The 72089-nt window shown below is 39.0% G+C and overlaps 3 protein-coding genes across 4 annotated transcripts; 2 read left to right on the top strand and 1 right to left on the bottom strand.

Moving 5' to 3' along the window:
- The first annotated feature begins 1056 nt into the window (after window positions 1-1056).
- LOC148819444 (uncharacterized) lies at window positions 1057-4912 on the top strand. The gene is made up of 6 exons (XM_088935089.1): window positions 1057-1203; window positions 1563-1614; window positions 2495-2682; window positions 3102-3260; window positions 4126-4236; window positions 4799-4912. Exons 1-6 carry the CDS (start codon window positions 1057-1059, stop codon window positions 4910-4912), a joined length of 771 nt encoding a protein of 256 aa, XP_088791215.1.
- A 15826-nt stretch (window positions 4913-20738) lies between these two features.
- Window positions 20739-32357, top strand: syt19 (synaptotagmin XIX). Its single transcript, XM_088934676.1, has 8 exons — window positions 20739-20941; window positions 23354-23477; window positions 24112-24307; window positions 24929-25020; window positions 27059-27469; window positions 29418-29537; window positions 30509-30620; window positions 31748-32357. Exons 3-8 carry the CDS (start codon window positions 24133-24135, stop codon window positions 32053-32055), a joined length of 1218 nt encoding a protein of 405 aa, XP_088790802.1. The 5' UTR covers window positions 20739-20941; window positions 23354-23477; window positions 24112-24132; the 3' UTR covers window positions 32056-32357.
- Window positions 32358-46978: 14621 nt separating this feature from the next.
- On the bottom strand, window positions 46979-71882 carry chka (choline kinase alpha). 2 transcript variants are annotated; one of them, XM_088934674.1, is made up of 12 exons: window positions 71310-71882; window positions 70261-70369; window positions 66356-66409; window positions 58159-58272; window positions 56404-56537; window positions 55494-55598; window positions 53117-53175; window positions 52294-52381; window positions 51062-51170; window positions 50506-50612; window positions 49571-49652; window positions 46979-48748 (listed from the first exon to the last, which is right to left on the bottom strand). In XM_088934674.1, the coding sequence occupies exons 1-12, from the start codon at window positions 71543-71545 to the stop codon at window positions 48689-48691; spliced, it is 1257 nt and encodes a 418-aa protein (XP_088790800.1). In that variant the 5' UTR covers window positions 71546-71882; the 3' UTR covers window positions 46979-48688. The 2 variants fall into 2 exon arrangements, with proteins under 2 accessions (XP_088790800.1, XP_088790801.1); XM_088934675.1 differs by lacking the exon at window positions 66356-66409.
- Between the last annotated feature and the right edge of the window lie 207 nt (window positions 71883-72089).

The following is a 72089-nucleotide window of genomic DNA, read 5'->3' as shown; positions in this document are numbered from 1 at the left end:
GCGACAACAGAAAGCTTGCAAGCATGGCACAAATTCCTTAAGGTAAGGGTGCAATGTGTGAACTGAGTATATTTATAACACTTGTTTCAATGCCAACTACTATTAAAGATGACAACTCAGTCCACCTAAAAATCAGAACAGTCTCTCAGAACAGTCCACAGTGATGCCATGATTATCCAATGACTGTAAAGTAATGGGTTTGCTTCAAGATGGTATGTCCTAACAGCTTGTGATACATGCCTCACACACTATTATACTGTAGCATTTCTGAGACATTACAATGCCAATCATAATGTCAATGGTTCAGGACAATTGTACCAAGAGCCGTTACGTAACTGCCAAAGTATCGACGTTTGCTCCTGCTGAGAGCTATAAGGTGCCTGCTGCCTCCTGCCAGAGCTAAGCCAACCTCCAGTGTTGCAATCAGTTGTACCACTGTGAGCAAATGTTAATAAATTCACCCTGTACTACACAAAATCTCCCACCAACAGACTTTCCCATTATTTTTCTTCCCCCGTTTCCTTCAGAGCCCCAGGCCCGTGTTTTCAGAGGCGCAAAATAAAAATTGTCACCAGAAAACAGCTCACGCTTGGAGCAGATTCAGTAAAAGATGTTCCTGCCTTCTCCGCAGTCGTATGAAGGCAAGGTGGTTAAAGAAGGAGGAAAACCATAAAAAGGATTCAAGAACGTTTAATACTTCAGTTTTATGCTGATTAATACTGTAATGGGGTTTAGTAAAAATACAAAAGGGAGTATGAAAAAATAAAGTGAAAGACTTGTAATAAAGTTAAAACATCACAGAGCACATCTATTTGATGTACCTACTGTACATAATTAGAAATTGAAGAGAACGCATTTCTGGGCTGTGTTTCACCACCTACAGCCAGGTCAGCGGCAGACGCTTTGAAACTCATGTGACAGGCTTATCTCATCTGAGCGGCTCAGATGTCTTGACTGTACCTTCTTAGCGCAGGAAGTGGGTCGAATAAACGGCTACTGAAAACCGCATTTCAAACTCTCGCTTAGCAGAACGATTTTTTTTGGCAACTTTTCGCTATGGCTAGCGCTTTTCAGAACTGCCGCTCAGTTATGGTCACCGGTGCTAGCCGAGGCTTAGGTCTGCAAATAGTGGAGAGCCTGGCAAAGAGCTGCCACTGTCCGGGAAAAGTGATCGCTACAGCCAGAGACCCAAGCAGAGCCAAGGTAAAGCTGTACAGTATACAGTGGTGTCAAAAGGCCATGAGCTCATGTAGCGAGTGCATGGCACGTAAATTATCACAGCCTTCTCGGAACACACTACAGTATGTGCCTTTTTACTGTGGTATAAAATGTTATGTCACCACCAACATATAAACTGAAAAAACAGAACAGTTGTATTTATAAAGTTGTTAGAAACGGTGCGGAAAATGTGGACCAAAAAATCTGTTGATGTAATATTTGAACTCTTCTCCACTCATAATAATCCATTTTTCTTAAGGTATACAGAAATAGAAAGTAAAGTATATTACCGACAAATGCAGACATACGGTATACTACAGATTTCTCACGTGTCTCTTCCATAGGAATTGCGGTGCTTGGTTGAGAAATACCCAAATATCCATATTGTGACACTCGGTAAGTCTCCCGACAAGTTTCAATGAAAAAGTAATACGTCGTACTAAACAATAATTTAAACTGAATAGAAGTGGTTGTTGCAGAGTTAATCTTTTTAAGATTAACGAAATATTGCTGTACTCTTTTAGAATATTATGTGGAATTTTGGTCACATGGTTATAGAAAAGATATTGCTGGTCTGGAAAAAGTCTGCGAACAGAAAACAGATTCCAGGGCTTAATGGAGTGTCCTGCACTAACAGGCTGAAGGAAGTGAACCAATTTAATCGCGAACAGAGAAGATTATGATTGGAGCTGATTCAATGCTTCAAAATCCTCAAAGGCATTGACAAAATCAGCCCAGCAGATTTCTTCCAAATGAGCAGTGAACCCTGAAATGGGAGACAAGCAGAAGCTACATGGAGGTGCAGTTCAAACTGAGAGCAGGAAGCAATTCTTAAAGGGTTGTGGGAATATGGAACATGCTAGCCAGCCATGCTATTGAAGGCCTTCTCTCACAGTATGTTACTCTTGTTATGGTGATGAAATTGAACATACAGTTTGAAGTGAAGTCTTTCCAATGCACTTACGATATTAACATGACTTCACTTTAATTTTAAGTCTACAGTTTTGACAAAGCATTTTGTGGACATTTTCCTGCTTCCCCACCATTTGTAAAGAAATAACTTTGCACATGAACATGTGAAGCACAGAACATGTGCACTTTTGTCAGCACTTGTGCAACATTTGTCAACATGAAAATTACTTCAACCAGTGTCTGCCCAGTCCTGAGCAGGACTTTTCCATGTGCTCTGCTGCAGTGTTAGTAGCTGCACAGCAAGCCAATGGAAATTCGATTTGCAAGTTATTTGTTTTATGGAAGGGCGGTTTTGTCTCTTTAGATGTGGTTAATCAGGAAAGCATTGCTAACGCTGCCAAAGAGGTGGAAGCTCTTGCGGGCGAGGAGGGACTGAGCTGCCTGATTAATAACGCTGGAATTAATGTCGTCGCAAATTTGGAGAAGGTGACAGCAGAGCAGATGATGCAAAATTTCGAAACCAACTCTGTAGCCCCCCTCATGATCACCAAGGTAGTGTCTGTCCATCTCCAGACTACACAAATATTTTTTCCTTTACTTTGTTACATTTCATCCATAGATGTCTGTATTTTTTGCAGAATGAATGCTTTTCCTCAAGTTTCAGGATTACTAAATATAGCTTGAATATTCTGTTCTGTTTTTTGTCTAAGGTGATTGGTTATACCTGAGCAAGTTTACAAATGCAATTGTAAGGGGATGTTCACTAATCCCAATAAGATATTTCACTGTTATTAATTATTCATTTTGGTTTTGAGATACACATAATTTCAAAGCCAGCCAGCCTATTTACACGATAATTTAGAGCTGTACTTTAAATTTTAACGTGCAAATAAAGGAATATTTGAAAATGGTGTAGAACTTTTTCAGAAATAACTGCTTTACCACATGAAAACATCTGTTCTTTCTAACAGACGTTTTTGCCACTGTTGAAGAAAGCTGCAGCTCGCGGCACTGGAATGGGAATTCACAGAGCTGCTGTCATTAACATGACCTCCCTCCTGGGATCTGTTGAACTCAACTGGGGTGCTAACGCAAATAACTTTAAGTGGTACCCATACAGAACATCAAAAGTATGTGTTTCTTGTTGTTACAAAGGCACGGTATTATGGTTTTGTTGTGGTTCTGGGAGAAAAAAAAACAGCAGGTTACTGAAAAGTCAGAATATTGCAGCATGGCAAAAAGGTACTGTAAATGCTTTGTTCATAGGAAAACATGACTGACAAATTGTATTAATGTCTGAGTACATTGACAGAAGCCTTCATCCACCACATACTGTACTTAGAAAAAAGTTTGGTTACCGGATGACAGCAAATGTTTTGTTAGATACAGAATTTTTTTTCAGTTTAGGACTTTCGAGTTGCGGATGAATTACTGAGCACTGTCTTGACAACACTGAAGAAAAGGTTTTTATGTGACGTCTATGTTTATAGTGTATTTTGGGGTGACTTTTTGAACTGCCAGTCTACGGCGAAGAGCAGGATCTAGAAAGGCTTGCATAGTATCTTCAGGGACATAGAAACTCAAAACCTTTCTGATGAAGCTTGGGATACAGGATGTATGCATTAATTGCCTCAAAAGACATTATGATCCACCTCCACAGAAAAGTGTGACCAATATATAAATAATTAAAAAAGTCCACTTCTCATTTTCAACCTGCAAGAGAGAATTTAAGTACTCTTTGAGTGCAGGTAGTCTTACAGAAAATATTGTCACAAGTTAGGAACAGCTGTATCTATTTTTACTTCAATTTCCATTGTCTTGACAGAGTCTGCAATTCGCACACTTTGCAATTGTTAACTTGCACATAGAGTAACTGAAACCCAAGCTTACTCCACACATGCAAACATCAGTGCGTTTTTATGTACAAACAATTTACATTAGCAGGTGTCCTCTCACCTGTGTATTAAAAATAGTTTTGTTCATTTTGTCCTTCAGGCGGCTCTGAACATGGTGACCCGCTGTCTGGCTGTTGATTTAGAAGCAGACGGTATCCTGTGCACAGCCATCCACCCAGGCTGGGTCCGCACTGATATGGGGGGGGCAGAGGCAAGTGATTCTATCACCTACAGTAGACATTTGGTGATTTATACGGCGGCGTTTTTTAGCTTTTCTTTTGCCGTAATGACTTTCAGTCTCGGCTTTCGGGGTCTGATCTGTGCCTTTTCTGCACCCATTCATGGAAAAAAGAAATGAATAAAATTCTTACGTCAAGTTTCATTTAAAAAAAGCTGGGACGCCTGTACCAAATATTTAAAAAAAAAACAAAGCTGCTCCAAATCTTTTAGTTTCTCTTCTTTAAACCCATGGAACGTGTAGCGTTTTGAATAGTTGCTTTCTGGTACAGTTAATGTGCTCTGTGCCTTTTTAAATTTAAAAAAAAATGTGGGATAGAAATTCAAATTCAATCTGTTAGGACATTGCATTTCAGTTTTGCTCATGATAAAATGGTGTGAGTGCAATTCCATTCAGCCCCATTGAATGGATTTAAATGATACTTTTTAGTGGACATACAGTACACTTACAGAAATTAAATTTAAAAAATGTATCAAAACTTTTCTTATCTGAAATGGGCCAGCTCTTAGGTATATGTTATTTGCTGTGCTTTCAGGCTCCTCTGAGTACAGAAGAGAGCATCTCTTCAGTTCTCTCTGTGATTGGCAACTTGTCTGAAAAGGATCATGGGGGATTTCTGCACTACACTGGGGAGATATTGCCTTGGTGAGACAGGAATGGTCTCTGTTCACAGAATCATGGTAAATTTCTTAGCAGGAAACAAAAGTAAATCAGTGGTTCCCAATCCTAGTTCACATATCTGCTGGTGTGTATTGCAGCTTAGCTCTTTGGTTAAATCATTTGTTTTTAACCAGGGGTCTACACTTTCTACACTTGGGTGTGGAAGATGCCCTTTTTGGGGGTAGTAGACATGCCAGAGTTTATAAAAGGTACAGTAAATTATTTAAAATGCAAGGAAAGTAGAAGCAAATTTTGTTTCATCAGACCTAGGTATTTTAAGGTAAACTTAAAAAATGTTTATTTTCTATGTATTCTTTATTTTACTGTGAAATAAAATATCTATATTTCTGTTTTTTCATTCATGTAGTTACGATATCTTAGGTTTAAAGAACTGACCCACATCAATGATGTTTGATACGGGGTGTTAGGAGATATTTTGAGAAGCAAAGGAGTGTAGACTGCAGTAAAGATTAATAATAACTATTATTCATTACACCTATATAGCGCTTTTCTGGACTCTCCACTCAAAGCGCTTTACAGGTACTGGGGACTCCCCTCCACCACCACCAGTGTGCAGCCCCACCTGGATGATGCGACGGCAGCCATAGTGCGCCAGAACGCTCACCACACATCAGCTATCAGTGGGGAGGAGAGCAGAGTGATGAAGCCAATTCATAGAGGGGGATTATAAGGAGGCCGTGATTGGTAAATGGGAAGTTTGGCCACTCCTACACTTTTTGAGAAACGCCCTAGCATTTTTAACAATCCAGGTTTTACATCTCATCCAAAGGACGGCGCCTTTCTACAGGCTAGTTTCCCCCCTCACTATACTGGGGCATTAGGACCCACAGGGTGAGTACACAGACCGCTAGGTGAGCACCCCTACTGGCCCCACTAACGCCACTTCCAGCAGCAGTCTTAGAGGTCTCGCATCTAGGTAGTGACCAGGCTCACACCTGCTGAGCTTCAGTGGGTTGTCAGTTGTGAGTTGCAGGGTGATATGACTGCTGGCTAAAAAGTACTGAGTTCAGTGGATCCTTAATTCACCCAGTTTATTTAATAAGTTTAAGAAATAAGTTTATTTTTTCTTAGAGGTAATATTAGAAAATAAACTTTCAAGTGAATTTAAGTAACTTATGAAACTTATGAAAGTTTAAACCTTTAGTTAAAAGACAACAGACGGGTTGATTATTTAACTGAGACGCAAAACCAGCAGGTGTGTGGGGCCTCAGGAAAGGATCGGGATCAGCTGAACTAAATAACATACTGTAGAAGGGAAGAACAAACTGCAATGGTCTGTGGAGGAAGTTTCCTCACGTTTAAGTATAAAATCATAAAGCCTGCAAGTGGGAGAAGACACTTGTTTATTTGCAAATACTGGATTATACTTTACATTAAGGGTCTTTTGTGATCTGTTATTCAGATTTGTAAAATGAAGAATTTTAGTGATCATTTGGGCCCAAATTCTATAAGCTCTTCAATGCTCTCAAGACTAGTCTTTTAATAGAACGTGTTACTTGCTTAATTCATCAATATTTTATTAATCAAATCTTTATAAATGGGTTAGTATAAGACTGAATTTAGGGGTCTTAAGGTCTAGATTTAGAGATCCCAGCATGATATTCTTTGTTACTCCTGATATTTTGAGTTCAGGCCCTAAGAGACATTTGATGTTTGTTCATAACTGCTTGATCAATCGCGGGATGTTTTCACCTTCCTAATTTTGATAGTGATATATTTCCCAGTCATGACTTTTCAAAATTCTGTGAAGCTGAACAGCTTAAGCCAGAGGTACCCATCCCTTGCAAACTGTCGCACCTGTGATGCTACTTCCAGCACAGAGCCCTGTGGAATGCCCTGAGATATTGTATGTATACTATCCATGGTAGTAAGTTTCCAAAGGGTATATTAAAAATATACTTCTGCAGTACTCCAGCCATTTACCATTTACCAGCCATGTGACATGTTAGCTTTCCTCATAATTACACTTTTCAGATATAATTTAGATCATTAATTATGAATGATGCTGCAAGAACATCTACAAGCTGTACATCTGAAGTCCAAACTGGATCAGCTTCTCATTTTGCACATAAGCTATACACCAGCAAAACCACTTATTTTAAAGATGAGATGCAATTTAAGACCAAATGAAAATACTCATTCAACATTGCAGATGATCAGTGCTCTGTTTTGGGGCATTTATTTTTCTGGCATGTAACATTCCTTTAAACTTAATTTAGGCTGCTAATTAGAAAACAAGTCCCAATCTACTTTTCACTTAACATTGCAACTGTTGTGAATATTTTATAATCTATCCCTTAAGCACAATTCACATGCAACAATGATCAGTTCCAGAGCTCATTTAACTTACATTTCTGTCCTGCAGTTTGTCAATTGTGTGTGTAATGTATGTTGGCACATTTCATTTCAACAGAATGGATACGCATGTAATGTACAGTATAATAAGCGAAACAGCAGTATCAGTTTAAATAATTATGAAAAATCATGATAAATAAACATCCTATATCCAGAGGGCAATTCATATTTTTTTCTCAAATGGGACCTAACGAATATGCAATGACTGCTAATTTCCTTTTACATGGAGGTGTGCTGTAATAAAATAAACATTCTAAAAGTGAAGAACACTGCAAATACCGCACAACAGTGGTGTTGCTCTTTAAAAATGTGTTGCACCCAAAACCATATATGAGTTTGAGCCTACTTTTTACTTTGATCTGTATGACCTATAAAAAAAACTAATTTTCACTGTACAGTATATTTAATTTCTTAATATAAATAGATTCCTTGATGAGAAGTCGACAGTCCAGAATTTGACAGTGTGGTGAGATGCTTTCCCTTGTCTTCAAATATTTATCCAATTCAATCCTTTTTACAACTTTTTATTTCATGTTGCCTTCCAATTTGTATATGTATGATATATTTGTATTTGTTGTAGAATTGTTAGTATTATTATAATATATGAATAGATATTCATTAATTATTAAAAACAGTGGTGTTTATAAATGTAAGCAAAAACAATAAGACATGGATAGCTTACCATCCTTGCAAAAATGTGAACTCCCTGAATTCTCATGCACACAGTATTACCCCTTAAGCATGTTGTAAAACAGAGCCCCATGTGTAATTTCATTTACCAAAAATTACCAGTAAGCAAAAGCTCGATTTCTCATTTCTCAGAGCCTGCTAATTAAGATTAATTGCCTTACCTTGCTCCTTTGAAACGCCATAGAAGCTTGCAAATTGGATACATTTTTGCAAGCTGGTCATGAGATATGAAAAATCTTAGGAACGATTGAGCTGATTTTGCTTAATGTTTAGTACCTATCTTTTTAAAACTGTCACCAGCAATAATACAATATGATGAAATTGTGTACATATAGTATGAGAGTAGATTAGTCATGTCATTTCCCTAGACCCTTGAACAGCCTTCACACTCCTGTAACAAGGGATCGGCTTGCAAACTTGGCCCTGGAAAAACAGTGTAGCCATAGATAGGTTTTCAGTCTAACTAGGCTTAATGGGACCAGTTAAACAGCTTCTGCTGGATCTTCAGGTGCTTTTACATTTAAGACATTAGAAAGTCTGCAGACAGACACTCTGGACCATGGTTAGGGACGCATGCTCTGGAGAGCTTGGGGCACTTCGTAAGTGTACTTTAAATCCAGAGTCAGGGTCTGGACCACAATGACTGGAATACAGTGTTTCTAACCGGTAATGGACAAAATACATCTGTGGACTACATCAGAATTCGGCGAATACCTCAAGCAAGTACACGTGTATCTTTTTACAGGGTAGTATAATATTTATCAACAAGAAGAGAATGATACCACTGTAACAGGACTTAATCAAGAGGTTCTGGAAATGAGGTAGTGGAGATGGAGTGCCACAGCCTGTTCCTGGAGGACCATGGTCCAGTAGGACTTATAAGTCACCCTTAGAGCATCGCATTTTGACCAATGTAGTGAATACATTAGAATTATAATTGTCATTGAATTAATATTATAGAAATTAAATCTCTAAACTACTTTTAGAACTGGCCACCCCTGCTCCAAAAGTTCAGTTGAGGGATCTGAATCTTTGTTTTCTAAGGCCTACAGTGATCTGAAGAGAGTTTGTAGTTAATTTATAGAACTACTTTTCAGTTACTGTAGTTTAATGAGACAGTAGGAGCAGTTCCAGTAATTAAAGCAGAGAGATGTACTACAGCATGTACCAAGGCTGCTTTGACTAATTAAAGACAGGCATAAAGCGTAATGAAGTGGACATAACGATAAAAGAAAATGGCATGTTCTAATTGAGAAAATCAGTAATCATGTGATTAATGAAGTACAAATTAAAAAAATCTGAATTTAATTCTGTTCATTCTGAAGATCATGATCTTGTCAATTGAGGTATATTTTAAGTCATTTTTATGTAAGTATAAAGTTCTACTTAAAAATCTGCATATTTTCAAAATATATTAACAGGCAGTCATATTAAACTATAAAAATGAATATAGTTCAACTGCATTGTATGTTCTAACCTCCTGTCTCCTCAACATACTGTACTTTTGGAGGTTCTCAGTGAATTCAAGTTTTTAACATCATACTGCAGGGTAGAAATACAGTAACAAACGTCTCAGTGTACTTCAAGTGGACACATATTCATCAACACTGATACAGTATGTCACTATGTTTTTATTAAACGTGAGCTAGGAACTGAAAATGTCAAAATACCCCTTTTCAGGTTTACAAAGGACTGCTAGCACAACAGTTAAACCATTTTTTTCCATTTGCAACTGTACATCTGTTCAGTTTGTCACAAATGTGAAGTATAGTCATAATTTTTAAAACCCTGGCTAGGAACAGTTACTACTAGAGATAAGGACATTTTTTAAAAATGATGATTATGGCAAAAGGAAGCTGCATAAAGCTTTTTTAAAAGAAATATTTTTTCCCCCGAGTTCATAATCTTCAGTATATTCAAATTGATAAGCAAAAATAACTCAACTACGATTAATGCATTAGTTATATGAAGTTAAAGTTAAAGAGCTGCACAAGCTCTAAATCTGTTAGCAGGCAGCCATATTAAACTAGATAAATGAATACAAACACTAGGAATTCTCAGGCATTGCAATCCCTAATCAGCTCTAAATTGTTGAGCCAAGGCAAAGTGACAAAGCAAGTGTACTTACGATGATGGGTGATGCTAAATTTAAGTGACAGCCTGAACCCTCTATTATAATAATCTTCTCTAGGGCAATCTACATAGACTGATGCTGACATGAGGTAATCACTTCAAATTGAGCCTTGAATAACTACCTCTCCAGAGTGAAAAATGTCTCCGAAAAGCAAGTGCTCTCCCCCTTTACAATGTCCTGATGTAAATGGCAGAATTTTTGTTATTATACGATAAATCCCACAGTGGGCCTTAAAGTAATGTAGTCTTTGAAATGTAACCATGGGGGTGAGTGACAAATTCTTGTTGACGTGCCCCTAAAAACTGTTGCATGATGGAGAGTTTTGTTCCCCTCTCTAAGGGGAAGGAGAGAGGTGTTTTTAATATTCTGAGGGGCATTGAAAGAACAAATGAGTATTAGGACCAATAGCAGTTGTTGCATTTTTCATTCCTCTCAGTATGCATTACTATTTTGCAACTTTGGTTACCATTATATAAAATGAGCCAAAAACATCCTGTAATTATAACCGTTTTCAATTAATAACATCCAGAAATGTAAATCAAACAGTTTACCATTGCAATGTAAAAGGAAAATTGACAGTTTTGTTGACCACAGCAGGGTCCACTGTTACTGTGTCCCAGAGCAATAAGGCTTACTTATGGAACCAGGCTAAATGAGCCATTTCTATGCCTGCCAAAGACTCATAAACATTTTCTAATCAGTTTCTTCATCTGGCTTGACTGCTTCAAAAGAGAACATTTTATTTCTGTGAAAGTCTGTCAGAAGCAGCAGCTCTTGAGATTTTACTGAGCTGATGTTTGCTGAACTGGAAAGAAATCAATTGAGGAAATCCTTTGGAAAAGCTGGGCATGACAAATTTAACTCTTATCCTGAAAATATTAAAAAATGAAATGATGGTCACAAGAGTCAATATTATTCTTAAGTACATTCAAAAAGACCTCTCAGCAAGCTGTTTGCTGTTCAATTTTTATAAACAAACTCAAATTAAAAAAAATATTCTTCATGTTCAATGGAAAATAAAATTATTAATCTGGCAAGGTTTCATAAACTAAATTATCAGATACATTTACTGTAAATCTCCCCCTCAGCTCCAATTTACTTTATACTCAGCACTTAGGACATACTGTATGTTGTTAACATATTAAATTTCAGACTGTAATTTTCTCTTGCAGTGATAGCTCTAGAAAACTAAAACCCAAGAAAAGTGAAAAACAAGCTCTTCTTTTTCAGAACATCTTTGCAGAACTGTTCCGACTGTGATGTTCTCCAGTGTCAAACCCAGGTGAAGCAGTTTGAAATCTGGACCTCTCCTTTCGGAGCTTCTCCAAGACGTATACTACCTATAGTCAGCCCCAGATTCAGCACCATTGCCGTGATTTACTTTGTATTTTCAGTTTCAGAAAACAAATGGTAAAATTAAACAACGCAGAAGTTTGATCCATTAGATAATTAAGATTCATTGCACTTTTGTTTCACTATCCAAGATTCATTCAGTGCTTAACCTAAACTTATTTCAACATTTATATTCATATAGCATTTGTGCATATATCCATTTTCAGTCTCATTCTTTAGAACCTCTTTATAGCCATTTCAATAACTATCAGTGCACTGAAACTTCATTTTAGCACTCAATAGTTAACCGGTTCATTTTGAAGAAATGAGCCATTCAGACTCAGAATGAAGGACAATAGAGGCTGGAAATGAGGCCTTAGATCTTTAAATTTATGTGCTTATGTGCACTTGGTTAATATTTGTGATAGGGTCCAGAAGAGTCAATACATTTTGAAGTGGAAAAACTGACACAAACAAGTTGTCATTTTTTGTAAATACCCAGCTGATTTTTTGTAAATACCCAAATGTTCCATATCTAGAAATTCACAAACGTGATTTTTTAAAAAATACCTTACAACCTAACTTCTTACACAGACACCACCTGAAAAAAAACACAATTTTTTTGTTTGGAATACAGTATAATCAGAGTTGTGCACAGTTCTCTGTCATCTTCTCATGAGAACTGCAGAAAGCTTCTCTTCAGATGCATTTGGATTTGTAACCTGCATGTCTGGATTTAGGCTGTAACTCAGTGCAATGGTGCAAGAGACCTGCCAGTATTAGGTCTCATTATCAGGCTTTAGTGCATAAGGGGAGAGTTAATAATAGCTAGTCACAGTGCACTTTATCAAGTGCTAAAATGCTCATATTTCATTAACAGTTCCAATACAGTTTGAACTAATGCTACTCTGCATCATTGTAGAGTACAAATTGAGTACAAATTGAGTACCATGGTAGGCAGGTAACCCCTTAAGTCTATATTTTTGAGAAATGGAAAAATAGACTACTGTCTGCCAGGTGTGTTGTAATAAAGTTAGTGCGATAGCATACAGTAGCAGTAGTAGTTTCCACCATCATTATTTTATTGACAAAATTATGATGACAAAAAACATATTAATCTTAATGCTTAGTAGCTAACTTTGTGCACTACATCAGAGTGGTAAATAGGTTTTGGGGGGGAAAGCTGTAGCATACCTTGGAAGAGGACTCCAATTAGGAAATGAAGCACACTTTTATACTCTATTTTTGATAACAGAGTTAAGCTCAGGATCTATCTCCATTAAATAAACACAAGCTTTTGTACATGCTCAAATAAAAAAATACTGCAATGGAGAGTAGAGGAGAGAAGAACTCACACAACAGACCTGTTGAAGTCAGTAATGACTAAGCCACACACTTCAAAATCACACGGACTTGTTCTCTTGCCCAATAAGAAAATGACTGCAATTAAAAAAATAAAAATGAGGAGAGAGCTATTGCTGCAGTGTCTTGCTTTAATATTTATTTACTTGTGGTGCTGAAGGAAAGTAGAAAGTATACAATACACACTACCGAATTACACATTCTAGTCTGGATAAAGGCCCAGAGCGAAACATTTGTTAATGGTTGGTCTACATATGTGGACACATCAAAAGACTCTATTACTCTATAAACTGACAGCATGAGATAGCAGCGCTGTTTCTGTCTTCTAACAGTCAAAACATTGCAGCATACCGCCCACTCAGCACTGCAATTATGGAGTCTCTCACTTAGTTACAAATGACAAACATAAATCTGTGAACGGTTATTCACTAAAAAACAACATCCATACATAGAACTGGTGCTGGGAGACTTGTAGCCCTCAAGTTTTATTTTTGGTAATGTAACACCCTGAAATGTATATCCAAATGTACTGGACATCACCTTTTTCACCTGAATAATAAGACATCCTTGCATTTATACAGCAATTTTCATCCTGAAAGTAGTCAAAATATTTTACACATAGGAGAAGACACACTTCATCCAACATTGAACAGCAGGACCCACTAACCCAACCCAGAAATGCACCAGCAACCCCAATACATAGTAGTTCAGTTAGAAAAGTAAGAAGCTGCTTCTACCTCTGAAGCAATTGGGAACAATGGGGTCTGGAAAGCTAGACTGTACAAACCCAGACTGGAATCTAGCCAGGACACTAGGTTTAAGACTCCTACAAAAAGTGCCATGGAAGAACCTCTCATGACCAAGTACTCAGGACCTCAGGAGGGTTTCTGTTCCATGCTTCTCCCAACAGGTGTGGAACTGTTTTTTTCTATTTTTCAGACTTTTCTGACTTTGTCCTTGTCATTGACTCAAACTGCATGTCAGGCCATTTAGGCCCATTCCTGTTCAAATCACTTAGCATATACTCCCGCCCTTAAAGAATGATTGATGCTGATGAAGAATACTCAAGCGAGGTAAGAGATTGTGCCAAAATGAAGGAATGCATAAAAATGGGTGATGCAAATGGGAAATATTGGGGAAAAACATCTAAAACTGAGTATTGGAGGCACAGGTTTACACAGAAGATTGTAGGAGTCTGGAATAAACTTCCTGACCTGTTGATGAACATGGTACCCTGGCTTCTCTCAGGTGCTGTATGACATCCTCATCACATTTAGCTATTAGTAATCAAATGGGCTAGACAAGCCGTAAAGCCTTCTTATCTGCAACACGTTGTATGTTCTTATACTGTATTCCTTGGCAGTGTCTGTGGCAACGAAAATTCCAACAGTAATGGAATTGATCTTTACATGCCGTAGATCCATCTGTTCTGACCTGATCATGCAAAGATTAAAATGACTCTCCTCTCACTTTCCCCCTCTCTCTCTGTTGATAAGCACAGTGTTTCACAGCTCTGCCAACACAGTGGCCAGGAGAATAAGGAACGTTCCATCAGATCACTGCGCTGCAGTGGGAAAAAAAAACTGTCAATTTCATGGCTTCTTCCTTGAGCACCCTCTGTTTCAGCAGAAGTGTGAAACCATGCACTGTAAGGAGAGAGCGAGGAGAGAGAAAGTGAAAGAGTCAGTCTCGTGTTTTTGCATTATCGGGGCAGAACAGATGGCTTTCTGGAAAGATTGGTTCCAATACTGTTGCTGAATGCCATGGAGACTGCCAAGGAAGAAACTAACACCATTGACAGATCCACGAGCTTTTCAGTCATGTCTGAAGGGTTCTGAAAGTTGTCTGGCACCAGATGAGAAGAAAAGGGAGGTGGGTCACTCAGTATGAGAAGCAAAAACACATTTCACCTCTTTGACACAAAAGCGCATCTTTGTATTGAAAGCGAATTGCTTTGAGGCCAACTTAAGATAACTCTGAAATGCAGAGTACTCAACAGAAAAGAATGTACAGCTGAATGAATCATTTAGTGCAGTTATGAGTTCAATAGTACAAATACATTGACACTAGAGCACGCGCTGAAAACACTGTTTTAAGTGACCTCACTCCACCCTTAAAAGAAAATGTAAATTACAGAATCCTGCAATTCCTCCAAAATCCCCCTGTGTGTGGAGACAATCTCATTTCTCTTTGGGGTGTATTTCAGGGCTTCCTTGACATTTAATGCAAATGGAGATTTTTTGGCTATTAAGAAAACACCCATAGAGATATTCAACACTTTCACTAGGAAGTCAAAATCCCTACTGTATGTTCTGGTTTCACAATACAAAGCACTAAAAAGTATTTTATAATCAGCACTGAAGCACACCCTTTGAGGAGACTTAAATCTCAAAAAGAGATTCAGACAATCTTTATTCCCTCATTGGAATTAAAAAGTTTCTAACTACTGAATAAACTCCATCAAAAGAAAATACTGCTGTGATGTGCTTTTATGAAGGTATTATGAAAATGTAAAAAAGCATCTTACAATCCATCTGTAGTACCACACTTGTGCTAATAAGGCTTATTATGTTCTGTTTTCACAGACACCATGGATATTTTTTCTGTAAGTAATGGAGAAGTGTGAAATTTAAGTACTTTTCTTTAATGGCGCGGTACTGCTAAAATATAGTCATAGCAGAGCAAAAATCCACTCAATAAATATGTTGTAAAAGACCATGATTACTTATCATACTGTATGTGGCATAACAGAATTCAAACAAAAGTACTGCTAAAAAACTGAGTAAAGTACACATCATTAGACGTTTCCTTAAATGTCACATAGGAATCTAACTTTAAATCCTGGTTTATCAGATACACATCAGGTTTGGAAAGGCAAATCCCCATAAACATCCAAATGAATTGGCATCTCTAAATGTGTGTACCCAGCAATGGGGGCACCCTGCCTGCTGTTCACTGGAACCCTATATGGAACTATGTGGTTGTTGACGATGGATGGATGGAAACAGAGCTTATCTGTGGGTGTTTTTCACAAGTGATTGTCTCCATCTAGAGGCCAACAAATGGTGTACTGAGCTCCATGCATCTCGCCTTGAAAAAACGTGCTCTGCTCTGCTTACACTGACATTGCATTTGTGTTATGAATCGTGTTGGCGCCAGGAATGTCTCAGTCAATTCCTGGAAGGCTGTAGTGTCTCCCTCATTCATCTGAATTGTTACTTTAAAAATAAGTCTGCCTGATACCGGCGATGGCCTGGTATCTTGTCCATTGTGTGGTACCACCCTGCCTCCTATTCCTCCACAAGAGGCCCTGGGTAACTGTGACTCTGACCAGGAAAATGAAAATGAATGGATCAGTGGATGGGTGGATACTGGATTAACTGAATTTAAGTCTCTTCTCCAGATTTCACACTTCTGTCATCTGAAAAGTCTATCCTTTAAACGGAAAAAAAAACATTGGCTTAATCTAATTTGGACATGTTGAATATTTAAGTGCCTGGAATCTTAAAATTACTAAAAAAATCCAGAAATAAAAAAAAATATGTGGAAGCACACACATACGGTACACTACAGCTACACCAAAAGATCTTGTCTGCTTGCTTGGGTGTATTCTTGTTCTTCTCTTTTCATTCAACATTTTTCCTTCTTTCTGCTGAAACACAAATCAGTATTGATCTACAGATATTACAACCATTTTGTTTTAAGCTTTGTAACATAATTCAAGTATAGAGAATAATAAGTGATGTTAACAACGAGAAACAGATGATAACAGGTCAGTTAGATTTGAGCAATAATCGTAATGGATTAGCTAATAACTTCATATTGGCAGTTCATATTCAGTTCACCTTGTTTGACTGTGATATCAAATAAGTTGTAATAAAATTATAATAGTAGAAAAGCCTCTGAGTAATAATAATTGCTTACACTTATAAAGGGCTTTTCTGGACACTCCACTCAAAGCGCTTTACAGGTAATGGGGATCCCGTCCACCACCACCAATGTAGAGCCCCCACCTGGATGGTGGAAAAGTGTACACAGTACACTCACTACACATCAGCTATCAGTGGGGAGGAGAACAGAGTGATGAAGCCAATAGCCAATTCAATAAATTGCTGATGCTCATAACATACTTATATTATGACTGAAATTTCTGAATGCGTCTAAGATCTTTAAGTCTTTTGCACTATTGCGTACATGCTTCAAACTGCAATAGCATGATGATACAGCTAGCAACATAAGATAGTTTATTTAGACATTAACATGAGTGAAAAACACTGTACAGTAACCAATTGTCATTTCATTTGTTATAACCAATCTGGAAAAACAAGATGAAGAAATAACTGGACAACCATATTTTAAACAGATTACATAATGCACCTTATATAGTATTTTATCAAATGGTCCTTCTTTTGATCTCCTTAAGCCTGTTTGGGAAAGGGCCCTGTACACAGACTTCAATGCTGATCCTTGGTTCACAATTTATAATAGTTCATGCTCCGTCTTCAAGTGACAATGTCAGAGAATTAGCATAAATTCATTTATAATCTCTACCTGAATTTATAGCTAGTTCAGCACTTCAGAAAAGCACTGTCCCACGCTTTGTGGAATTCCACTGAAAATCCCTTTCTCCATCACTTCCTCTTATGCTGTTTGGTTATTCCAGGTCTTTCTCTCTGTAGTTCATTACATTAGTTTTGGTTGTATCTTACCTCATAGTTTTATTATTTTACTACTTTTCAATTGTGTCGTATTCAATTACATTTACTGTATAGAATGTATTCCCATTGCTTGCTTTGTGCATGGTGATTTTTCAAATAGCTAGAAAAAGTCACAAAAATAAAAAGATTGGTGCAAATAGTTAATAGAACAGCCATTAGGAAGCAATAATTTGTAGGTCCCATTTCTTAATTTTAATGCATTCATAAACATGAGGCCACTGTCTTACATTAAAGCATTACATTAAACTCTTCCTCACTGTCTGTTTTTGGGCTAGCCCCTGATGATGATGATGACAAACACACAGCTCTATGTGTTTCTCCAGAGAATTAACAGTAAATGCATCTCATCTGTTTTTCAGCAAGCCCTAATCTTGAGGGGTGAGCTGGAATTGCATACTTGAATCTTCAGACTTTGAAAATCTGACCCAGAGAGAGGAACAGAAATAATATAATTCTAACTATGCAGTTTCCTGCATAAACATTTCCAAGAATAACACTGCAAGTATGACTACTATATTTGTAGGAAACTGGAACATACTGCACAGTTTAAAGATTAACCTGTCTTGCATATATTTGTTTGATATGGTTAACTATTTAAAAAAAATCTCTTTTCCGATTCATTTTGCAGAGGTATATTTTCTGGGTCAAAGCAGATATTCAATTCTAAATGTCATTCTCTTACTTTACAGGATTAGATTCTTAGGAGTACATCCCAGTTAGGGAGTGAGCCCTTTATACTGTAGATGGAGCAACATGCCTCAGAAACAATTCCCAGTTTGCTTCATTTCAAACCCAAAACACATCTACATTCCCTATAATGAACCATTTTAAACAGTTTTGGAACCAAACTTTGTTACAGTGTGTCAAAATATTTTAAAAGTACATTTAAAAAGCTGGCTGCCAAAATTTAATATGATGGTTGTGTTCCAATTTACATTCAGCTGGCAATGTAGTTTTTAGGTCCATGCAATTTATCTGCAGAAAATAAAAGCAGAGAATGGTTTTCTTTTGTTTTCATAAGCATTTTGATTAGGTTCTTGGCAGTTCTTTCAGTTTTTGGCAGTTAATATCTTGGCAAGAAATTGCAGGATCTCAGAAACCTGTCTGCATACCAGTCCAACTGGCAACCCCTACCTTTCTTCATCTTCCACTGATCAACGTCTTTGTTCCTTCCTATTCTTTCTTGGATGATTGCTGGCCTTTCCAGGTGTTGCACAAAGCACACGGTCAGCATCACCTTAATTTGACATGTTCTCTGTCACAGTGCAAGAACATGATCTTCATCAAAAAGAACTTCGAAAGGTCTTAATTATTTAAGGCTTCATGTTAATAGAACTATAACTTTTAAAATCATATATTCTTTAGTCACCCAGCATGTCCCAAATTTCTGAATCAGTTTTAAAAAATATATTGTCTCAGAATCTAAATTAAACTGGAACTAAGGCCAAGTCCTGTACTGACAGGGTAAAACAAAACATAGAGGATTACGAGGGGACCTTATGCAAGTGTTCCAAATGCTAAGGCACTGACAAAGTAAACACAGCAGTCGTCTTCAGAATGAACACAAGCACAAACTAGAGGACACAAGTTGAAATGTCACACATTCCTTTAAAACAGGACAGGAGGCTGTTGTGTGCCCAGAGGCTTGTGGGAGTATGGAAGATGTTACTGTACACAGCCCTGGCTTCTTTCAAGAAACAGCTGGAAGACTCCCGGGCTTAATTACAAAACTATCAAACAGGCTAGATGAGCCAAATCGCTTTGCCATCATTCCTTTGCCAGAATTTCAATTACACAAGAAGTCAACATTTTCCACAAATTGCTCTTTTCATTTTTTGAATTTCTCTAAGAAAAAAAACTGATGTAACTTATCATGTTTTGGGATATTAGAGTCTGAAAAATACATTCTGTTCAATCAGCGGTTTCAAGCCCTAGTCCAGAAGGACCACAGTCTCTTCTACTTTAAATTTCATCCACTTCTAAATTAATTTAATTTGAACTAACAAGGAACAAAGACTTTTTTTTCAGTTATTAGGCAAGAGCTTGGGTGAGTGCTCAGTCAAGGAACTGATGAGGTTGGAAGCCGCTGTTTTTGAAACATTAAGTGAATTACTAAACTTAATTTGAAAGAGTCTCACAGATATTATGATAGCAAATCTTTCAACAAATTCTTTCCCCCCTAATTTTTTTTTTCCAGCAGTCAGCTCTATTATGGCTATTAAGAATTATGCAGTAACTTATTAATTGATGAGTCGCATTATGTTTCGGCTTTCAGTTTTCAGTCGCTTTCCCTAAACTTCATAATAAAAATATAAGTAACATTCACGAAGGCAGTCATGTGAAACTAAAAATAGAGAACAAATAGATGAGTTCAGATTGAAAATAGACATGTAGTACCGGTATAAGATGTGCAATAACAACAAATAACAGAGGAAACTACAGTAGCCCCATACTTTGTCACTTTGTGTTTGTCTTCTCTCCACGCTCTTGTTGTTGAGGTACTGTTTGTTTGCCCAGATACATTCCCGACTCATTTGCAACAGAAATATTGGTGAGTACATAGAACACAATGTCTGTAGGTGTGGCCACAATTATATAATAATAACATGGATATTAGCACTACCAGGGGGAAATTATAGAACTGCTTATATCAAGGAGAAGAAACCTGAAAATGTTTTGTTTATGCTTATGGTGACTTCTCTAAGGCCTTTTTACACTAGGCTGTGAAAGACATTTGAATGAGGAAACAATGATAAAATATCCAGCAATTTTAGTAGATATCCCTTTTACTTTAGTAATATGTACTAAAGCAAGATATAAACCAGACATAAAATTGGTCATAGCTTTAGAAAATGAAAATTTAATACAACACTGTCAGAGAATTAAGCTTCTGAATATAGAAAATGAACATAAAAATAAATTTCTGGCAACATTGTTTTTTACTGAATTAATAGCAGGAAACAAAGGAAATGAGAGAGTAAGTACTCATTAAGATGTCCTGACCAGTTATTTAGTTTTATAACAAATGACCATTTTTTGATGAAGCCGAGCTCAAATAATAGCCTATTTCACTTGGGTATTATCTAATCATTCAACCAGGAATGTTATTTGCATAGTGTTTAGCGATAACTTCAGCTGTGCATAGCTTTGCAAATAAGGCTTGCCTGTTAAGTTTTTGTTCATGAGAAACAAGACTAGCCTGCAGAAATGAACTAGATGGAACTCTGTATGTTGTGCATTTACCAGGGACTGGTAAACTTGCTTAAGAGCACAAGACAGTCTGTGTGCTGAGAAACAAGAACTAGTTTTTCAGGTACTAACAGTATGGGAAGTTAATGCAAGCAGGAGGACAGAAAAATGGGGATAAGGCAATACTAGGCTCTTTTCGGGAGAACGACAACAAAAGGTACTGTCCATTTTAATTCTTCTTTCTTCATGATCAGATTGTAGAATTGACTGTAATGGACATAGAACTTGCTTTGCATTACAGTAGGACTGTCTACACATCAATCTACAAGCTTTCGCTTCAAATGGGAAAAACAAAAAAACTTGTTACCTAACGGTTTTACTATTTGTATAGAATTAAACACTACATCACAATGAAAATAAAGACAAATTTATCCCCAGCCATATTGAGGAACCAGAAACACAATGTTCTGCATGCGATTTCACAGCTTTTAAGCCACAATGTTGAGCACAAATGTAGTAATAAAGAGCTTTTCAGTCTTAAAGGAAAGATTAAAGTACTTGGTATAAAGACTTGCAACCTGCTCAGTGGGAATGGATGTCATTGGCTAATTAATTGCTAGTTACAAAATCCAGTCCTTAATTTTCAAATCCAGGAAAATGTAGCAAAGAGCAGTCCAGAACAGATTTGCTGCAAATGCTGGATCAACAATGTCAACGTAAGTTCATCAGTGTGTAACAGCTGCTTCTCACTTTTTATGTGTACAGTGCAATTGAATTGGTCCTATTGGTAAATAAATCCAGCCCCTATTGTTTAAAACCCATTGATATAACGATGTAAAGATGTAAAGGTCCTGAAAGTACTGTGTACTGGAAATTAGAATGGACTGAAATGCTCCATCCCTTTCATTATGTCATTTTCAACTTGTCTGCCATTTTTTAATGCCGAGCCAACATGATTTCTTTGTACATCTGGTGGACAACAGTAATTAAATGAATAATACAAGTGAAAACTATCTCTGTAAATTGTATCTTTGCTTTTTTGTTCAGATAAAAAAAGCCCATAAGATTTCTCTAAATGCCAAAAAAGCACTTGGAAGTATTCCAATGATTGTGTATTAATCGCTCTGCTGCATTTTCACTTGGCTGAACAGCACATTGCAGGTAATAAGAACTGCGAATATAATGAAAACCAAGCTTGGAAAGATTCTTCTACATCTAATTTTCAATATACTGTTTGTCAGAGGTAAGAGAGCCTAACAAAACTGACTAAAAACTGCTGTACATTACGGCATAGAATGAGCATTGCTTTTCAATGTAAAATCTTTGCTCTACTTTATACATGGAAAAAGAAATTGTACTATATGTGCTTAGCCAAAAATAAATACATTTCAGTGCTATGAACTCCATTATTCTCCTTACAGTGATTGATGCTATTTTGTTGTTTTGGGTTTTGATGTGACTATGTGATTAGTTATTGTCGATGTTTTATGAGTTTTAGATATTGAAATTAGAAAAAAGGGGCCAGCAAACATGAAAATGTAGTCTCACTATCAAGCCTAATATTTCCATAGATTAACAAACTAATCTTGTTGTTCTGCGATGGCCTTCCATTAAATCAAGCTGATTTGTTTTTCATCAGATTACAACCATTTCATGCAGATATACGTGTTGAGAGCTGTGCTGACACCTCCACCATGTTTTATTTAGGGCTCAATCTCACTTGTAAATACACCGTTAATAATTCTAAACTGACACCCTCAGGGAGCTGCACAGTGGCCTATACAAGATCGAATACCTGGGGCTCGGCTTGTTGAAAATTGTACAGTCAAATGATATTCCTATGTCTACAATTTAAATTTACATTTTGCAGCTACAGAACTGTCAGACTGGTTATCAGCTAAATAAGGGATATGAAGGCAAGTGCACTGGATAGAAACTCCTGACATTACTGAGAATATTTGGAAATGGCCTAGACTTTGTTACTAGATGGTGTGACCAGGATTTCCCAGTAAACATTTAATAGAGCACTGCCAGGGATGAATGGGCATGAGTCAGCCAATGTTTCCTCTGCCTGGTAACACAAGCTTGTGAGCTTGCAGCGTCAGGAGTGAGTGACACCTCTGCTCCCTCTGGTACAGACTCTCCTGTAAGGCGCTTGTGAGGGTCACAGCACGTCAAATGACAAATGGCTCTGACTGCTGAGGGTGCTGGAGCAGATACAGTGACTGTAGTAGTTGAGTTGATTGAACAAGGTGATCCCAGATCGATATGATAGAAAAATAACTCAATTGTTTGACTACATTGCAGCACAATGGCATGTTAGTGGCACCACAGCAATGGCTTCCCATCCATGGGGAGAACAGTCTCATACTCTCAGATTCTCCCTTACACCCTGTGCTTCTGAGACAGGCTCTGCCTCATCAACAGGATTAATTTCTTACTTATAATGTACAGTATGACCATTTTGAGTTGTGACAATGGAAGAGAAGCTTTCACAGCCCTCAAACCTAGAGGTGATTGAGTTTGGGTTGGCTGTGGTCAGCAGATAAGCTTTCGGGGTCTCATAGTTACCTCAGACAGCTCCTTTCCAGAACATTCTTTTACCTTTTCACGTCCCCTACACCGACAGGTCCGGAAGGGTGGGATAACCATGAAGCAGAACCACTCTTCCAGCACGCCAGCAGGCCACCCCTGTGGAGCTGTGTGTGTGTAATCTTCACATTCTGTCTGGGCCTCACAACCTCTAAACACAGGTAGAGCTCTGCACGTCCACCCATCCAGACACCATACAGGATCCACCTTACTCTGATAATCTACCAGCACTCTCCTCCTCCTCTGCTGCTTCTTAGATATACAGCATTATACAGTACAAATGCATGGCTCCTGTCCATTTGTATACACAGGTAGAGAATTCGAGTTTCGCTTTCCAGTTCCATGAAAAGAAAATTTAGCCTCCCAAGGAACATAACCCTAGTATGAGATGAAAATGAATCTAAAAAAAAAAATGTGAAACCAGTGTATAACTGTCTGAACCTGGAAGACTAACAAATTCTTTGATTTTGCTTATCGCACCAATTTACCTAGTCTCTGAGAACTACCATTGGATATCTACATTTACAAATTTATTCAACAGTGGTATATACAGTAGATATTATTTTTTCTAGATGTATACCATACAAATAAAAAAAAAATGTCCCTTGTCTTTTACTCCTTTTAGACTGTAGTCCCGCACTCTTAATGTTTTTGCCAGCTCATCGAGCTCGTGAGCACAGGTGTTCACTTCTTGGCAGTGCTTTGTGCGTCTCAAAGCAGCCTGGGAACAGCACACTCAGATAGAACATGGCAAATCGATGAAAGGTAAAATCTTTGCTTTTACCTTTTCTACAGGGGTTTGCATGGCAAGAAGATATGAACTTCCCAGCTTTTCTGCAGCTTTCTTTGGGGGATCTTCGAATGCCGTTCTCTGATGAGATCAAATACACCATTTTGTCCCTTGCAATCCTTCTGTTTCTTGTGGCGGCATCCATATTAGCGTGGCAGATATACCGATACTGCAAACAGAAACCAAGAGCCAATAGAAAAGGTATATATTCAGTGCTTTAACCCATTTTGCCAATGGTTTCCCTTCAACAATGGGAGCATAAAATTCTGTGCCCAGTCCTATGTAACTCAGAAAATATCCAAATGCCCCTTTTTTCCCTGGGTTTTCACCTTATTTGTCTAGCCGATGACCTCTACCCTAAAAGAAAATAATGCCAGACCTGAACACTACTGAAACTCAATAAGAGAAAACACAAAAGTGATTCACATTGGCAAATGCAAGGTACAAGGAGACAGTTTTCTGTCAAATCACTTTAAAAAGAATAGTGGCCATGCCCCAAGAAACTGTAACAAGCTTCACAATCACACAAAAGCTTGGATTAAATCAAAATTTTGTCCTTCCTGCTAATAACACATTTCGAACATTGCTTGATGGCAAAAATATAACTTTCTTCTCTTCAATGGGAAGATTCCATCAGCTATCAGATCTGAAGCTGTAAGTGGACAATTTAATTTAACTGAACACTCTAATTAAAAGAGGAAGGGATAAACACTCATCATCAAAAGCCACATTGAGGGCACTTTACCAACTGTGAAAAGATTAGCAGAATCTGGAGACTCTCTGCCCACAAACTCATCTATTTTTATCCTTCATTTATTTCAGTAACAGGACCCCAAAGCACAGATGAGAAAAGTGCAAAAGACAGCATTGTTGAAAATATCCGTGATGGTGGCTCAGACACACATAACTATAAGGTGAACCTCAAGGTGATGGTCTTCAACTCGAGAGACATGGTGTTCAACTCGAGAGACAGAACAGATCAGTAATGTGAGAGATAGGATGTAAAACTGTTATCGAATACAGTCTCCTGGGTGAGCAGTAGTCAGGTCAGCTTTCTCCTTTGGGTTATATTGCAAGAGATTTTTTTACAAAAAGCTTAATGACCTGATCTGTACAATCAGGAGAGGTACTGTATCTATTCACTGGGAAGGTGTATATAAAACTCTGATACTTTATTTTATTATTTTTGCTGGGATGTTATGCAAACATTTGTTCTCAGAGTTTCACCAAAGTTAAAGCATTTAGACAATGTTTTGGCCTCATGTAGTAAACTTCTTAGTTTTCTTAATTACTAATGATTTTCCAATGGGGGATTGAGATTAAAAAGTACATGACATTTTGGCATGACTTCCTGGAGAACAGGAATTCAGAGCTAACAGCAGGATATTTGATTAGTTGAGGGCGTTTCCAAGGATTGTTTCAGACTGCGGTTTAGCAGGAATTTTCGTCTACTGTTCAAAGAGCAAAGACTATATTGTATGCTTTGTATTTCACAAACCATTACAGAAAACTGATACAAACCCTCTTTATCATAAGCAGTAAACCCTTCCAGTCTGGGGTGGTACAGTGTAGTGGCTGATAACACTGCTTGCTCACAGCTCTCAAGTTCTGGGTTCGATTCTGGACTGGGGCACATGCTATCTTCTCATGGGTTTTGCTCGGTGCTCCATCTGCCTTCCAAATATATCCTGGCTAAATTGGTGTCTCTGATCTGTCCCTGTGCACTTGTGTACAATGGACCTTCAACCTGTCCAGGGCGCAGTCCTGCCTTGTGCCCTGAGTTTCTAAGATAGGCTCCAGGATTCCACAACCCTTATCAGCAATAAGAAACTTTTTGACAAAGGATGGATTGATGCTGTAAATCCTGATGGGTGATGTCAATCAACATTCACAGAAGTGGACAGATTGAAATACAAATACAAAACCTCATGCATCATGCAGCCTTAAACTTTTGAGAGACTGCAGCTCAAAATAAGCTTTGGTTGTACAAAATCACTTAGACCCTTGTCACAATCTTTCTCTCAAAGACTGAACTCATATGCTCAAATCAACCCACCTCCTAACATTTGCATTGAAACACTAGCATACTGTAGTTGATTATGATGCATACAAACATAATCAAAAGAGGTCAGTTATTAAAATCCTGATTTGGGAGGAACTCTGTATCTGAAGGTTTATATTCAAACTGGGCCTTAATCACAACTGATTATTGCTACCTGTAACTGAGCTGCATAATGGTCTTGATTTCTTTCTGAACTCAGGCCTTGGTTTGAAAAATTTCCTAAAGCACATCATTTCCAACAATTTTAGGACACAAAACTATGCAGTCTCACCTCTACTTGCCTGCTAAGAATTTGCTTCATTTCTGACTGAACAGCTCCTAATAGGGGATCAATGAAGATTGATTGGCACAAGTGGGAATTACACAAACAGACAGCTCCCACAGTGAGTCACTGTTTTCCACTGTGTTATATTTCAGCTGCCACACCTGAGGGAGGGCAGTCCTGAAACGTTCTAATTAGCCCTGGGTTTATACTGGATCTATACAAATCTTATTCAGCTTTTTAAGAGCAGAAAACAACATTTAAAAAGGCCTCAAATAGAACATTGAAATCAATGAGCCTGGCTGGAGAGAAAATAAGAAGACACAGGGGTTACTGAGTACCAGTAAGGTATACACCTACTGTCAAGCCTTTCAAAATTACATTCAGGGTGAACTCACACAAACAGACATTGCACACCCTCCTCACACTAGGGACACTTTTCCCAGAAGCCAACTACCTTACCAGCATGACTTCAGACTGTGGGAGGAAACCAAAACACCTGCAGGAAATTCACGTAAACATGAGGAGAACATGCAAACTCCATGCAGATAGCACCCCAGGTCCAGAGACCCCAGGACTCCAGTGCTGTGAGGCACACTGCTAACCATTTTCATGTCCCGGCCTCCAGGTGGAGAAGCTGCAGGATGAGATTGAGAAGCTGAGCAGATGCCTGTCGCCAGCGTCCTCCCTGTCCGAGCAGGACAGCGTGGATCTGGACAGCATGTTGGAGGAGGAGGAGCAGGAGAGCCCCAGGGGGAAGCTGAGGTTCTCCCTCTTCTATGACAGGGAGCTGTCCCGGCTCCTGGTGACCGTGCTGAGCGCCTGCGAGCTGCCGGCCCGGGACTTCAGCCAGAGTGTGGACCCCTTTGTCAGGGTGCGGGTGCTGGCGGGCCCCCTGTCAGAGCAGACCGGCCTGCACTGCACCCTCCACGAGTGGGAGACCAGGCTGGTGAAGAAGAGCAGGAACCCCTCGTTTGGGGACCAGTTCTCCTGCTCGCTGACCGAGGAGGAGGTCCCCAACATCACGATCAAGCTGGAGGCATGTATCTCGAGCTAAAACCAATCAGCATGTCATGTATCAGTGAACCGCTGCAGTTTTTCAGGCTCCGCTAATACTGTACATTAGCCTCTAATGTAGTTTTAAGGAAATGTTTTCAGTTCAGTTGTTTTTAATTCTGGTAAAGCAGAACACTACCAAATTAGTACAGTTATGATTAGGACACTTCACCATACTACTATGGTAGGTTTTTCATTATTTTTTTAAGTGTGATCAATATTTATAAGAATATGCAGTATGAATATGGCCCTGAAACCTTACAAAGTACCTTTGTCTTTGGTAAAAAAGTAATGTACAACTATTTTCGATCATAACTGGGTTAGGCTTTCTTGCTTTCTTCCTTCACCTGTATTTCCTGTTTCAAATGCTTGTCCGTAGTTTATTTTTGCTCTTAGATTATTCTAGGACATGTTTTTCTGAATACTGTTATGGTAGCTATTCTAGGGCTGTGTATTTGGTTTGAGTTTGGTTTTAAAATGGAAACACTTTGGGCAGATTAGGACTTAAGAAAAGTATTATCATCCTTCATTTCTAACAATGTTAGTCACTTACTTATTATGATACAGTAGGTTCCAATAGATTATTTGTCTCAATCAACTTATCCGGAAAACATTACAATCTTTCTTTTGGGTGGTTGTTTGACAGGCCTCGAAAATAAATCAAACAAATGTTTCTTGAACTAAGTAAATAAACCACTTCAAATGAAGGGTGTGAAAACACACGGGAGACGTTAGTTATAATAGATGCAAATGTTTATACACATCAATGGTGGCATATACAGTATATGTTTTGATCACAAGTTTCTTTTATCAGCTATTACTTTGATACCATTTTCTCTCTACCAAATAACAAAAAATAAGTTTCAAAGCTGTTCGTGATTCAGAATTGCATTCCTAAGCCTGACGGTTGTCTATGATCTATGATCCATTCCTGGTGGTCTTCATAAAACATCAAGCACACAAACCCAACAAACACATCCAGATCAGTGTAAAAGCCTGACAAAATAAATGTCAGCATTGTTCTATTCACATTTAAGAAAGCAAATAGGAAAAAAATTTAAATATACAATGTGGATTTGTAGATTAGTGACAACCGCAATGAGGATATGCCCAGATGCTTAGTTCCTGATGGTGTCACACTCTCATTGTCCTGTTTGAGCCATATAATTTCCAAGTAACTTCTAAAATCTCTCCTGTAGGAAGGCCAGGTCCCCAAATCCCTATCTAACTGCTTCTTTTCACTGCTTTACAACCTGAAACAAGCTTCTAAAAATCAAAAAGTTATAATAGAATTCCAGAGCGGACCCATAGTAGGTCATTGAACTTTGCTGACTCAGTGCTCAAGTATGTCTGTAACTTCACCCTCTCATTTCTCAAAAGACCACCGCTATACAGCCAAAAATCATTCCGGGTCCGTAAACGGACATAAAGGCTCATTTTTGAGGTGTAATTGCAGATGAAGGTTACAGACAAGATCTCATGTTTTTCACTTGGTTGTTAGCTGCCTGTCAACCCAGAACCTCATTTCTCAAGAACGATTTCTTGTCAAATGTCAAATGACATGGCTGGGTAGTTTTGTTACAAACACTAAAGACTGTGAAAATGAGCGCCTTATATTTTCTATTTGTATGGATACTTGCAAGTTGTATGTGTAGTGTTTTTTCCTAAATAATCAGTTAAAATGCCTGTTGTGCCCATGACAGTTCGAATGTCAATAGGACATTCTTTCCAACTACTTGCAACATCCATCTGCAGATTCTATCATTAAAACTTGGCTCCCTCTAGTGGAATGTTTGTTAAAGTAGCTCATTCACTTAATCAGCCACAGATTACATCAAATTGAAAGTTGATTTTTAAGTAATTTTTTTCATGTGTGATTGGGGTTAAGTTCATTCTTGAGTACAATGCCTCATTGAAAACATTTTTCACAGGTCAGAGATTTTGATAAATATTCCAGACATGCTGCTCTTGGAGAAGTCAGGACATCTTTGACAAGTTTGAACATTTACTACCCTGTGGAGACCCTGGACGACCTACAGGCTGTAAAGAAGGTGGGATATCCTACCAGGTTGTTCTCTTTTAATGGGTCTTCTAACAGATTCACGAAGGAAGACCGTAACCAAGGCCTCCCTCACCTCTGCTACTCAAACTCAGCTCTCTGGGACATCACCTACTGAAAAAACTATCAATACCACAGCAAGCCTCTCGCTCAAATTCATCTTTCTGCTTCCCTCCTCCACTCCCCTTGGTTAATGTATCTACCTGTATGGGGATGTTAGTTTCCTTTTCATACAGCCAGGGGGTCAGCACTCAGCTAAGGAGTATTCAAACAAGGGTTTGCGCACCCTTGACTCCTCAATGAACAGTCCTGAATGCATTTTCTTATTGAATGATGTCATTCCTTGTGAATTGTTAACCTACCTGACTGTTACTTTAATGCTTTAGTGGGGAGTCTCAGTTTTCTACAATTTTTTACAAGGCATAAGTAAAGACTACCACACAACACACCGAGAGGTTTCTAGAGTACTAAGAACTGAAAATAGTAAAAGTCATTTCAGTTACAACTGAATGTAAAAAGTTTATCTGAAAGCCAAGTACATGTCTTTGTAGAAAACATATCTTGTGGAGCCGAGTCACACCACCTGCCCCCAGTGTGTAAACCACATCGAAATACATTCGCATCTACATTCTGGGTTTTCACATGCAAAGGCTTATAAACTACAAGAGAATTTTAATATTTAATTTAAGCTGTCTGAACGATCTGGGCTCTAGCTGCAGATTCACATGTATTATTCATAAATATGCATGATGAAAAAGATCAGGACTAAGGTTGCAGGAAGATTTCAGAAAAAAAATGTCTTCATAGCAAAGTGTTTTACCTCCATTTGAAGCAGATCCTAAAGACTCTCCCCCCTTGCCTGGCAAGTGATTCGTTCTCCTGATGACTAATTCTTATTTGCATTTTCAAGTGACTTCTTTCACCGCACTTTTCATTTGCACTTTCATCCGTTTGAAATTGCAGGACTTGGTGGGAGAGGTTCTTCTGTCTCTCAAGTACCTCCCCACGTCCCAGAGAATAGAAGTGGGGCTTCTCAAGATCAGAACTGTTTCATGGACTAACAATCAAGATAAAGGTGGAGTATTTATGCTGCCTTTTCAAAAAGAAGGGGTGATCTTTAAAGCTCAGTCTCTGTCTTTACTAAAGGACACTGAATCCTTGCAAAACGCTTTCATAGCTGGAGGTCTAAAAAAAACACTGATTTCCAATGTATTGCATATAACTCTAATTACAATCAAGACTCCTTTGCATTTCAATTTTCTCAATGTTTTTGATAAAATTCCTATCAAAAGATTCATTCTAAAATTACAGGCTGTAAGTTTTCAGGGAAACAAGAGTGTTTGGATTGAGATCTGTTCAACAAACAGAAAATGGAGTACAGATAAAGGTCTGAAAAATTCAATTTTGGGTTTAGTAATTAGTGGAGTACAAAAGGGATCTGTCTTAGGACCTCAGCTCTCCCTAATTCGTTTCAATGATCTACATTCTGAAATTGTTTTCATAGTATAAACTACACAGATGTAAACATAAAACTGAGAACAGTATTTTTTTGCAACCATGTTGTTGAAGCTGATGCTCTGGTTTCCTTCGAGAAACACCTGCATGAGATCCTTAGATCCACGAGCTGCTAAGTCCCAAAAGATGGACCAAATTGCCCCTTCTCAACTGTAGTCATTTTTATTTTCTTAAAGCTATGTAAACTAATAACACGTGAAGGTTCAATAATTACCCAGCGTGTGAATTGGAATGGCACACAGGAGAGACAACAGAGGCTAAAGGCTAATAAAGTGACTGTAATAGAGTACTGTACTGGCATCTGGTAGGGATGTGATTGTAGCTATGCTGACTTAATATACCTGTAATTCCTTATAATTAAGTCTATGAATTTTTCACAGGTTATAAAAGCAAACATGCGAACTTATGGACTTGAAGTAATACTAAAGTTTGCTTTAAAAGGTAAATAGTTAGATACCCTGTTGAGCATTATTAAAAGAACAACAGACTAATTATGGCATTTAAGTGGTATTGGTTTGGAAATACAAGGACGAAACATAATGGCACTAGGCTTTACACTAAACATGGTGCCAAGAATAGGAGCAAACTCACAAATACCCGGTGTTGTAGCTTCCCTTCCCAAGACATTTTAACACCAGAGACCAATCTTTATTTCATGCTCTAGCTCTTCATGTCCTTGTTTTCCAGCACTCTATGCCAGAACCAGCATCTCCTGTAACCAATGTAGGCTGAAGACTCAGAAGACACCTCAGAAGTCAAAAAAAGACATGACCGTCTTCAACGAGATCATGACCTTTTCGCTGCCCGAGCCCCACATTAGGGAATGTGTCATTGCCATCACCGTGTTTGAGACGAGCACAAAAAGAAGGAAGTCCAAACGCCTGATTGGACAGGCCGTCGTGAGGAAGAGAAAAGCCAGCGAGGACGAGCACTGGAGCCTGATGATGCAGTGCCTGCGTCAGCCAATCGCAAAATGGCACTCCCTGTTTATCTGACTCAGTTTGGTCACCACGGTTACAGGTGTGCAGAACTGAAAGAATACTGATGCCACGAGGAAGAGCTTGTATCAGATCCTTCTGGTTCCAAGCTGACTTCCTCTGTTAGAAATGATTATCTCTGTATATTTTTTCCTTAAACCTGACCTTAAGAACTGATAGCTGAAAAAAAACAAAACAACTGAACATAGGTGATCTACTGCATCTCTAGGATTAAAGCTTATTTAAAACTTTGAATAGTATTAGATTTCAAATTCGGCAGTTCTTGCCTGTCATGATGTACAAATAAAGCCTATTGTAACTATACTGTGCGAGCTTGGAATTGGATCGTCTCATTTGGGTTAGAACTCGTCTATCAGGTGGGAGGTCCCTTCCTCGTTCAGCCATTCTGTCTGGAGCTGCTCTGCTTCAGGACTATTCCCACTGAAGTTAGGATCATTCTCAAGTGAAGAAGACAAAGAAAACTTATCTAGAATAAAATACGTTCTTCCTGGCCAGTGGCAATGCCAAAGGAAGGTGTGGGTGGCCGATATGTCTCCTCCTCCTCTGTCTGCCCCCTTCTAAGCTTCATCCTCTAAGCAACACGAAACGTTGCAAGGGATGAGACCCCAGAACATGAAGATGTTCAGATAGGACCAGAGCCCTGAGCTCCTTCTCCGTGTTTGTGTCACGTTCTTCTCCATCCCCCCTACCAGGAAAGATGATCCCAAGCCTCTTTTCAGAACTCCTATTTAGAAATCTTAAGAATAAGAAGGATTGTGAGAGGCATGGTGACAAGTTGCTTTTCCCCAAGGACCTGTTTGTACATGAAAACACAGGCTGTGAAGACAGGGATCAGGAGGCGTCATGTGTTTAAAAAAGGAATAACAGCATGTGATATGCCCTCTGGGTGATTTACAAGCCAACATTTCCCCAGTACAAAATGTAAATATTCTATAAATATTTAAATTTATATCCCATGGCATCTTTACTGGGGCATAATTCTTCATGTATATCCACTGAACAGAGCGTTTATGGGCCTGCACACAGGAAAATAACAGCCTACAGTATTCCCTGAGAAACAGTCATCCTGAAGTCAGTAGATGCATGTCGTTCCTTTAAGAACCAGACCACTGACTGCAGAGTGTTATCAGTGGAAATGATAAGAATATGATTGTTTGCCTATGGTGTAGCAAGTAAGCAGTCACTTACACTATTATTCAGTCTAGGTCAATGAGCAAACTTTCATGTACTTTATTTTTTTGGAGAGGTTCTTTTGTCTCTCAAGAAGAGTTATTTCTTAAGTAAAACACGTTAAACAGAATAAAGAATCATCTAGTAACAAAATGAATTGGTTGCTATCAGTTTGTAGAACAGGAAAGGCAAATGTTGATAGGTTTAATAACTTTTTCCATTAAACTTTGGTACCATCAAGTTCAACAGCCACCAGACGATGTACAGGTGTGTCACGCTCCTTTTAAAACCACATGTCTGCAGTGCAGAAAGACTCCCAAAGGAAACAGCCATACATCTGTATGTGCTTTCATAGGCTTGGTGTGGATCGGGAAAGGCTACCATGTTCCATCGATTAAAAACCCTGCCGTGAGAGACAGAGGTAAGCGGACCTGCCCGAGAAATAAACTGACTCCCTCCCTCAGCCTTCGGAAAACACACTGAGCCACGACTCCCAGCACAACCAATGACATCAGCACACGCAAACACTGTTTGCTTGCTGTGGCAAATTCACTTACTCGTCAAACTAGGGATCATCGTGATCTCCGCAAATGATCTTTGCCATTTATCCACAAGGGTTCTCGACCCTTTATCTGCTTCAAATGTTTATTTCCATGGCACCGTCGTGTAGAATTTCTTTTGCTGAAGAACGTGCGGTATCTGCGATCAACCTTTTCGGCAAGGTACCGAGAAACAGTTGTTCCACCGAAATCCGCTAGAGAGAGACACAACACAAATAGAGCCCTAAGAGCGAAGGGTGTTTTGGTGGGATTGTTGAACAGGAAGTACATTATAAATTGAAAATCACAATGTAAGTACATTGTGATTATAATATAGAACGTAACAGACCTGAAATGTACTTCTTCATTCTTTCGAGATCTCTTCCATGCTCTAAAGAGGCTTTCATGTTAGGATCTTCATTTGTTAGTTTTTGGTGGTACTATCATTTTTAGAGACACTGTGGTACAGGGAAGGAACAAATACAGTACCATGTGTATTGGTAAAAAGATTATTGCAAAAACCAAATGAAATAGGTGATTTTGGCATCACTGCTTAGTGCTTAGTATGTGACAAGTGACAGTGAATTAATGTTGTTAGTCATGTAGTGAAGGTGTTTGTTTTAGAAAGGAGAAGTCTAAAATTAATGTGCCACTGTTTCATAAGCTAAAAATGTAGCAAATATAGTTTGAGACAGTCACAGACTAATATACTATGCTAATATACGTCTGCCATTTGGAGAATTTGTCCATGTTGCTTATAAAGTTTTTTTACTGGAAAAGCTGACCATCCCTAGACATACAGACAGGTGAGAATGGTCATGACTAATTCCACAATATGAGCTCTGGGTTTTTTTCACAATCAATGACTCAAGTCCCAGTGGGTGTGATTCACCATTTACCTAATCTTGTGACAGACTAATACCAAACAACATCATTAACCTTCAATTAAATGTGTGCTGGTGAAGCTTTGCTAAATTCAACACCTTATTCAAGCAACGCATGGTACCCTTATTAGGCAGGATATGTAATTTAAATATTTTTTGAGTCACATTATCCATGCACAGTGTATAAATCAGGGAATTAAGCATGCTGGAAACATAAATGCTGTAGTACTGTATGTTCCCCAACCTATCACACCTGGACGCAGTCACACTTAAATATTCACTCCAAAATGGCTAGTAATGTCTTCCAGCACAAGTACTTTTCTTAAATGTGTATGAGACTGTATATGGTGAAAATCACACTTGGATAACCGCTGTCAGTCTTAGACCTTAGAGAGAACTTACAGACAGGAGTTTCAAAAGCCAAAGCAGACATGACATGACCTTCAAATATCCATTTTAAAAGATTGTCTTGGTATCACAGGAGGCTGTCAGATGCACCTTTACTTTCACACATTTATAAAATCTTCCACGATGAGACATTTGTATCTTTCACCAATGCGTGATATTCATTGGAAAAACAACTGCCTTTTCATGCGTTGAATTTTCCTAATCTTTTTACCGATTTGAGGATTGAGAATTTCAACGCCCGTATGGTACGGAAAGGGTAAATTACTAATAATACTGATATTGGTGTTTTGTGGATGGGATGATTTGCATTAAAAAGTTGAAATGAAGGCGTGCCCCAAGCCCAGCCCTAACGTATGTTACCCATTTCGTGTTTGTTGCACCAGCAGTGTAGCTCGAATCATTTAACTTCTTTTTCCTTCTGATGAATGTTTACCAAACATTGCTTCTTCAACCAGTGGATCCAGATTGTACTGTGGTCACATGGAACAGCCCAAGGCCTATTTATTAGACAATATCAGCTGAGAATGTGTGGAGGAAGGCGTGAGAACATTCTAACAAAGGCCTTGAAGATTTTTTGGAGAAAATATTTTATAGGCAACTAATATCTTGGTTGTTCCATGGATATAGCTGCAGCTGTTAGAAACCAAGTTGCCATGTTTGTCCCTGGGAAACGTGCTTAAATGAATGCTTGATTTAACCAAGTTTATTAAATTAGAGCTTTAAAGTTTCCAGGTCTAAAACAGCTGGAATTATTGACTATAAAAGCCAGAACATAATGTGAAATCTGCCCCCATTACAAAAGGGATGGAAACAAGACTTCATCATACAAAATATTTGGTCAAATCTTCAATTAAGGTCATTGTGAGCAAAACTCAAACACAAGCAGCCCATCCACCCATTTTCTCACAGCTTCACCCAGGTCAGGCTCGGATGCAGGATTGCCAGAGCAGCAAGCAGTGGGCACACGACACCATAGATGGGATGCCAGTCCATCACAGGGCAGACAGACACACACTCCCACCAGGGCCAGTTTCCCCAGAAGACGGTTAACCTACCAGTATGTCTTTGGATTGTGGAAGGAAACCAACATATGCACATGGAGAACATCCAGACATCACACAGATAGTGCCCCAGTTCCAGAATTGAGCCCAGGGCCCGAACATCGTGAGGCAGCAGTGCTATCCTCCCTGCTGCCACGCAAATGTACAAGCAAATATAGAAACAAACCTGGGAAATTCTGGTCTTATTCTTGTTTATTCCACCTCAGATTGAATAAAAAGTCATCTGCACTCCCAAACAACCTTAAAACAGGTGTGTAAAAGACAAACATATACAGACAAGAATTTGACCCACACACTGCTTCTTTTGACACTTTGTTTCTTTATTCTTGGAATGAAGCTGTGTGCTACTTTTTGCTATTTTTTTTGCAAACTTTGCTCTGTCCTGCACCTGTGTCCTTGTTCCTCCAAAATTATTTTCTATCATGCCTTTCTAAATCTGCAGTTAATTAAAACATCCCAAGGTCTGCTGAACAGAGCAGAGAACATTTAAAATACACAGCTTAATCTAACATCATGTTATGTTGAAACTCAACTCATTTATATTCTGAGACTTCTAGAATATGAAATTGTGCACAAAGAAAAGAGACCAGCACCTGTCAAAGACATTGAAATGGAAAGTCTGCCTACTCAACAGGCTGAAATAATTTAACTTGAAACCTTAAAGAATGACTCTAAATTAGGGTTTGGCTTTTTGAATGTGTTTCCTGGCAGATCACATAAATAAACAATAAATGCATTTCTTCAAAACGAGGCATGTACATGCATCTGGGCTGTCTTTAAAAAATAAAGGAACAAAGTATAATTTTAAAATTGAAAGGTCTGGGAAACATACATCAATTTACAATGTAAACAGGACTCTACAACAGGATTGTTGCAAAGTCAGATTCTATTCAGTGGCCTTCCAATTCTATTCCAGTTTGGGCCTTCCAATGGTTTATGAAATACTGGAATTAAATACTGTCCTTATCTAAACTCCTGGGTTATTAAATAATTTGTAGGAGATAATAATAAGCAAGCACAACTGAACAATTAAGTACAGATTCAAATGTCCATAAAATATGAAAACTTTTCTACCAGCAGAGAAATTTACGGACACTGTAAAATCCATTATTATCACAATGCAGTGTTATCATTTGTGCAGCGTTCAGTCACTGTTAGATCCAAATTACTCACTGCCTTAACATTACAGTTGCTCCGTCCTGTAGAATTAAACCTAGGTTACAATAATTCCTTCAAAATTTGGTATCTAAAAATTCAGTGTTATAACAGGGAAAGCTACTGTTGCATTATGTGTGGTACAAACATAGTGTCAGTATCATTATCATACATAAAGTCCAGATAATGATGAATAGTGTGGCCCAGAGGTACCATATGAATGTGTGTGCGGTGTTGTTCAGTAGTTTGGAAATTTCATAGAGAAAGGCTAACATTTGTTAGATAAATCATGACAAGGGACATATTTGAACAACTAATTGAATTAAAATATTTAGCGTTTAAGGGAAACTGGAAACTGTGTCTAAAGAGAAACATTGAAAAAGGAAATAAAAGATCAGTTATCAGAAGAAATATACCCACTCCCCATCTGTACAGCTTTGCCAGTAAATGGAAAGGATATGGTCTGAATGCAAAGATTAGAGCACCTGGGGATTAAATTGAAGATTGAACAGATTTTTTTCCCCTTACCCCAGTCTGCTTGTAGTTTGTTAATGTGGTTTGCAATTTTTTGAAAAGAGCTGAATGTGCAGTTCTCTCACCAGGTCTGGTCAAAGGTAAGACACTGTTGTCATGAGAAAGAAATGAGGTGTGGTGACTTGTTCCCTCCTTCCGAACGAGCAGACAGACACAGAACCCTGGACCATGACTTTATCAGTGCCGTGCTCAAAATTCATGTACTGTAAGCCACGCAGGCTTTAGACACAGCATACAGATTAAAAAAAAAGAAAAAAACATTCCCAAGTGTTACTGGAACTTACAGAACTAACCCTATTAAAAAGAATGGAATGGAACAGAGTTGTGATGCCAGATGAAATACAAACCTTAAAAAATACCATAATTGTTCCTCACGTGGAAATTGGTGTACTATGATAGCAATGTCCATACTTTATTGAGAAGGTAGTGACTGAGTTAAAAAATGAATATTTTCCTTGCTTCCTTGATGTGTAAATATCCAAAAGAGTTTTACAAATAGCAGTCTCAAACCAAGGCAGGAGGCATCATCACACAGAAGAATGGGTACTGATTTCTTTGGATTTCCTGCCTTGAAGAGCATAAGGTTGTGCAAAACGGGTGTCACACAGAACTTAAGAACGGTGTAAAAATATCATTATGACACGGCAGACAGATTTAATAATCGGCTTGTATATCACTGTATAATTCAAGACACTCCATAAAAAAGTCTAGTTTTAGTTTTACAAATTAAAGAACAAATGCCAGCCCCTGGTTCTGCAGTCAGGGATTGGATCTTCTAGAGTTCAGACAGCAGGTTAATGGATCGGTTACAACAGGCCCCTGACAGTCAGTTTATATGGCAGGGTTTCAACTTTTTAAAAACAAGAAATCTCAGTACATTTTGTTGTGAATCTGTGAATTATCACTGTAAGAACCATTAAGCTATTTAAGGACCAATTAATTGTAAATTGTTCCTACTTGGTTGTTTCAGCTCATGAGACAAGCTCAAATCCTTTTGCCCCTTTAATCGTATTGCTGTTTTTAATATGGAGGCCTGTTATGGCAGATTATCACCATTTTTCCTTTTCTACAATGTGGTAACAAATAGGGTGTTACTAATGCAGATAAAATGCTTTGGTTTAGAACACAGGGGCTTCTTTGGAGCGCTGCATCAGGTGATTTTCGGAAAAGCCAGGGCAATAATGTAATTTGTCAGCCTATGCCATCGCGCTGCTTTGGGTGAGGGCCTGCCCGACCTGTGTCAGGACTACGTGGAACGAAGTCCTTTGGTCGCTTTCGAGAAACGGCAGCTTAAATGACCTGGAACAGAGGACAAATCAGCACTCTTATCAGGTTACTTTGATTTAAACTCCACTAGGTCAAGGTAATAAAAGCAAAACGTTTAAGAAAGGACATGCTATAAATGTTACAACACACTGTTTTACAGCAAACCTAGGACCTTAACCACACAAATGTACCATTACGGAAATCATGCTTGGAAGCCGTGCTCCAATTAGATAATGCTTTATTTGTGTTATCATATTGACACGAGAGATCAATATTTAACCACTGAAAGTGGAGGGTATTTTTCCAATTGTCCAAATTGCATTCTTCTCACAACATTGCAGACTGTACTCAAGGAAAGCTGATCATATTTCTCCGAAGACAGGAGTTAATTTTAGAAACAGTAATAATAATGCACAAAAGTGACATAGAAAAATGCCCCCACTAGTCAAATGGTGGTACTGTACAGTGGCATGATGGTTAGCACTACTGTGTTATACTGCTTGCATAATATAGCACAGCCATTTAGCATTGGGAACAATGCAGAAATAATTGAACATATTAAAAAAACTGGACTGAAGCGGTCCAGCATGGAGTGGTTAGCATTGCTACCTGACAGTGCTGGGGCCCCGAGTTCAATTCTGGGGGTGCTATCTGTGTGGAGTTTGTATGTTCTCTCCAGCTTCAAGTGGGTTTTCTCTGGGTGCTCTGGGATCCTCCCGCAGTTCAATGACATGCTGGTAGGTTAATTGAATTCTGGGAAAACTGGCCCCGGTGTGAGTGGGTGAGTGTTTGTGAATGTCTCTGTGTGTCTTGATTGTCCCATTGATTGCTGATGTAGGCTCTGGCTCCCCCAGAGTTAGATGAAGAGGTTAGAAAATGGACAGATGGGATTAAAGCAACACACAGGTGTCCAAGAGTAACCATGTGCAAGGCAGGCGGTTTCATTGGGATTTGTTTCAAGAACAAATGCAACAAGACAAAATTATAGCAAACACATAAGGAAAGTTATAATACTTATAAAATATCGAGGTAGGGCAGACATCAAGGCCACTGTTGAAAAGAATGTGATATGGTCATAAAATCCCAGCTTGGATGTACTTAATGCATAATGTATTTGCATTTAAAAACTTCAGGGCTTCAGTACTGCACTAGCCTCAGATATAAGGGAAGTTATAGTATTGGCCATCATAAGAAGCTACTGGAACATCACAGGTCTCAACACATCCAAAAGCATCACTGCTACTGTATGAGGCCAAACCCGATCCAAACCTTTACCACTCAGGGTTGAAGGAATGTCATTGTCCTGGAAGTGTGACAGCAGTGTTACTGGGTGGGAACCTCTCACAAGACAGGTTTCACGCTGGTGCTATTGCTGTCATATTTTATTTGAGAGCAGCATACGGAGGCAGTTTTAAAGATTTTTTTGTTTTGCTGACTTTCACAATAGCCATCTATAAGCCTTTTTCCCCTTACCTTCCCAGCCACCTCATAATGTCTTTTAACACCCACTTTTCAGCAATAAAAAAAACTACTGTATAATGTAATAATTGTGCTGTACTATTCCCACTGTACTTTTGTCACTGACAACAGTTTCGTATTCTAAAAAAGGAATGTTTGAAATTAGGTGAAAATCCATATCCAAACTAGAAGTATATTCCTCACATTTGTGTTGTGTGTTGATCTATACCAGAGCATGGTAAATATAGATTTATACTACATCAGTTTAATTTGGGCATGAATGGTTTGCTACCCTTTAAACTCACACAGCGCCATTCATCAGTCAGAAATACAACGTGCTTCAGGAGAATGTTCATTGGTGAGTTTAGCTGTTTCTTTCTGAGATGGCTAACTACAGGTACAGCTTAGAGAAGGGTAGGGCAAGAAAAAAATGTTGGCCTCGTTCAGCTAGAATCCAAGACATTAGGAGGGATCTGACCATGGATATGGGATCTACAGTACTCTGCTTCTGGAAAAAAAGTGGAGGGGGATTGTTTGGTGAAATATCTGTACACTCTGTGAATAATTCCTACTTTAGGGTGGCTGTTTCAGAACCTTCACACATGAAAATCACATAGACAAGGAAGGAAACAAGAAAGTTCCAGCAGTGGTTCCTAGCTTATTAAAGTATGAACATGAAATAAAAAGAAAGGGTTTTCTCTTTTACACTTCACTTAATTAGCTTTCTAAAACAAAAGCTCTGGTTGCAACCAGTTCTACATAGTGTATCACTACAACGTGTCCTAAACCCCACCCTCAAGTCCCCGATCAACGTGACATCACTCAAGCTTACAGACACACCCTATATATGTGTCTGCAGATGTTCCAAATCTCTTCATCTGAAACATACAGTCAACAATTAGCTGATTTACATTGCTAAGAGATGAGAACATCCAAGCCCTCCAGCACTTCTTTATCTACCTCTGCTCTATACACAACCAAACCCATGCACATGCACACACCAGCATTCCAGGTGCTGTAACAATATTACAGTCAATTAACTATTTACAATTCTGATCTTTTTATTTCCTCTCCTGGTGGCTGCATTGTAATTGGAGCCCCTGTTCACTGGTTCCTAAGGGTAATCCTCCACAAGGTATAACACAAATCTCAAAGCAGTCATCAAGAAGACCTTACAAGGACGTATTTTAACCCTAAAGCCTAATTCTGTGAATGGCAGTGGATGTTTGTAGTGCAGATTGAGAGTTTTAAGCCTTGTGCTTTGAACCAGTTGATCATGTAGGCCCAGGATCTCTCTTCTTATCTGATTCTTCTGTCAGAAGAAGCTTTCTTCCCAGGTATGAGACAGAAAGCTGGGCACACCTGCTCTCCTGGATTTAGGACTTCTACCAGACTGATGTCAGAAGCATCAGTAAAAAAGTCTGTTGAAAACAGGGCTTACTGATACATTGTAAACAATGTCCTTCAGCCTGTGGAATATTTGCTCATTTTCGGGAATCCACACAGGCCTTGTCTGCTCTCCGAGAGGGATGCTGACGTTTGAAAACTTGGTAATAAATTGGCTGTAACAACTAACAAGTCCCAGAAAAGACTTTACACCTTTCCTGATTGCTGACCATGGATAATTCACTACACAGTAGCTCTGGCCTTATCGGCTTGTGGCTTCAGGGCTACATTCCCCAGAATACAGTATATCCGAGGTAGTGAACTACATTTTGAGCCACTGTATGTTCCGTTGCACTGATGGTCAAAGGTTGAAAACTTACATTATCTTACAACTTCCTTCAGATGTTTCAGATAATCCTTCTACTCCAAGCTATAGATAACATCATCTGTGTAGGCTGCTGAAACGTCTTCACGTGCTGCTGTGGCCATTAATGTTTTAAATGTTGCATGCATTTGGACAGAAAATCCAAATGGGATGTGAAAAGCAGTCAATTGTTTGACCCTGCTATCAAAGGAACCTGCTCACATTTCAATGACTGATATAGCTTTATTCCAGCTTCCCCATTAGTTTATCTGTATGAGGCATAAGATAGAAATGAACACTTAGAAACTTCAATTCATTTTTTGAAGTTAATACAGAAGCATAAATTGCTCTGTAATTTTGTATCCCCAGGTTGTAGGTACAGGATATGGTCTAGACAATATGTTGTGGACATCCTTTCAGGGAATCCCTGTAGTCATAATGTCTAAGATTCAGACTGTAGCTTTACTGGAAAAGGTGAAATACTTAGATCTTTAATCTGCACTTTGGTATTAAGGCCAGCATTGCCTGCATTCTGACACTGAGCACCTGAGAGAATCTGAATGCTACTGATTTTTTACATAAATGCCTCTAGCAAACTAAATACATGTAACATCATGCTGATGATAATGAAACCTGTTACCTGCATTCATCAATGCATCAAAGAACAGTCTGGAGTTTTTGTGTCACAGTTGTAATCCCTGTGTGGAAGAAAAAGTAATCAGTAAACTGTAGTTTGTTTAAGCAGCTGGTAAATTACACTATAATTATACTGTATATACACCCACGGTATTACATCCATTTTCTTAATCCAGTGCGTGTTGCAGGCAATGCTGGAATCTAACTTTGGCAAGAAACACCCTAGATGAGACGTAAGTCTATCATAGGGCAAACACAGACACACACAGTCACACTCACACCACAGCCAGTCTTCCCAGAAGCCATTTAACCCACCAGCATGTCTTCGGACTGTGGCAGGAACCTGGCGTTCCTGGAGGACACCCAGGGGAACATGGGGGAGAACATACAAGCCCAGACAGCTCCTCAGAAATCGAACCCAGGGCCTCAGTGACACACTTCATTAAACAGGACTTTCTCTTTTCCAAACCTTTATGCAATGTACAGGCAAGATGCGCCAATGGTGTTTTCTCAACTGACAGCATGACCAAGAAATTATGTCAATCAAACTGTCTCTATCACCTACAAAACAGCCTTTTGTTCAGGAGCCAAAGGGAAGTACCCTTAGGTGTTTTTTTTTAGCTTGTGGAAATGTCTAGTTATTTTGAAAGGATACAATAAAGGCTATACAAAGAAGAGAACATCCAGTCAATCAAACTGGTTTAAGAGATCGTAGTAATTTTCTTGAAACAACTTGACTGAAGAATTTCATCCAACCACTTCTTACAAAAAGCCAGGGTACCAGCTTTGAAAGCACAGATGGGTAGTTTGTATTTGTGTAAAAATAGTGCTTAATGTTCTAGGTTTTAAATGTACTTCTCCAGAGTCTCAGGAAAAAAGAGTGTTTATAGACATAGTATATGGTTTATTCACACTTAAAATGTCGCAAATAATTATCTAAAAGACTTTTACTAAAGGATCATATACAGTAGCTGTGTCTGCATATTCCTATAGATTTTTGAAAGTTCAGCAAAGGCACAAGTGAATACTGAATAACACAAACTTCCCTTTTAATTGTATTGCCACTTTTCCATACAGAAATTCCTGGCATTGCTTGTATATAACTCCATTTACTCATATTTTCTGAAATAATCTTTTTATATATTGCAGTTTTGATGTTCATGTTTAGAAATGCACCTACAGTGCATTCTGACTGTTTTATACTCTTCACAATACTGTTTTATTCCATTGCTCAACAAAGTGTTCTCTCTTCTCTTTTCAGCATGGAATAAACCTATTACTTGTTCCTTATACTATACATACAACCTGTTTTATACAGGCCACAGAAAACATGTCAAAGTCCAGATAAATTTCCACCTCATCAGTGAAACAGAAAGACCTTTCATTTAGTCAACGTACGTTATAGAAACAAACAGTATTTGTGGTGCTTTACAGATATCTAGCAGGTTTTTTCCAGTTTAACTAAGAAATGCAACTGAATTCTCTATATTTTCTATTTTTGTCTATATTTTATCTATATTTTAAATAATAGTGCAATGTGAGCTCATCTCAGAACTAGATTTCAAAGTCAGAAGATTCTGAGTAAACCTACAGTACAGTACAGAATGCTGTAAAGAGTTTTTTTTTAGGAAATGTCCTTGACTTTTAATCAGGTTCTACTGAAGAAACAAGTGACTGATAAACTGAGACTTCAGAAAGTGAAAGAAATCTAGTAACAGTTGTGCTCATATATACTGGTCTTCCTAGAATTGAACTACCCACACCGGTTTTTGCAACAAAACCTTGAAATTCAAGTCTTCTTTTCATTTTAAAGCCACAAAAAATTGTTCATGGAGATTTTGTTTTTAAAAACTAATGATAACAAATCGCACAATTCTGCTGTTAAATGTAAAATTTTAACTTCACTTTAACTTAAACTTCATTTGATTTTGAAACGTTTCGTAGTCTCCTGGTCAAATCCCTCAAACCTCAAGAAACAAAGTCAGAAAAAAGTATGATCTGGAACAGCTGGGATGAAAAAAAGCATGCTTGTCACCATTTCTCCCTAATCTCATTTAAGAACTTGAATTACATCATTAGGACACTTAATATGATCAGGAAAAGGGTAGGAAGATTCTTCAATTTCTTCATTTACCTGTTTTTTTCTGCTACAGAGGTGAAGGCACCTACAGTATACTTGGGGCGGAGCGGTGGCTCTGTGGCTCAGGATCTGCGCCTGTGGCTGGAAGGCTGCCGGTTTGTACCCCGTGGCTGGCAGAGGAATCCTACTGTTGGGCCTCTGAGCAAGGCCCTTCACCCCAACTGGTCCCAGGGTGCTGTATAAATGGCTGACCCTGCGCTCTGACCCCCAGCTCCTCTCTCCCTGTCTGTGTGCCTGTGTGTCTTGTGGAGAGCAAGCTGGGGTATGCGAAAAGACAAATTCCAAATGCAAGAAATTGTAGCTGGCTAATAAAGTGATCTTATTTTATCTTATCTGTGAGATAATGGAGAGGATTCTTGACAGTTCCTAACATTGATGGCTTCCCTCCTGAGTTTTATCTGACTTTTTGACCTCAGTTAAGTCCCCTTCTACTTGAAATGATGCTGCCATGCAGAAAGACATCAATACTGCCCCGTATATTACTATTATAAACAGTACAAAGATCCCCCTTGTGCAACACATCATTCTATCTCCTTGATTTGCTCAGAGTTCATTTGCTATCATGATGGCTGGAGGACTATATGATCATTTGCACTCCACCAGCAGACAGGCTTTGCACTTGGCAGTGTGTAATGATTGCCTCCCTCAGTATTATACATGTGCTTACATTGTCCCTCTTTGCTATGCAGTACTTCTGTTAGGCACAGAGAAGGCTTTTGACTGGCTTCAGTGGAGATGTCTCGAGCTGGTGGGAGTTGTTTTATTAACATAGTTAAAAATTTCTAACCGTATGAATGAATGGCCCACACTAACCTCCTTACTCAAACTGTGGTGATCTAAAGGCCTAGTGTTCTTTTACTCGACATCCTCTCATGACAAAAGACTGAATCCTTTCCTTTCTCCAGATCTTAAATTCCCCCTTTCTCAGGATTGTCTCCACTGAAAATTCTCTCCAAACAGAGCTCAGGCTGCCTCCCCCTCCGGCAAACTCTTTTCCCCTGTGACCTCCTCGCGCTCCCCAGAGCTATCTTGTGTTATGCCACCTGTCTGTATGAGATTCCTGCAATGTAGGGAGTGTCCTTCCCGACTTACTGTATGATGCTTGCATTCTCACAAGACTCCTAAACACTACAACAGCACCTATAGACTACAGAGAACTTAATCTAATAGTGTAGATACACATTAGTAGTTGCAATGCCCCTTTTATTTGTTGGCTCTAGGTATTTGGGCAAAATCTCTGTCCTGTTCATCATTCCAACTACTAATTTCACATTCTCAGAAACCCAACACTGCTCAAGGGCATTCTGGTTCAAATGTAGTTCCCACCACAGTGGTTAATATCGCTGCCTCGCAGCGCTGGGGCCCCCGTATTCAGTTCCTGGGGTGCTATCTGCATGAAGCTTGCGTGTTCTCCTCCAGGCGCTCTGGTTTCCTCCCACAGTCCAAATAGCGTTCGATAAATCGGCTTCTGGGAGAATTAGCCCCGACGCGAGTATGGGTTTTGTGAATGTGTGTCTCGCATTACGAGACCTCCAGTATATTAAGTTACACAGCCAAACCCACTGCTCTCTTCAAGGAATACCTCCAAGCAGCTGACTAGACACATGGCACAGTGTGAATGTGTTTAAAAGACAGACTAAAGTAGATGTAGCACTTTCAAATACAAGTACTTTCCAAAGCCAGATTAAACTGTTCAATTGGGGAGCTGCTGTCTACCAGTCAGTCTGACTTGTCTTTTCTTGTCCAAGACCTGTAGCCCAGCTTGTCCCTGAATTAAGCTCTTTCATATACTGTATTTTAGTGATTAGAAGCTTTTCATTGTCCATTGGAAATGTGATTTCAGGCCCTAAAGGAAATGTTCCTTGTATAGTGAGATGAACAGAGAGGTAAGAGGGAAAAACCAAAGACTGAATACAAAACATATTCTGAAGGTTTTTATTGCAGAAAAGAAGTACACAAAGCATTTTTACAGTACCTAAACTCCATTAAGATATAATGTGGAACATTTGCTAAGTTTCTCACCCTAGCTTGACATTAACCATCTTTAACATTACAAACATGTGGCCCTCTTAACTCCATTTTTTTTTATACTTAGCGTTCAATTCATTGAGGTTCATTCATGTCATTTTGAAAAAAAATTAGTTTTTTTTGTTTTACAAAAATACATTAAAAAAAGATTTCCCTTCTAGGAATATCAAAGTTAAATTCAACAAAAAGCAACAGTTATTTGCTTACAAACTGTTTCAATGACTGACAAGTGCTATTAACACTATCTGCAACAATAATAACCGAGTTTCTCAGTATACTATGTTGTTTAAATACTATGTTATATACAGAACTTTAAAAATTATCAGTTTTTTTAATCACATATCCATTCTGTATGTTACTTTTGAATACAATAAAAATAAGAACAAAAACAAAGGTAGATTTTAATGTTTTATCACAAAAGGAACCCCGACTATTTTTCCCCACAACATTTCCCACACCAAAGTGATAAACATCAAGGTCCAAAATCCAACATTATTTTGTAGTCAACCGAGAGTCCATTCATCAGGTTACCCCTGCTTCACAGTAAAATCACAGGCTCATTTCCAAATCGCTTGAGAAAAAAAAAACCTGCCCCACTTGAACAGTGCTTCACAGCCATAAGTAATATAATAACCATTTAAAATGGAAAATAATCCAAACTTTTCCATTGGTAATGCAGACAGCAGACCACAGCCATATCCAAATACCAGAGAGCAAACACCAAAAGTTTTTGAAAACTTACCCGCTGTTGGCTGACCAACTTGAATGAAATCAGCTCCAGCAGAGAGTGAACTGCTAAAGCACTTGGTGAGCCCTGTATTTAACGGCTGAAATACTGTTAGAAACTGTCAACACAAGGTTGCAGCACACAACAGGCAACATGAAGCAGATTATTTCTTCATTTGTATTTTCTGTTTTAGTAAAACAGCCCTTATCCTCCTAATGGCAGCCCTGTTTTAATGTGTATTGTAGATGCAAGAAAGTTACTAGTAAACTGAAAGTGTCTTAATCAGTTCTGCTGCTATATTTGGTCACTTGCAACAGAGACCTCAGTAAAGATTAGTGTGCAAACATCAACCTTCTTTCCACAGAGCTACATTTCACAATAATTCTACAGTGTTTCCTTGTGGGTCGTTCTAATAAATATACATGTATGTACACACATTAGAAGAATTCAAGGAACCTATTGTTTCTTAAATGGAATACAGTGACCTTGGTGGAAGGTCAAACCAAAATAAGTATTCCCCTTCCCCTAGGACAGAATAATATTTATCTTCTACATCAGCAGAATCCCTATATCAACCATTTGAACTGTAATCCATTAATTCCAAAATAAAATAAACCAATGCTTTCACATCATGAGACTGGGTGTCACACCCAGCTGGTGCTCAGGACTTCATTTTGCAGACGCTCAAAAGCAGTTCTCCAAGGAATCCCACCCCAGCACCCCTCAGTTTCACTTTGGTCCGCTGCTCCTCGCAGAATCCCCCCAAAGCAGGGCTGCCCCCCTCTGAGAACTTCACCTGCCAGTCTGTAGAGCCCACCCCAACCCCTCAACGAAGCACCACCCCTCTGATCAGCTGCCCTCCTTCCTCTGCTCTTCACACGCCCAGATTCCTCTTCTGTTCGAAGTAGGCATCAAACCTTGCCAGAGCATAATCCTGTAAAACACAGACAACATGGCACCCCAGTCCGTACAGTCCCTTACCCGATGGGCAGATTAAGCAGTCCTGAGACAGTTGGAGGACCAGTTATATCAAGATTCTCACCCTACGTTTCAATTCGACACTATTAATCCTAATATTTTCCAATATGCATATGAAAGCTTTGCCTAACTAGGCTTTCTACAGAATTCTGAAAAAAATCATACAAGGGGTGCTCTTGGCTGCCTCTGATAGACTACAACTCAGGCGCACTGAATAAGAGAGAAGTCAACTAATGCAGCTGACCAAACGCATTGAATTAACAGGCTTCCGGTCTGTAGATAAAATTATTTCACAGGATTTGAAAGTCAACAGAGCTGCCCCTTAATATATTATTTAATGAAACTGGATTTTAAAACTTTCAGCAGAAATACAAGGCAGGAGTTCTGTATTAAGCAATAACTTTCCTAAATTGATAAGCGCATTTTGACAATAATAGCAGTCTAGTTGAGCTGAATGCTCTTATTGCAATTCTGCATGTGTATAGCACTGTGAGGTATGGCTCTGAATATTGAAGTACTGCAGGTATGAAATTACTTAAACTATGACTGCAGCAGTTCTGCACCGGTACAACCAACTTTGTTTAATCAAGGATGAACAATTCCTTTTCTTGAACTGGCATTTTTTTTTAACATTACAATACTACAGTGCAATGCTGCAATGCTTACAGTACTAACAGCCACCTGTTAGTTTAATGACAATTGATCTAGAGGTCTCATAAAAAGGAGAGAGAGTTTTCATACTGAAACTCCATTTAAAAGGCTGGACAGGTGTACTCACCATGTATCCAAACTCAATGGTGGAGATTCTGGCTTGAATTATGGACCACAGACCCCAGAAAAAGTGAGAAGCCAAAGCGAACCTAAAGAACGTTGAATGATTTTAGTTTCAACAAAAACAGTAATGGAACTAACAATGTAGAGGATGATTTACTACCACTTCCCAGAAAAACATTACAGACGAGCTGCTTAGGGAAGCTTATGAACTCTTTGCTGTATAACACAGCACTATTATATATCCACCAGTAGGGGTTATTGCAGAAGTGGGAGCCCATTCACACTGTATTGTAGACATCATGTATGTATGAACATCACGGCCAGTTGCTCCTAATGACAGTTTAACAGCATCTTGCATATCGGGATGGAGCCTTGCCTACAGCAGGAATAGAACGCATTAAAATCTTAATGGATTAACTGCAGAGCTAATGCTCCCTGCAGAATGGGCCTAAATTCTACCCTTTAAATTTACAGACTACAACCAGTGTAATACAGGGACACGCGAGCCGTAATTCAGGTCACAGATGGACCCATCCAGCCCGACACATGGAATTATCACATTACCATGCTGATCAGAAATCAACAGTCAGTAAGAAGAAAACTGTGACTGTGTAGCCTGCATCCATAAAGGAATTAACTATTACAGCAATCCAGCTCAAAATGAGAATTTCTGCAAGTACAGTACGTATACCCTTCACTGCAACCTTTAACAGCTGTATTGTCAGACAGCGCACGGTAAGATCACCTGTCCTATATGACCACCAAAGAAAAACCAAAAAATAAATAAAAATATGAGCACTACACTTCCTCCACTTAGTGCAGCTTAAGAATAAATGTTGTACAGCATAAAATATATAACTTATTTTAAGTCTATAAATCATCCTTCTGCACAAACACACATCTTCTTGACGGCAGACATCTGCAATCTAGAATCCTCACCTGTTGACTTCCTCCAGCATTTCTTCTTTAAGTTTCATCTGGCTTTCAGGACTTAAATTTTCAATTCCACTGTCAGATTCTGCCAGGTAGCTATTGATGAAATGTAGCTGTAAAATAACACATTAAGTATGTAAAGTTTCCATGACATTTTCCAATCACTCAAGTCTTGGTTTGTCTCATTTATCCTAGGCAAATGGTAGATCAGATTTCTGGGTAATTAACTAGTTGACAGAATACCAATATCTATGATGGTAACATCTCAAAAAAATTACCAGAAGTCTAAGAAAACATCCCTGTTCTGTAAAACGTTTATAAATATTTGTATGCAGTAATGTATGAAAAATGATCACCACTTTTGGTGTTGTGTATAATGTCTTACAGCGTAAACTGTAATCATTTTACTGAAACCTTCTCTATGTTCCCTTCACTGTACATTGACAAAAACAAATTACAAAATGAATCTCTGCCCTCCGTGGACGGTCTTTGTGCAATAGCTGGACATTTCTAGCAGTCCTTGAAACATGAACCGTCCTTAGGGATGTCAGAATGTACACACCTGCTGCATTCTGGTTGGGTAATTCCTAAAGTTAGCTTTGAAGAATGGAAACTTGTCATAGGTGTAGTCATACATCCATTCACAGAAGTGGTTTCCAATATCAAATCCTCTGGGGAACAAAAAAGTAAAAATGAAATAAAATAATGACACAGCCAAAAGCAAAAACTACTACCAATATCCATTTAAACTAGCCTAATCCTGAAGACTTTCACAACCCTTAATAACCCTTACCCTTAACAACAAACTTATAAGCAACTTCATCATCAGTAAAAAAAAATTTCAGCAGGAACACAGCTGAGAACACAATAGGGAACAAACTTAATTCTTCCCCATTTCTACAGTGTTTACCCAATTTAAATTTTGAAACAGCAAATAAGGATTTAAAGACTCTCTTTATACAGTATACATGTGTAGTCTCCATCACGGATCAGTGAAAGCAACACTACACTCATTGTTTTCCACAGTCTGCATGTTCCAGAGTTTTATCTAAGCCAAGAACTCCCATGATGCCTTGTGCCCGTAGTGCCAACAGCTCCAAATGAAGATTAGAAGCTTAAAGCGTGCACTTAACAAAGATGACCCACAATGGCACATGAAGTGCAATTCTTTTTGTGTGTTTAGGCAGGGAAACCCTCTGTAAATTTGGCCTAGGGAATTAGCATCTTTATAGAAATTTGAGTTGCTCCCCTTTCTCCATGTCCGTTTTCAAGATCTTAAGTTTCACGAAGGCACAGAGCTACCAACATTTTTAAAATGTAGTAGAAAAGGTCAATTCAATAGCTCTGGATTTCATATGGCAACAGCAGATGGGAAAACCTTACATAACTGCATCCATGTTAGCACACCTGTCGTATACCATTTCACACTCTAATATTTCAGACCTGGATTTCTTCATGCAAGACGGCATCTGCTTCTCTAACATGAACTAGCAAATTTAGAGGCTTACAATACAATGTTTTTGATTTTGATGGAAAAAGGGGCATCTGAAATATTTATCCCTCTACATCTACAAATGTACGTTTAATACTTCCCAATTCCAAAATGCTAACATATCAAATTCCAGGCATTAACCAAACAAAAATCCTTAAAGTGATTCTACAGAACCTACTATAAAGTAGTAAACACTACACCAAAAATGATGTGAACTACATAAAATCCAAAAATGACAATTTTTAAAAATACTTGATAATATGTCCCATTTAAAGCATGTATAGATTAAGTTAATTACTCACCTGTAATTGTAGCTGCTGTATTCAAAGTCTATCAACATAAGTTTCTGTCTGTCTGAGTTCTCCCTGCCTTTCAGAAGCAAGATATTACCTGTGAGGAGAAAAAGAGAAAATCATTTTTGAGAAAAAAGAGGAAAAAAGCTTAAGCATAATTAGAGAATGATTGAAAATCCTAACAGTCATCAACAACTTGCACTTTGGTCAGGATTGTTTTGAACTCCATCATAAGATGGCTACTTTCTTGGTGAATACAATTTCAAACCACCCTGCATTCATTTTAACAGAGGCCTGTGGAGATGCTGGTGAATGGCATTAAGAACACAAGCTCACTGTGCAATCCTGTGAGAACCACTCAAATTAATGATGCTGTTCTCATTTATGTGCATCACAGCAAATAACTCAAATAGTTTTACAAGGACAAAATGGCTGCCAAAGCTGATAGAGACAGAGCTGCTTGTGCTACAGTCTGCAAAAAGAAAAAATGCTGTTCTTGAGCGTCATCTGACAAAATGATTCATATTCCAGACAAATCAAAGACCAGAGAAAACAGTGCTGCCACAACTGTAAATAATAATGGACAACAAGCTGTCCTGAAACAAACACTGCAATTTTAACATAAATAATAAAATTACAACAAGATCATGCTGCAGAATTTATCCATTTACAAAGCATGTGAATTTGGTAAGGATGGCTGTCAATGGCTCTGTACAACCTGACACTATAACAGGAGGAATGTGGACGATTTTAAAGTGGCAGGGATCCTTGGCATAAATCTGTACCAAACACAATTTGAATCTGCTTGCCATTAGAGAGAAGGTCATCTTACCTTCCTGGCAGTCATTGTGGCAGAAAACAACAGGAGAAGCAGTGGATTCCAGTAAAGACCTGTGACACACAAAAGACATGCAAGGGAAGAAGTCAAGGTTTAGGTGCCACAGGTGACAATCTGATGTCATTATATGCCCTGGATCAAAAATATCCTGGGAAGTTTACAACTACAACAGACCCACAAAGTAAGAAGGCAATTTGCAGGAGCTTCACGGTCATGCATAGTAAATCCATTATAGAGATAAACATTTGACAATATCAGGGTGCCAACTGTGAATGTAGCGTGTCTGCAACGCATTGTTTTCACTGCGTTGTACTTGTGGGATTGTGTCCCAGTCCTCTTGTATGGTATAAGAACGTCAACGTTATAAATGAGAGAAGACCATTCAGCTCTTCTAGCCTGTTTGGCAGTTTCACATTAATTGAGCCCAGGATCTCGGTCCTGCTGTTCCTTGGCTTACACAGGCTACACAAGGATGTGCACTGTACTGCTGGGATGTGTGTCACCCTTCCCTCCCTGTGGTGGGCTCAAGTCCCAGGACACGACCAGTCCTGCTCAGACCACCACACTCGGACCTCCCCACTGATCCCGGTGGGGTGTCAGGAGTCACGGTGGCACTGCGCTTAGATTCAGCATCTTGCCAGGTTAGACATGACCGGCTCACTCCGTCTGTGGGAAACTGCGCACATCAGGAAGGTGGTGTTCTCTTGGCAAGCAGGGCGTACTGGTTCATTCCTAGACATTTACTAGCTTAGTCATTCACCTCATTACCTGTGTCCAATCAACTCTCACTACAGCGATTCAGGGCTTGCATATCAAAATAACTTGAGCACATCACAGTCAATTACAAATGCCATTTTGTATACTGTCCAATATCCAAAATTGTTTTTTTGTTTTCTTAAAAAGTGATCAACATCCTTTGGTACTCAGTACAGAAAAAACCTAGCTGTCCCTACACAGCAGATCCTTCTTTAAAAATATGGGAGAGAAAACTATAGTTACTTAGGGCAATCCAGTTCTGCCAGTATCTAACAAATGATTTACAGGCATACTTCAGTCAACATAAATGCTATACATTAACTAAAAAAAGTAATCTTCCCATGGGAACAAGAGTGTTGTGTAATACAATGTTTAAAAAAGACCATTTAATATTTTACCTTTAAATCACTGGAGCATTCAATCCAGGAAAGTGCAATTTTCAGCCAGAACACCTTTACATTAAGTTACCATATTTATAGAGCTAAATACATAATATACTCTCCTAAACAATTTACACTCAATTTAAATGGATCCATTTTGCAATTTGTTCACGAGCAGAGACCTACTACAAGTGTTAATGAAAAATTTGTAAGTATGTAGTATCAGAATTAATTCCCCCCCCAATTTCTTTTCAAGGCTAGAAAAAAGTAATCAAGATCCTTTACAAACTTGCTTTAACACAATGCCAAAAAGACGTGGCGCCCACACTCTACAAACATTCAAAGAATGTGTGGGCCCGGTTTTACCAACATCTGAGCTTGTATTTCGCAAACCTATTTCACGTGAACGCTCGGTCTGTACACGTGGTTAAATGATAAATGGCCGAAATGCGTGATGGAAAAGCACAGCTGCCTGTTTGTGAACTCCTTAGGCTGATCATTATTCTCACATATTTTTGGATCTAAAGCATCATTAGATCTTAAATAAAGTCTTAATAAAAGGTTAAGGTAGCCCGATTAAATTTACTGGAAATAATCCAAATATATCTTATTTAATTCTAACAGTACACGTGTGTGAATATGTGAATGCTTAGATTCAGTAATGGGGGTAGCTCCTTAACCAGCACTGACTTGTAACTGTAACTGTTGATCAGTTTCTTCCCTTTCAGTTACTGAACTGCATCTAGTTGGTGATGTTCGAGAGTGTCCTTGCATGAACAGCTCACTACACACTTTGTAGTGTGAATAAAATTTCCACGGGGGTTCACAAACATTTCCTTGGCTCTGGAATTCCCCATCAAGTTCACCGTTGCAGCTTTTTACTTAAATTTCACAGACCCTGAAGGTTTGGTGTGCATAGCTGCATTAATTATCCACCAGTGACATCCAACATTCACATTTTCTCTTTCAAAGTGTCTCCAAGAAAATGTAGTCTTTCATTCATCCAAGTTAGTGAGATTTGTTGTTGCAATGCTGTGGTAAATCTGAGATTACAAGAATAAATATTATACACAATTAAAAAGTTTAGAGGTAAAGGCTGGAGGGGGCAATCAAATTTTGCTGGGAACTTCTAAAAACTTCCCACAACTGGGCTATCATACAACTTACAAAACACTTGTACAAAAACCTTTGTGATCTTTTAAAGCAACTGTAGATAAAATAGAAGACTAGCTTACTTGAGGTTCTCCATTTCCTGTGGCAAATTGTAGCTCATGAGCTTGGCAAACTTCCTGATGTAGGACTCTCTAGTGAAGGTTATCCTCAGCACCTGGTTTAGGTACCTGTTTTGAGTCATACTTTGATTAAAGATCATGATATACAAAAAAATTAGCAAATAACAGCAAAATATCCAGCTTCTTCACTGTGCTTTGTCTAAGAAAATAAATAAAAATACCCAAAGAAACCAGTCTTTTCTTTTTAAGTCTTCAAGGGAACATAGCACTTCTCAGTCTCTTTTTTTTCTCCTGAAAATGCCTATAAAATATTTTTGAGGACTACGCAGGTGGGTTCTGTTAAAAATAAAAAGGTGACAATACAATCTGTTGACAATTAAAGGTTAGAGAAGAGTAATATGGAATATTTTCTGAAAAGCTCGGACTTTTTCCAACCCATAAAGTCTGCTTCTGCGTCTGTCAGCACCAATATAGCTGGAAGTTCTTCTCTTCATTCTGGCTCTACAATGTCATAGTAGTCTAATAAGTGAAAATGTTACACAGGCCCTTGGAGCACAAACTGAAGCCTAAACACTGTGATAACCTGTAGCCCTGGGAGACTATTGTAATTTGAAACCACCAATCACTGCAGCTGCCCATGTGACAATGACTTCAGATAAGAACATTAGGAACTTTGCAAAGGAAAGGAGGCCCTTTGGTCCACTACAAGGCAATACAGGGCTGCTAGCAGATTAATGATCCAAGCATCAAAACCTTCCAAGGGAATCTACATCAACAGCTTGGATTACTAGCTTGTTCCAGACATTGTAGGCATAACGCTTTGAGTAAAGTACCTCTTCCTACATTAGACTCTCTAGACTCTGAAGATTTGTTTGCTGTCAGCAGCCAAGCAATTCTTAAGAAAACAACTCACTTGTCCATTGTCCCAAACAGCCATTTAGGTTCTTTGTTAAAAGGCATCCTCATTCCATGGAACCTGGCCATCTTCTCTGCTATCTCAGCAGATAAGTCTGGCAGTGACAATTCACGAGTGTCCAGTTTCCTGCTCTGTAAATGAAATTAGGAAATTGTATGCACTTTAGTTCAGTTTCATTGCTGGATAGGAATTGTCTTTTATTTACGTCAGTGAAATAGGAAATAACATCATCATCATTTCCATGAGATAAAACCTTAACTGGGTGATTGATAAACTAACAATCCTTTAATTAAACTGTAAAAGCAGAGAGTTTTCTTCAAAACACCTTAAGACAATTAAATAGTCTACCAAAAGCCTTTTTGACTTGGAAACACAATGGTTTGGCAGAAAAAATAAGCTGAACTGTCTTATCAGGGCTAATCTCACTCAACTTCCTAACCATCACAGGCTAAAGAATTTTCATTTTCAACCATGAACAAAACAGAGCAAATTCTATTAGACTCAGTGCTGCTGGGATTTGTGCCAGTTCTGAATGGCTTATTTAAGAAAACCCAGATAGCTGATGCCCATTTCCTTCTATCAGCCAGTTGCTGGACAAATGGCAATAAGCCAGTTATGCAACTAAAATTAAAAAAGGACGCATACTTTAGGTACTCCCTTTCAGCTCCATTAAATTTAAGCCTCAAATAAATTCAAAATCATTTGAGCAATGCGATACAAAAAACTTCAAGTATTAACAAGCACAGCTGGTATTCGCAACTTCAGCTGTTGACATCTTTTTAGGCTGGCATCTGTTTGTGTGTTTACTTTTTGTGACCCAAGTCTTTGATGTAGCTGGATAATGGGGAAAAAAACCCAAAACGCATAAAATGGAGACATATGAGCCTTCAACATACAGTAGAGAGTATTTACAGCAAAGTTCTGAATTTTGGCTTCTGTGCCTGCCATGACTTTGAATCACTTGGCCTTGGTTCTTCTGAACTCTGTCTGCAAATCTTACGATGTAAGTGGGGAAATAGAGGGTTAAAATCTCTTAGCCTAAAGAAGGTGCTAAAATGAGCAATAGGTGTATTTACTGAAACGGTGTGGTGTTACAGTCTTTAAATCATGTTCCGAGTACTGCCCACACCATCCGACAGGGATGGGTGCCGACGCCTTCACATTTTCAGACCAACTTGATGAAAGAGTATCTGCCTAAAGAGCACGAAACTCGTGAATCAACTAATCAACTGCTTATTTGTACTGTCGTGTGCCTGCTGGTATTCAGCATTTTAAACAATTAGCACTAAGTATTCCGGGGGGGGGGGGGGGGGGGACAGGCATTCATTGTTTCAATGTAACCATGCCCTAGTGTTGACTGCTCATGAAGATAATGGCATCAATTGTGTTTCATCTGTTTCACTGGATTTCAATGAAATATTTAAGTGCCGAATGAGATAAAATAGTACAGTAAAATAGTCTACATTCTAGGAAACCATCTAATGGCATCTCAATTCAAGTTTTTTAGTCATTTAATTTTTTTTCTATTATACCTGACTTGTAACAGTCTTGTTGCTTTGAGACCGACATAAGAGAATCATTTTAACCTAATTTCTGATGTTTTCAACATCTCATAATTTGATGGCACTAAGAAAAAATGAAAGATGCTTTTGTGCACGAGTACACAGTGCTCGACAAAGCTTGGTGGAGTTCAGTAACACGGAGCAAAGCTGAGCAAGCAGGCTGCCACCACGTTCCCACATAGCAACTCACAGGAATGAACTGCTCCAGGCGCCCCTGAGGAAAGATGCCATACAGTTTCGGGCCCAGCTCCCTCTCTGCCAAAATGGCAAACATAACACTCTCCAGCACCACGGCTTCAGCTCCCTGGAAAACAGAAAAAAAAAACAGTAAAGATCAACCCCCAGCCAAAGAGCAGAAACCACTGCAGACTCAACTTGTTCTTCTGTGTTAAAAAAGCTTTGGTCAGTGACTCATGTTTTATCTTTTACAAAAACTGTAGATCACCTAAAGCATCTGGGGAGACCTTTGTAACTCAAAGATGAAATAAGTGAGGTAGAAACAATGCTGAAATGTTCTATCGTTGACCTGATATCATTTGTTAGTGTTCAACAGCTGAAACCCAGCACCCCACGCTCAAAATAACACTAAATGATTTAAAAAAAACATGAACTGCAAGATTCTGTTGCTGGCATGAAAAGCTCGTAGTAATGCAAAAAACTATGCTGGTTTTTCAGTGCTCGGTTGTTAACCATGATTTCTGCAGCACTATTGATTCTTTATTAATAAAAATAATAATAATAATTGCTTACACTTACATAGCGCTTTTTTGGATACTCCACTCAAAGCACTTTACAGGTAATGGGAACTCCCCTCCAACACTAATGTGCACCATCCACCTGAATGATGCAACAGCAGTCATAGTGCGCCAGAACGCTCCCCACACACCAGCTCTCAGTGGGGAGGAGAGCAGAGTAATGAAGCCAATTCATAGATGGGGATTATTAGGAGGCCATGATTGGTAAGGGCCAATGGGAAATTTGGTCAGGACACCGGGGTTACACCCCTACTCTTTTCGAGAAACGCCCTGGGATTTTAATGACCACAGAGAGTCAGGACCTCGGTTTTACGTCTCGTCCGAAGGACGGCACCTTTTTTACAGTATAGTGTCCCCGTCACTATGCTGGGGCATTAGGACCCATGTGGACCGCAGGGTGAGTGCCCCCTGCTGGCCCCACTAACACCTCTTCCAGCAGCCACCTTAGTGTTTCCCAGGAGGTCTCCCATCCAGGTACTGACCAGGCTCACACCTGCTGAGTTTCAGTGGGCTGCCAGTTGTGAGTTGCAGGGTGATATGGCTGCTGGCAATATTAAATATTAAAATTATTAAAAAGTACAAAGGCAAAGATGTGTATTTGAACTATTATAGGAGACAAAAGTCCAGAGAATTTAAGCTAGTTTTTTACTTTTTAACCATAGAGGAAAGATGTGGTGAATATAGTGTCTCCTTTAGAAAAAGACATGCATCAAAGGGCACACTTTCCAGACTGTTACTACCGTCTTCAAAAAAAGACAAAACCCTAAGAACAGCTGCAAAGTCAGACTTGAGCAGGTGATCCATAGTTTGTCACAAAGATAAGAGCGTTTGAAAAAGAACTGTTTTCCACCTTAAACTACAAAGTCAATTTACTGTGCTTAAAAACCAAAAATTACTTCAAAACATGCCTCACATAACATCATAACTGAGGGTGGGGGAAGAAGAGCTGCATTGCGTAATGCTTAATTAAAGAAGTTTAATGCCGTCAATATTCTTCTCCACAGCACAGCCTCGCTAGGCGAACAGAGTGGTTTTACGTGGTAAGCTTGCTTTTTAACTATCATGTTACAGTTAAAGTGAAAACCATAGACACTGCAGAGTGCACAGAATTGAATTCAAAGCACAATGCACACATATCCTGTGAAATTTCACTGCTGTGCAACATCTTCGAAACAGATGCAAATGCCAGTTAAGTGGAATTTCCCTATGTCTCTTCCTGGTTTGGCTGAGGCGCTAGTTCCTTGTGCATCAAGTCAGGAAATGTTGTGCAATAGTTCCTGATTTATCAAGTGTCCTTTTAGACCAGGCACTCACAAACAGTCCAAAGGGAAACCACGTTTGTCACAGTTGCTCTGTAAATACCCAGCTCAGTTAGCTTCAGCTGGGCACAGCACTTCCAGGATACTCCAAAAGTGATTAATCTTGATCCGTTATGAATGAGATTGTGCCCTTCACGTGCCTAAAATAAAATAACTTCACAATGGTGTTAAAATATTCACTCCCTCAAAAACAGCACTTAAAATAATATCTTATAGTAAATCCAGTTTTTGCTTAATTTCTCAACCAAATTAACAGAACATATCTTCTTAAATCCACCAATTAATCACACTGCTGTCGTCTTCATGTGCTGACAGGACTCAGACTAAACCTCCTAAACGCATTACCCTGCAGCAATACAACTATAATCCTACCAATACACCTGGCCTTTAAACAAACACACACAGGGAGAAAATGTTAAAGAGCAGTACCAGACCAAGTAGGCCAAAAATAGTTTTACACAGTGATAGTCCATTTTTCAAACGAATTTATTACTACCCCAGCAGATATTTCTAAATAAAATTGAAGCGACAGGTTTCAGTTTCCATTTAGCTATTCTATCAACAAAGGAAGCACAGCAGACAGAAAACATCCTAACTTTGGCACAGTACATCAGTCCCTCAAAACCAGCTGCCAGAACTTCATCTGTAAGACTAAAAACTTCATCTAACCTTGTTAGAAACTTCTAGCATCTATAGATTTGTCAGGGATTATTAGTTTTTATCTCAAATGATGAACTCCATGGTGACAGCTGTCAGATGAGACTTTACTGGAATGCAGTAATTAATTTCCATTTATATTCCTTTAAACTTTAGCACAAGCTTTTAGTGTCCCTAAACACAACTTGAACTATTTTGTATGAAATTAATAATTAATTCTTGCATTAATATAGTACTTTCCAACCTGAAGCATGTGAAAAACATGAAAACACTTAAAAAGGGTCTACACTTGAAATGTTGCATTACTTTTACTTTTCACAATAGAATTAACTTTCTCTTACTCCCCAATTACACATGATCTAAATACTGTATAGTACTGCATGTTTCTCACAAAACAACTTATAATACTTACAACCTTACAGGGGGCAGCAGTTAAATTTTCCACTCATACCTTTGCAACATGCGGTCATGTTTCTCACTGAGAATGACTGAACTTTGGCAACACACATGATTGCACTAAATACCACAAAATGGCTCCCGCCATGCTGGGCAGTCATGGGACCTGCTCGTGTGCCAACTCATAAAAGTGAAAAATGAGCTTATCAGAATGAAAACTTGAGAATGATTAGACTTGACAATAAACTGCTTACCAATGAAAAAGGCAGCTTCATTAATACCCTTTCATTAATAAACTGAGCCAACACACTGAAGTAGCATTTAAGTAACTCTGAGGGTGGGGCTTTGCCTCTGGTTAACCAAGTCTTTAGCTCAGAGGATTTTGATTTAATTCCCAGACTTAATTGGGAATAAACACACTTGTGTTATTACTCATTTTAAAATCAATTTAGCAGATCATTTTATCTAGGGTAGCAATAATTCATACAATTAATTCAATTTAAAAAACAAACCAAATACACTAAAGCAGTGAAATAATACTAGTATTAACTCAAAACTAACTAAAATGAATATAGCACAACATGTAGTACTCATGCAGGAATTATGTTTCTACGTGCAGAATGTAGACCAGTTGTCCTTTCACTAGAATTAAAGAACAGGAAAGAAACTTTCAGCAGGAAGTCTTAAAAGAATGTTCCTTTTAAAACAATGTGTACTCCCCTCCCCCAGCTCATTTCTCATTCAAGCAGTGCCAAAATGCACCAGGCAACAATTTTTTCAGTTATATAGCTGCAGAGCAACTGAACTTTCTGCCTCATTTAAAAATGCCATGTCTATATAAGCACACTATGTAAAACTAAAACACTGTATATACTATACCAAAGTGCTAAATAACAGCATGAATACAGCAGTGGGAGACTGCCAGCACCTCCTACCTCTCAGCCCTCGACGCTCCAGTACTCTCCACAGATGTACATGACCATATTATAAACACTACCCTAGGCTGTGATGCCAACTCGTTAAAGGAAAACTGTGTACTGCTCAAGTTAAACGCAAATGAATGGAAACATTCAAACATGAGGTAAAGTTCTATAATACCCTTTTATGAACAGGTGTCACAACAACCATTATCGGTAACACTCAGGGTTCTGAAACATGTTTTCTCTGTACTTTTGGAGAAAAAAAAATGCTGGTAAAGAATGAGGCAAAGTGAAATGATATTTTAAAGCCGCAATAAAATACAAAACAGTCAAAAGAATCCAGCATTACTCTATTGTTTCTTCACTAGACAACTGCTACAAACATGCCTAAACAATGTACACAATGTACACATGACGGGGCTACTGAAAACATATTAATACAACAAACACACAAGGTGAAGGAGATACAAGGTCCTGATGATGTAGACGGGTAACCTAATTGACACCCAATAATATTGAGGCAAAGAATAGATTATCCTCTAATAGGATGCCTGCCAGCAATCAGAAACACTAATGTAATTATTTGCATACATGATGTAATGCCTGGGCTTACAACAGGGCTGTCCTGGTCCTGGAGGGCTGAGGTGTCAACTCAGTGCTCAACAACCTACAGCAGCTAGATACTTAAATACTGCTGATGCTGCTGCCCCACAGTGCTGGGGCTCAGGGTTCCATTCCAGACCTAGGGTGCCACATGCATGGAGTCGGTATGTGCTCCCCATTTACACGTGGGTTTCCTCCCACAGTCCATTGACATACTGGTAGGTCAACCAGGTTCTGGGAAAACTGGCCCTGGTGCGAGAGTTAGCATGTCCTTGTGCCTATTTGTTTCCTAGGATGGACTGGAGTGCTGTTTAGGGTGTATCCTGCCTTACACCCTTGCTTGCCAGGATAGGCTCTGGCTCCCCTGTGTCCCTGAACTGGATGAAAAGGTCTGAAAATGGTTGGGATGGACAGAACTCCTGCAGAAACATCTCCCCTCCATGACCAGGAGTGAACAACACTACGTTAAAGAACAGTGAAGTCCAGGGCATGGGTCTTACATGTGCAAATCAAGTTAGTGTTGTGCGCCATATCGTAAACACTGCACAAAGCTTACTTGTGCTTCTCACCTATGTCGATGATTCTCCTTCGACATCCAGAATGATCACTGAAGTGCTTCAGTCATACCACTGCACGGCCTCAGTAAACTGCCTGACTCATTTTCCTATGATTGCATTTCTACAAATTTGTTTTGCAAAGTCCTCCTAGTCTAAAGCAAAACAGCAGGCAAAAACAGAATTTTATCCTCATGACATTTTACATATACTTTTTTTTTAAATCGAGATAGAGATAATAAAAGCATTGTGATGTGAAAAAGTAAAGGTAAAAGTAGAGTAACTGGGTGGAAAGATGGCTTTTTCAGAAGTTCCTTGTAAACCTTGGCCATTTCAAAAACCACATTACCTGCTTCTATAAAATGGCGAAGTGCATTAGTAAACAGTCACCCCAAGAAAACTCCAAAGTAACATCTTACAAAAATGATAAGACTGGCCTTCTATTGAGGAAAAGAGAAATTTAATAAACACTGAGATGGCTCCAATTGGAGTTTTGGATTCATTTTCTCTGACCGAATTCAATATGTAGCAGTTTTCTCCATCAAACCATTTTCTAACCACGTCTTCCAATGCAGGGTCTCAGAAGAGCCAGAGCCAATCCCAGCAAGCAAGGGGCTCAAGACGGGGTATATCCTGGACGGGACACCAGTCCATTGCTGGGTGCACACACAGACACACACCAGGACCAACTAACGCATTCGCATGTCTTTGGACTGTGGGAGTAAACTCCAAACACCCCAAGGAAACCCACATGAACACAGGGAGAACATACAAATTCCACACAGATAGCACCCCACAAATTGAACCCTGGACCCCCAGTGCTGAGAAGCAGCAATGCTAACCACCAAGCCACGCAGCTCTTTTCTCATTTTAACCTTTTCTCTCAAGTTTCATTTCCTCCAGGCCTCTATCATTCTTCCGGACCAAACCACATGCTTAATTTTCTGTTGGGGGGTGGGGGAGCTTTCTTGCTTCTTCCATTTCTTAAAATGGAAATATTTCCACTTAATCCACATAATCCACATACAGTGCAGAATACTGAGAAGCGCAGGAGAGGCAAAGACAACATCCATTTCCTCCCCCAGCGCCAATATCAGATATCAGGCAGAGAGCACTTCTTGAGGTGTCTCAGTCATTCACCAAAACCCAACCTTAAGAACATAAGAAAAGTTACAAAAAGCAAGGAAACCATTCGAGCCACTTAGCAATTAGTAGTTGACTTAACCACTGATCCAATCTACTCCATTTCTTGAAAGAAACCAGGGTATTTCCTTCAACAGTGCTGTGTGGTTTGTTCTATGCTCCCACAACCCTTTGGGTAAAGACGTCCCTGCTGTTCTTGGACTTTCAAATGCAGCTCCACAGTTCCCACTTGTGGCCTCTGGTTCGTGTTCCATTGTTCTTTCCCAAGCAGTCCACTGGATTGACTTTCTTAATGCCTTTGAGGATTCTGAATATTTACAACAGGCCTCCTTGTAATTTTCTCTGTTCAAGACTAAAAAGGTTCTGTATCTTCAGCATGTCACTTTAGGGCATTCCCTTAAGCACTAGAACGTATCTGGTTGCTCTTCTCTTGTTAATCGTGTGACTGCCCCACACCTCCCCAAGAAACTATGCCTTAAGGGCTTTTTTGATCCATTTAGGAGGAAAAAAAACAAAATGAAAGCCCAAAATACAGAAAACTGAGAATGTAGCTTCATTAATGTTAACGTCATGCGGCAAATTTTTTAAAACGATTTCATAATTTGAGCCAACTTTACATAATAAGGCCAAAAGGTAACCCTTCTTTAAAGAAATTTAAATAATGAAACTGGGAAGTACAGGACAGATGAGACCTTTATTCTTATGTTCAAAATATTTTTCAGATCATTACACCTATTAAAAATGCACATAGGCATTCCCTTAATTTATATCATAATGAACCAAGTGTGTCTTTATATACGGGATCACAGCAATTTCCTGCAAAAAAAAACTAAGCATTCGTTTTTTTTTATATTAATTGGCAGCCCTGGCAGTAAACAAAAACTGCATACTTGCATCAAGGAAAGGAATGTCTGTGTACACCAGTGCTCCAAGTTCCTATGAAATTCCAAAGATTAGTGAAGCTGCCCTTCAAAATATCCCTGATGCTCAGGAGAATGTAAGGAATGTCAGTGCTAACAGGAACATTCCTTTTGACCTCCCAAGGAGCACAGTTTCATATCCAATTAAATGGGACCACTTTGCTCAAATAAAAATCTGCTACTACCAGAAAGTAAATGAAAAGGGAAGCAAAAAAGCCACTGTCTTCTACGCCTGCAAATAGAATTGCATTTTTAAACACATCATTGAAAGACATTCACAACAAAAGTCTTGGGATATTACTCTTAATGTGCCTTTGATAACACTGGAGATTGCATTAATCCAAGTTCACCATGTTACATTTCTGAGCATCTTAACATACACTGGAATTAGCCAGTTCAACAACAAGAGGGTGTAGCCGTCACTTGGGTTTTAATTTTATACACCCTGCTAGTCTGGAAATAATAACGTCTTCCTTATGTGTGGCCTCATGCCACGCCTTCCTGTGGGCTTGTGAATATGTGCCGTTTTGAACCCTTCGCCCATGAGGTGCATCCGTCTTTGGGCCAACTCAGTGCAGTGCCTCACAGGCGAGTGCGAGCACATCGAGGACAGCAAGCCTGCAGGCACCCAAGGCAGTAATGGCGGAGGGGGTGCGAGACCAATCCCAAGCCTACCCCCAGTGACCCTGCACGGACACCTGGGGAATTCCAGTTGCAGGCAGGGGACTGTAACCTCCTCATAACTCAGAACAATTCCCAAAATACAACAGCTTCTCATTTAAAACGGCATACATCTTCTCAAAGGTTTGATATTCAGAATGCATAGTAAGCTAAATAAAATTTTCTAAGGCCTCCCTGTTATATCATTCAACAGTTCAGTAATCCTTTCAGGTAGATGTGGCTCCTTCAGGTACTGGAGTGAATAAAGATGGGTTAAATGCAGACTCTGCTATTCAGGCAAAAAAAGTTAAACACCCAGGACAGTTAATCCTTTGTTACACACCTTCAACCAAATAAACGCTTGACACCACCACCTTAGATTTACAAGCTTTCAACACTTCCCTCAATGTTTACACCGGTTCTGGGGAAAAAAAAAAACTCTGCCCAGTAAGTTACTTACTTGAAAGTGATTTTCTTTGTTTGCCTGTGTGGGTTCGCCTTTATTACAGGACATCTATCAATGAAAGAAAAAGCAAGAGACTAGCCGTGAGTACATTGCGTCTGTCTTATATGAAGGTCTTCACACACGGAGAAAAAACACAGGCCCCACCCCCTCCCCAACAAAATAATCATTTAGCGGGACAGACTGTGAAAGCAGTCCCATATTAAATATAGGTCTCTTTCTTTTGCAGCAGGACTGTAACATTTACTTTTTAATTTGATTTTAATGCCTTATGTTTACATTTGCCTATTAATCTCCCTGATAAGGACGTGTGGAGAAGCGTATTTGTTAAGGTAGAAATATTTAAATGTGAATTAAACATCAGCTAGAACTCTAACAAAAAAAAACACATATGGAGCAGTAGCAATTTGTGTATTAGTTCGATGCTGGAATTCAACTATAAAGCTTAAGAAAGTACAGAAACCATTTGTGTGATGCAAAATTAAAATCTCATTAAGATAAAAAAAGGCTCCAAATTCCTCTGTAGACTGGTTGAAGAACCATCACTGTAACGTGTTATGAATTTATGGTCAGGTTATTATGAAAAGCATGTTGCAGCTAGTTTCCTTCTAAACTAAACCAACACTGCAATATGGCACAGAAACCCATTACGGACTTAAAATAAACCTCCAAAGTGGATGGCCAAGCCAGGGTTGCCTTAGTGAAGGAAGTGCTTCTTCTACAAACAGAAGTTGCTTCACATAACTGGATGAATTCTTCTGTTCTGGAGATGAGGTCCCCCTCAATTCCTTATGCTGGACACAAACGCGCCCAAGACAACGCCTCCAATTAAACAGGAGACACAGCCAAAAGATGGGCCATGAAACAAAAAGTATGAGAACTTCACAAGTGATAAATCAAGACCTAAGTACTCCTTACAAATTGCTTTGGCAACACAGATGACAGAGGTATCCAGGCACAGACTAACAGGGTAGATAGTAGTATAATTCTTTCTACATAGTACTCTACAGTTAAGACTCCCTTTGCCGAAGGATACTGCAGTACAGAAAGCTACTCTTTACTCTCTAGTCTTCTTCTCCGCTCAGATGAACATGAAAGTCTTCATGAAAGTAGCATTTGTCATGTCCATGGACACGGTGCTCAGGATGAAGTATAGTCATACGACTTCAGCCGCTCATGGAGCGGAGCTCTGCGTGCGAATCTGGATTACCAGCAAGCCATTAGACCAAATGCACGACGCTTGAGTAATAAGGTCATATGATTCAGTGATGTCACCAAGAAAATGACATCATAGTTTTGGTCTGTTTTTTTAAATTGCATAAATAGGCTGTATACAAACAACAAAATGGGACCATTACTAGGAAAATACCTCAACTTACTGCTACATGCTTTTCATTACAAGATCAAGTGAACATTTTTGCTTTAGCTTCTACTACAGCTAAACTCAATTTCATGCCTTTCAGCATCATTTCAATTTGAAGATTTTATAAAAATAGACTCAGAAAAGATTATATCAGTAGTATTTTTACATTTTGCCTCATCAGCCATCTGAAACTTTAAATATTCACAAACTGCTGTACTTTTCATAAAAAGTTCCTATTTATTATTAAATGGTGTGGACAACTGCTACGTCCAATGTTTTAGTACGTTTCCCCCCCCCATTCTCTCCAAGTGTTTTCCTTAATCGCGGAGCATCTTGAGGATAAACCTCTGGCTTTTACATCAATGAAACATGCGTCAATACTAATATTTCAGTCGCTGGCCAAATGTATGAAACAATAATTAAAGAAAGAGGTGTATAGCTATTTAACTGCCTCCTGACAGAAGTCTAGCTGTCTAGGTTGATAAAGAAGATTAAAGGTAGTGCTGCAACTTCAGAGATCTCATACTGTACCGTGTGTGGTATCGTGTCTGTCACCTGGAAACAAGAGTGCTCAAGGCACCATCCTTTCGGAAAGCCTACGGCAAAGAACACACGCATGTACAGCCATGGTGATACATCACCCCACAACAAACTTAGCCCCACATTCAAGCAGCTCACATGCAGTCACTACGCTGACACACAGGAAGAGCTCTCCTCCTCCTGCACGCACCAAGAGCGCAGAAAGGCCGGCTTTATTTCCTTCCGCCACAGAAACCCTTTCAGGCATATAAAGGTAGAAGCAATCGTTCTGTTTTTGGTCAACTTTTTATTTTAAATTTAAACTTAATACAAGGATACCAAATGTGTAGTGGTGATCCAATTAATCATTTCTCTTTTTTCTTTCTTCCAATATGTTGCAAACCACATTCATGATCGCAAATAAAAAGTGAAATGCAGAATCCCCACCAACCAAATGTAGAGTACAGAAAGTAACAGAATTTCACTTCATATGCTTTCACTGCCCAAGTGCACATTTTAATGTATAAGCTTGTTTAAAAATACCGCCAAGAACAGTGTTAGGGTTCACAATGCAGACAAGTGTCAACACTGAGTGCATTCCATATGGTGGAGAACTCTACCATTAAAATGTATTTTTAGTTTTAAAAAAATCTCATTTTATTTTTATATTTATGAAATGATTGCTCTACAAGCAGAGCCTGTGTCTGCCAATATTTCATTTGTTGCTGCTTTTGAAATAATAGAACGTCTTCTCTGTTTTACAAACATCTTGAGGTTCAGTATAGGCAGAAATATGAACTGACCTATACAGACAACAAGCCAGCTATTATGCATTAACTACTTAATTATTAATATTATTAACTGCCCATTGCTCCCATTTGAAGGGCACTGGACACTGGAATTTGAACCGAAAGGAGAGGGAAAGTCAACAACCTCCAATATTCTCATTGTGCCAATCACTCGGCACAGGAAAAGTGCCCTGGAGAAAGTTAGACATGGTCAGCCCTCAGCCAGTCCATTATTCACTGGGACCTGCAATAGTTGACAACTATTAAGGACAAAGACTTCATAGCATCCATCTCCCAGCCCAAGCTTCCACTCTCAAACCCTGAACATGCACGCGTGCTCTCATAAAACCGCGAGCTTCAACAAAAACGAACCATGACCTTTCTTGAACATTTAACATGAGCTACTCCCAGAAACAATGTTTTTTTATGTATTTTTCCCCCCCCCCCCAAGTTGTTTGAGACAAAAACTTAAACATTACAAAATACATTAGGAAAAAAAATTGCAGATTAATAGGAACATGGTGTAATACATCAGCAACAAGCAGCTGGAACACAAACAAGAGCAGAACCTCAAGTTTATTGACAACATACAATAAGCACTTGCCCACAGCCTAAGGCTCCATTATGTAATGGCATAATGAATAATTTACATTCAGATTTCACAACATGATAAAATAGATTATAAAGCAAATATTCCACCCACCTTCAAAACCTAAGTTTTTTTTATGAAACCAGGAGATTTTATTAATTTTATTTTGCATACTACAATTTTCTGCATGAATATTCACCAGAAACAGACTAATAAGGGAGCCTTTTGCTGAAACTGAGAAATGTATGCGATCTAGAAGATATTTTCCATCCTCCTGAACCTGGATTTGTTTTACTGTAAATTCTGGTTTTGGAGTGTTCACAATTTTTAAGAAGTGGGGACTTTGTATCATTTGCGGATCCACAGCCATCTCTAAAGGATATATGTAATGAACAGTCACACACTGTAAGTCAAAAAGCATATACGATACCACTTATATTTCATACAGAACGGTTATTGGGAGGGAAAACCCCTATAAACACGTCAAATTATATCAACAAAATATCGATGACTATTTTTCTCACCCCATTCAAGAGTCTCTTCTTCCAAACGATCTCAAAGTCAAACACATTCAAGGTGTAATAAAACAAGGTCCCGTGTCAACGAGCTGGGGTTCTTACACCCCGGTCCTGGCCAGACTCACCTGCAGAATTGCTCCATACAAGCGGAGAAGCACATTGCGGGGTTCATCAGCTACAGTTCCTTGACTTTCGGGCAACGAGCACAAGAAAAGCATGTTGCTGAGGCCTCCCCTGTTGTAAGCGAAAGCATGTTATTAAAGATCGAAAAACTGCACAATAGTTACCAGGGCAGGCTATATTCTTGGGCTTAGGGCACCTCCAGTACAACATTCATAAGACTCAACCCAACTGCAGACAGAACATTTCCTTAAAGACGGTCATTTTCATACAGTTAAAAAGAAAAAACGGTGGTCACAGAGGGTACTGAGCTGGAATGGAGACTTTCACACGTCGGAAAGCTAAGCTTTACACTAAAACCGTCTCCGTGTGTGACTTGGAACTTTGCCCGTTCAAAAGAAACGGGAAAAAAAAAACTTCCCCCTTATAATGCTGCATCAGATTATCACGTGAAAACGTTACACGCCCTATATTTAGCAAAAGAATGTCACACATTTCTGCGAAAATACTCAAAATACAGGAATCGATGTTGCCTGCAGATATTGAACAATAAACACAACACGTCTTATCTACTCAAATAGCACAACTTAAAGATACATTGTTGAAGGCATTACCAGTAAACCTAGACTGGTCTACCTCAGCGCATCGCACAGCACGGCGGAAAACTGGTATCAAGCACCGTGTCTACCGACTGAGGTTTTTTACATATACATCAATGGCCACTTGAAATTCAGCAATACGGATTTCTCTTAAAATGGAAACTGAAAAGCTGAACGTGGGAGCTGCGTATGGCTTTGTACAAAAAAAAAAACATCACTTCCTACTCCCACCCCCTTTCTTAACCCGAATCGCAGACGCAAATGTGTCTGGTTAAAGCGCAACATTAATGGCAAAAAAAAGCCGAAAACGGCTCTCTAGAGGAACGAGGAAACGTCGCTTGCAGGTGGACGGAGCAGCAGCACCGACACGACGCGACCAAGGACACAACAGGAGAGCACACGCCAGAGGCCATGCCGCCAAGCCCCCTCAACATCTGGTACAGGACGGTGGTTACCTGATTATGCTGATCTGGAAATCCTCTTCTCTCAGCGTTTTCCACGCACCGTGGAGGAATTCCTTGCACCACAGGACAGCCTTGCGCTTGGTCTGCAGATCGGGCTCGTCGGGGAGGAGGATGTCTTTGCACTCGGGCTCGGGGTCCGGCTGGACGTGCAGCTCGCTGGAGCTCACCAGCAGACCGAGGGACATGGAGGGAGAGGACGAGACCCCGTTAATGAACTTGGTTTTCATTGTTGGTTGTTGTCTTGGAGAAGGATCGGGAGGAAAGATGAAAGAGAGGATATCTGCTGAATGGAACGCGTTTTATATATTAAAAAAAAAAGATTTTATGATCAGTCTTTTTTTTTTAAATTACAGTCGATTCTCCTTATCACACGCTTATAAACTAAAAGTAATACTGATCTTTTACTACAATTCAACAACCTAGCAAAAAGAAAATTCCAGAGACTTGGGGGAGTTTTTAAAATGATATCCTAACACCCTCTGTGTCTCTCTCTCACACCACACACACACTGCAGCAACTGAATTGATTGAATGTGCGCAGCCCGTTAAATACCGCAAGCGCTCTGCTGCTCGATTGACGCAGCGATTGGGTTTTACATTCCTGACGTCACGCCACCACGCCCTCGATTCTCGCCCCTTCGTTGGCATGTGATATCATAGCCTATCAAAATCAACGGGGACCGACCTTGGGCAAATAACACTGCGTAGCAGCAGCTGGCTCCGTGCTGGGCGAGTGATGTCTGGGATGCTGATGTGGAGGGACCTCATGTTC

Source organism: Atractosteus spatula, chromosome 16 (assembly GCF_055471065.1).
Source record: "Atractosteus spatula isolate fAtrSpa1 chromosome 16, fAtrSpa1.hap1, whole genome shotgun sequence".
In the NCBI taxonomy this organism is placed as follows: Eukaryota; Metazoa; Chordata; class Actinopteri; order Semionotiformes; family Lepisosteidae; genus Atractosteus; species Atractosteus spatula.
This window is presented reverse-complemented; position numbering and strand designations above follow the sequence as displayed.

Excerpts from the sequence above, each read along its gene's own strand:
- LOC148819444 (XM_088935089.1), top strand. The coding sequence starts at position 1,057 with ATGGCTAGCGCTTTTCAGAACTGCCGCTCAGTTATGGTCACCGGTGCT. Across the intron at positions 1,204-1,562 it reads GAGACCCAAGCAGAGCCAAG|GAATTGCGGTGCTTGGTTGA; the intron begins GTAAAGCTGTAC and ends TCTCTTCCATAG. Across the intron at positions 4,237-4,798 it reads CTGATATGGGGGGGGCAGAG|GCTCCTCTGAGTACAGAAGA; the intron begins GCAAGTGATTCT and ends CTGTGCTTTCAG.
- syt19 (XM_088934676.1), top strand. The coding sequence starts at position 24,133 with ATGAACTTCCCAGCTTTTCTGCAGCTTTCTTTGGGGGATCTTCGAATG. Across the intron at positions 27,470-29,417 it reads ACATCACGATCAAGCTGGAG|GTCAGAGATTTTGATAAATA; the intron begins GCATGTATCTCG and ends CATTTTTCACAG. Across the intron at positions 29,538-30,508 it reads ACCTACAGGCTGTAAAGAAG|GACTTGGTGGGAGAGGTTCT; the intron begins GTGGGATATCCT and ends TTGAAATTGCAG.
- chka (XM_088934674.1), bottom strand. The coding sequence starts at position 71,545 with ATGAAAACCAAGTTCATTAACGGGGTCTCGTCCTCTCCCTCCATGTCC. Across the intron at positions 70,370-71,309 it reads TTCCAGATCAGCATAATCAG|GGGAGGCCTCAGCAACATGC; the intron begins GTAACCACCGTC and ends CGCTTACAACAG. Across the intron at positions 66,410-70,260 it reads TGTATGGAGCAATTCTGCAG|ATGTCCTGTAATAAAGGCGA; the intron begins GTGAGTCTGGCC and ends TTTCATTGATAG.